The sequence below is a fragment of the Camelus ferus genome, chromosome 1 (genome assembly GCF_009834535.1).
Source record: "Camelus ferus isolate YT-003-E chromosome 1, BCGSAC_Cfer_1.0, whole genome shotgun sequence".
NCBI lineage: Eukaryota > Metazoa > Chordata > Mammalia > Artiodactyla > Camelidae > Camelus > Camelus ferus.
In genome coordinates, this window is record NC_045696.1 from 65,918,919 (window position 1) to 65,991,007 (window position 72,089).

General features: G+C 36.2%; 1 protein-coding gene across 1 annotated transcript; it reads left to right on the forward strand.

The window, feature by feature from the left end:
• The first annotated feature begins 19,368 nt into the window (after positions 1 to 19,368).
• GMNC (geminin coiled-coil domain containing) lies at positions 19,369 to 29,773 on the forward strand. Its single transcript, XM_032482129.1, has 5 exons — positions 19,369 to 19,483; positions 21,189 to 21,363; positions 22,697 to 22,785; positions 23,702 to 23,818; positions 25,559 to 29,773. Exons 1-5 carry the CDS (start codon positions 19,481 to 19,483, stop codon positions 26,177 to 26,179), a joined length of 1,005 nt encoding a protein of 334 aa, XP_032338020.1. The 5' UTR covers positions 19,369 to 19,480; the 3' UTR covers positions 26,180 to 29,773.
• Positions 29,774 to 72,089: the final 42,316 nt, after the last annotated feature.

Genomic DNA, 72,089 nt, shown 5'->3' on the forward strand with positions numbered 1-72,089 from the left:
ATGTCATGCTAAATATATAAATTTTCAAGTCATCAAGGTGTAGAAAGTTATTGAAACATGGCAGTGGAAAAGTTTGCTCAGGAAAAATTTACAGAATAGGAAAATGGGCAAGACTGAAGCAATTCCAATTGTCTGCTAGAGGAGGGAGAGTTGGCAATGGGGACTGTGAATTCACAGAGAGTGAAGGGGACTAGTATCTGGTGTCATGGTGAACAAGAGAATGGAGTATTTTGAGAAAAAGGGAATAACAAGCAAAGAGATGTCATTAACAATAAAGTTAAGAAGGATGATTGCAAACTATACAGATACTTAATATATTACAAGAATTGAATTATAAACGTATGATTTCCAAACCGAAGTTTTTATGATTTTATTATTATGATTAATAATACTAATGGGGATTTCAATATTTCAGGAAGTCATATGAATTGTACGCATTTTATTGATAGTCTTGATGAGCTGTCAGATCACTCAGTCTAATGAAAATTATCATAACAAGCTACTATGCAGTGAGAACCTACCATGTTCCAACAAGAGTGATAAGTGCTTTATCCATAGCAACTCTGAAAAAAAATGTGCAGTTTCTATCTGGAGCACAAAATGGTTTAAACAAATAAGTGCCTCCTTCAATAAAGCTATTAAAGCTTTCAGTTTTGTTTTGTGATGTATAGTTTGCCAAGCACCTTTCACTTTGTTTCACTGAATTGTCACTGTTGTGGAAGAAAAAAAAAACCGACTCTACTCTTCTCTTCATATATCTGCCTAAACCCGTAGAAGAGGACACTGTATACAGTTCTGACTTCTTTCTTTATGCTCTTCTGGTTACTGCCCATAGGAAGAGGGGTTGTCGTTGACTCTTCCTACCATCAGGAATTGGCTTATATTTTGCTAGTAGGCAAGATTTCTTTTCTGTAAGGAGCAGGCAAGTGCCCTGCGTTCTCTTTTACTTCTCGAACCCCCAAGCTTTCTACTTCCATATGTAAAGCACACCTAGTCACACAGCTGAGGGGTCTATCCTTGCAAAGCGGCCCCTACATTCACTCTTTCTGTTCTGTCTGTGCTATAAAGTGAGATGGAACAGCTATAAACATTTATGTACCTAGTTGAGTGAATGGAGCTTGTACCACAAACTAGCCATTCTACATTCAAAAGTATCTCACTTAGATATCCAAGCTTAGGTGCACTCCTGCATCATATTTCACCAGAGGAACCCTGTACTGGGGATTGTCAGGTGGATACTCACACTGGCCCACACACAACACACACACATGCATGCACATTTTCCTCACTGGCATATTCTTTTTGTATGTTTGTACACTGTTTTAACAAGTAAATTCAAATGAGAAGAGATGAGTTATTATTCATATACTATACATTTAAAAACTGAAGTTCTAAGGTCTTGGAACTTAACGAAATTCAAACTGTTAATTAAAAGCAGATGGAAGATTTAAATCTAGATCTTTTCAGTTTATTTTTAGTACTCTTGTGCCCAGTCTAAATTTTTTTCTCACAGACATTATGTAATAAGTTAACTTTGATTAGTCAAAATGTGTATAGCACTTTTCGTTCCATAAAATCTTTGTCATTTTTGTTTTCATCATTAACTGCATTAAATACATCTCATCTATTTCACTAACACCCAGTAATATATGGGCTTCATGGACTTTGGAAAAGACAAAAAAAGTGCTCCAAACTAGAAGATTAACATTTTGAGAATGGGCACAAGAATGAGAGAGAAGGAGAGAAAAAATATTAAATGATAATGTAATTTCTATACCTGAATAAGAAATGAAATGCTATCAAATAAGTCAATTGACTTGTCATCCTTATACAAGCATTATCAAAATGTGGGTTTCTGGTTTAGGTTCCCATATCAAAACTTTTGTAGATCAGAAAAGAAAGAGAAAGAGAAGAAATGCAGAGATACCCTCAATGAATGGAACCAAGCTATAGCTATCCCAAACTTGAAATATTATAGTCGCAAAATGCCGCTGACAGTCTCACGTGCGTGATGGTGAGTTCACAGTAACGATCCACGCACCTTCTGAGGAGTATAAACATTCTAAGAGATAACAAATGGAGTAGCTGATACTAGACAGCAGAAAACAAGTATTTAAAACATGGATATAAATATTCTTAGAAATATAGGGGAGGATGTTGGAAAACAAGAGGCAATAATCAGTTAAAGATATTGATTGTCAAGAATATATTAGCGGAAATAAAAAACTACAAGGATTCAATGAGGAAGAGCATGCTTCTTACTTCCTAGTAAAGAAATGGAAATGAAAGTTAGAGACTTTAATACTTCCATAGTGGGGATACCAGCAAGGAAGGAAAAGAATGCAGAGGAAGCAATAACTGAAAAGAATAACTTAGAGTTTCTCCTAACGCAACTGTAAGATCTTAGACTGAAAAGCTGTGTAGAATTTCATGTTACAAGGAGAAAAATAGAAAACACCAACACCTCAAGTCATACTGATATATAAGAATATCGTAGATAAAATCTAACAGATTTCAAGAGAATAAGGACACAGTTTACAAAAGAAGAAAAGAATCAGATTAATGTCAGCTCTTCTTGATCTAAAGATATTTTGGACTGTTTCTTAATTCAAAAAACAACAATATAAATGCAAATTAATATCTCATCTCAGCCTATATTCTCCTTAGGATTATGGGTAGATCTTTATTTGTTCGTCACAAACTTCACCAACCTGCTTTCTTTGGAATTTAAGAAATGAGTTCATAACATTTTAATTTTTAAATGAATCTTTATCAAACTGCATTTTTAAATTTTATTCAGCATGCTCCTCAAAAATTATACAGGGCCATCATAAGTCTCCTTTTACAATATTATCAAGCAATACGGTGTCTTAGCTATGAAAAATGGCTCTCAGAATCATACGCATGATTATACTTTTCCTACATTGGTTAAATTTTTATAAACTTAAAAATAGAGGATGGAGAAGTTTAGACTTGGTTGGTTTTTGAAGCAAATTAAATTAGACACATGCTAGAAAGTCATACTAATACAAAATGCTATCATTGCCGCAACATACACCTCTTTCATATTTACTTTAAATTAAAAAGTGAAATCACATTTCTCAGTCAGAACGTGGATTGCCATTAAGAGGCACTCATCCCTTACTTAAATCTGGATATATTGGAAAAGTCTTCAGGAAGCCCCCTCTAGTGTCTAAAGGATGCAACAGCTCACTGGCGAAGGATTTGAGAGCGACAAAAAGATGTGAGAATTTTAGTGGCTCCTCCTAAATGGTTCAAAGGGACCATGGAGATCACCAGCCCCAATATCCATGCTGTTTACAAACAGGAAAACTAAAAATCCAGAGAGAAAATATTTTGTCTAAAGTTACACTGAAAGTCAATGGTAGTAGAACTCCAATCTCCTGACCCTCCAGTTCACAGAACAATCTACTCTAACCTGTCGACCTGGATTTGGGCCAAGCAGGCCCAGAGCAGAGTAGCATAAAGCAAGGAATTTGGAGGATGTGGGGTTTTTAAATGAAAGGGATATCCTCAGGGTAGCCAGAGATTTTTTTTTTTTTAAAGCACACACATAGAAAGGAATTACCATAAAAGAAATATTAATCAATTATTTTAAAATTCAGAATTTCTGGACATTAAAAGATACCAATAGGAGTGTAAAGGCAGCACACAGAGGAGATGAAGATATTTTGTTTATCATGAAAAAATGATACATTTTGATAGGATTAATGTATGATGAATTTTTGATTCTCATTAAATATTTAATTATTTTGAAAACTATGTATTAAGTGCCTACTAAATGCCAGGGACTGTGCCCTGGGATCTTTAAAAACATTATTTCATTTATTCTTCATTACAATCATGCAAAGAACATGGTAATATATTTCTAAAGAAACTGAGGCTTAGAGGGGTTTAGTAATTTGCTCACAATCTCACTTCTAGTAGGAGAGAGAAATAGAATTTAAAGAATTCAGAATCCAAATTCTCTCTATCTTGGTTGACTAAATTCAATATCTGAATACATGCATATTTTATGTGATCTACTCTACAGATACTGTGTATCTGAAATTTTGAATAGAAAGAGATTTGAGCATCACTTTTATACCGTAGAACCCCTCAGTGGGTTCTTGAATTCAGACAATCTAACAGCTAAGCAAGCTTGAGGCAATGCTGAAAGGAAAGCAGAAGAGGAAAGAAAATCTTCAGTGGAAAAGAAGAAAAGGGAATCCAGAAGAAGTCGGATGTAAGGAGCCATAGAAACAAACAGGCAGACATTATATAGTCTAGAAACAGAAAAGAGGTATTTCTGTGTAATAAAAAAAATGTACTGGCCCAGAAATATGGAGAAAAGTGCCTGAGAAAGAGCTCTGCCATGGTCTCCAGTGTGAGCCTGGAGAAGTCCCTTGATCTCTCTGTTGCTAGGTTTCTCTGGCTATGAAATGAAAGAAATGGACCAAAGTGTCAAATGTCCCCTGCATCTCTGGTACTAAGTGAATGTCTCTGTGTATCTACCAAACATTGCACATAGAGCAGAGAACACACACAGCCTTTACAAAGTGAATACCGAATTGTCTACAGCTAATACTTTTCTTTTCCATTAATTTTCAGAATTATTGATTGTTTACATTTAAATCAATGCTTTAAAGAATTGCATTTGTTTAAATCACATGCCTTTTTTTTTTCCTGTAAACTTCAGGCTTTACTTCTACCAGGCATATACTCTGTATTACATTGTAATGCATTCAATCTTACAGGCCAGTGACACTGATTTAGTTTCCCACGTGACTATGTTGGTCATTTAAACATATATTTCTTCCACACATAGCCTTCCACATAGTTTTCTTTTACGTAAATAAGTACAACTGTGCAAATCTCTGGGCCACAATAAGTAAGCAAATAAATAAATAAATAAAACACACTGTTGTTGTGGATCAGCCAAAATCCCATAGAGGGCAGTGTGGTTTTAGCTGAATCAGAATTAAATCCTATTTTGTTGTAAAGAATGTAATAACTCTTTAAAAGAATAAAAGAGCAAGGGAGAGAGAACTTCTGATTATAAAGTAATATATAATCATTGTAAAATTTTTGGCATATACTAAAGTAAAAATAATTTTTAAATAATCAATTATCCCTTTTCGATGTTCATGTATACTGCATAATTGTTACCAGATTATGTAGTTTTATATTCATATTTATAATGTCATATTTTAAAATTTTCTTGTGTGGTTGAATTCTTTTTGTTATTTTTAATGGATGGGCAAAATCCCTTTATATGGATACATACTATTTAAACCATTCAGCTCTTGATGGAATTTTAGGTGAATTTTATATTTTCACAATTAGTGTTGTGATAAATGTATTTTCCTTTAAATTCATGTCTTAATTTCTGAATATTTCTTTACAGTATATTCCTAAAGCATAATTAATGAGTAAGTAGATATTAATTTTTTTATATCTATCACCAAATTGCTTTACAGAAATGTTATGCCAAGTTACACTTGGGTAACTCGAGCTTAGACAACATTTAATTTTATTTTTTACTAGCGAAAATAGAACCTCATTTTATTTGTGATGGAAAAAAGTGTTGACGTGAATAATAGCTCAGAACTAAACGTTCTAAATTATCTCAGCAAAATCTAGGAATGGATGGTAGGCAAATCGAGTCTAAAAGCATTTTCAAGGTCCCCTGAGAGGGGCAGACGAGACTAAAGTTGAGGGAAGTGAAAATATGTTTTAAATGTTATCTTTTTGAAATGGAAAGAAGGAATGAGGAAATAGAATGCTTTCCTGAGATGTATCATTGAGTCAGTGAAAGTCAGTGTATCATTTAGAGTTTCACAGCTTTGGCTAGCCTCAGTCTACCTGGTTTCAGAAATCTTGTTCCACCTCTTACCTGTGTAACATTGGATTAGTGGCTCAATTCCTTAGTAGTTAGATATGATAATTATGTCTACCTTATAGAGTTGTCATGAGGACTGATTAGATAATATAGATTATTACAGATAAATTATAATATATTGATAATATAGACTGTTAGCACTCAGAACAGGCACAGAGTATACACTCAAAAGTATTATTATATTTTCTTTTAGTCAAATAGCAGTAGAGAAATGTGTCTCAAATGATCACCCAGAAAGGAAAGGCAACCGTTAAATAATAATAAAAAAAAAATGGTACAATTTCCAAATTAACAGAGTGACTAATGAGGTGAATGCTGACTCGGTCAAACAAACAAAAATGAGGAATGGAAAGAAAAGACAGAAAAGTTAAAAGTATTGTATTTTTGAAAGTTACTTGGAGAGTAGACCTTAAAAACTCTCATCACAAGAAAATAACATTTTTTGTGACTATGTATGATAATGGATGTTTACGAGAGTGATTATGGTGATCATTTTGCAATATACACTGATATCAAATAATTAAGCTGTATACCTGAAACTAATATAATGATATATATTTATTATGACTCAATTAAAAAGTTAAAAATAGTAAACCTATTTTTAAATGAATAAAAACATAAAATAAAATGAAATATGTAAAATACGGAGCAAGGGAATTTTTAGAACAGTGAAACTATTCTGTACGATACAGTTATGGTGGATATATGTCATTATTTATCTGTAAATACCCACAGAATGTACAACACAAAGAGTGAACCCTAATGTAAGCTATGGAACTCGGTTAATAATAATGTGTCAACACTGGCTTATCAATTGTAGCAAACGTATCACCCTAATGGAAGATGCTAATAATAGTGGTAATTTGGGTGAGGGGGTAAGATGAAGGGAATATATAGGAACTTTGTACTTTCCACTCGATTTTTTGTAAAGTTAATACTCTCCCCAAAATAAAGTCTATTAACTTTAAAAATAGTGTAGAAACCTCTGCTGGTTTATATACATTATTTAGTAAAAGAAGTTTTTTTGTCAGTTGTACAACAAAATAAATTTATGTAAGCTTTTATTATGTTAATTGCTCTTATAGTAATATTTCCTTAAGGTATTACTAACACCTTAAAAATGTATATTTTTCAAAAAATAGGTAGGTTATTTCATCATTTCAGTAATCCCAAGAGCTAAGCAAAGGCAGGTACAATTTATGCTTTATGGATTTTTAAAAAATAGTTAACGTCACAGAACAAGCATGTTGTTTAGTGAAAATAAAGACTAATTCTTCTGATTTCTTAGCTCTTGAAAAGATCCATGTTCATCAGTACAAAAATAAACGTTATTCTGCAAAAAATGCTAAAAATAGTAAATCAAATAAATAAAAACACATAACAAAATGAAAGCTATAAAATGTCTTATCAGTCATGGCTTAAGTTGGAAATGGACTAATTAGCTCCCATAAAAAGACTCATGTTTTTAAAATGGATTTTTAAAAATCCAGCTCTATGCTATTTACAAGAATCAGAGTGAAAACAAAATGATGAAAATCTGAAAGTAAATGTAATGAGAGAGGGAGAGAAGAAATAATATTAATGTCAGAAAGTGGACTTTATAGTTGAAAGCACTAAACAAGGCATGAAGTGGGCTGACACGTATTAATAAAAGATGCATTTTGTGAAGAAGATAATGCAGTCATAGACCTTCATAGCACAAACAACACAGCAGCTAAATATATGAAGAACTACATATTAGAATATTGGTAACTTGATGAAAATATAATTACGATAAGAACCTTTAATGCATTTCTTTTGAAATTTGAGTAAATCTAAGCACTTCCTGAACATTAACTCATTTAATCTTCACCATAATAACCCTGTGAAGTGAACACAATTATAATCTCGATGGCAACTGAGGAAAAGTACAAGAGATAAACAAATCAAGTGCTTTTTTTAGAAGTCCAAGAAAAAAATGAAAAATCCCTCATAAACTTGATTAAGGGCAAAAGAATGGGAGTAAAACACACAAGATTAGAGATGATAAGATCTAATTGCATAAAACAATATTATATTCAATTCTGTGGCAACACATTTGAGAACCAAAAAAGACAGATGATTTTTTGGCAAAGTATATAATTACCACAACTAAATGAAAAATAAGTGGGAAATTTGTAAATGACTACTTAAAGTTGAAAAAAGTTGAAGGGTCAGGTAGGTTAACAAGTGATTTTTATCAAATATTTAAATTGTAGGTACTTAGGTATATTGAAACAAAACAGAACATATCAAAAAAATCTACAGATAGAGATACTGAAAATAAATTTGATGAAATTTAGTGATCGTTCTAATAACACCAAATAAAATTAGAATGAAAAGAAACTACTAAATTTAATACTTGACTATGCAAATAAAACAACACATATTGTTATAAATAGCAAAGCTTTAAAGGTATTTTATTTAAGGCCACAGACTGTATAGGGAGGCCTGCTTTTGACATTAGTTTTTAATATTGGCTGGTGGCATAATGAAAGCAAGAGGGTAAGGAAAACAAAACAGATTAATATTGGAAAAGAAAGAGTTTCACTCCCTGCAGTTGATATGATTGTCCCCATCCTAAGAGATTCTAGAAAAATCTATTAAAATTAATATCAGAGTTTGTACAGAGCCTGGATATAAGATATACATTAAAAAACAATAGCTTTCTCTTTAGTTCTGAAGCATATTGAGATGGAAAGAGGAAAAAAGTCATATTCATAATAGCATACATATACAACTGAAAATACTTAGAAATTAAAGAGTGGAATAGGACCTATATAAAAATACATGTATATTTGAAGTATATATGAAATTATATATGAAGTATATATGTGATCTTATGAGGGACATAACATAGTCTGAACAAATAAAAATAGTTATACGCTGCTAGTTGAAGTGTGAAGTATTGCAGTCAATTTAAAAAGAGACATCTAGCAGCATCTCTTGAAATCATAAAACCTTTGACCCAGCAAATATTCTCCTGGAAATTTATCCCTAAGAAGTAAATTGCCACTACATAGGGATATATGCATGGGAAATTTTATTATGTAATGTTTATGGAAACGAAAATAATCTCAGGTTATGTTAAGAGAGAAATTATTAAATATATTATGTAATATTAGATAGCCAGTGTATTATTTTATAGCCAATAAAAGAAAATCTATTAAAATTGTTCCAGTTTACTTGATTTCTACAATGTATCAGTGAATGAGAAAATAAATATTATATAGACAAATCTATCTTTCCATTCTTTTTTAACATCTGTAAAATGATGTTAAAAGGTAAAATAATGTTAAAGACAGCCCTGCATGGTATGTATACATGTATTATAAATAGACGTATTATGTGTGATTATACGGCCATGAATAGGTTACCTAAGTGGGAGATGTTATTGGGGGACAATGTCTAGGTCAGGGAGAAACAAGTGATCACTATGGCTGTATAACAACCCCAAAACTTAGTGGCTCAAAGTAATGATTGTCAACTGGGGGCGGTTTTGCTCTCCAAGGGACATTTTTTTGATTGGCATGACTTAAGAAGGATTTGCTACTGGCAGGAGGCCAGGGATGCTGTTAAGCATCATTTTTACGCACAGGGCAGCTCTCACAACAAAGAACTGTCCTGTCCAACACAGCAATCAGGCAAAGCTGAGAAATCCTGGCTTAAAAAAGAATGACGATATTTATTTGGCTCATGAATCTGCAGTTTGGTCCAGGCAGAGCTGAATGAGAATAGCTCGTTTGTGTTCTACCCAGTGTCAGGCTAGCAGGCCAGACTAAGATTGCATGAAAGCTCTCTTATCCACATGGTTTGGTTTTGATCCTGACTGTAGGCTGAGACCTGAGATTGTCAACAGGAATGCCCATTTCATGTACCCTCTCAGTGTGGCCTGGTCTTTCTTATAACAGTGTGGTTAGGTTCCAAGAGGGAAGAGAGAGAGGGACAGAGAGAGGGAGGGAGAGAGAGAAGCCATGTCACCTTGTGATGTTAATTGGGTTGAGGCAGTCACAAAGTCCCATGTAGTTTCAGGAGGAAGGCAGACCGGAAAGGTAATAGCTCAATGGTGGAGCACATGCTGAGCATGCACAAGGCCCTGGGTTCAATCCCCAATAATTGCCCCCACCAAAAAAAAAAAAAAAAAAAGATTAAAAAAAACAAAAAAGAAGAAGGGAAACAGACTCCAGACTCCACCTTTCAATGGGAGTGGCAGGGTTCTAAAAGCACATGTGGGAATGGAAATACTACTGTTCTATCAATTTTTTTTTGAAAAACATAATTTGCCACACAGCAACAATGAAAGATACACATTATAAATTACTTCCGTAAAATTATCTATAAGTGTATGTGGACATTTTAGCATTCCTGGTAAGGTTAACAATTTTGCACGTCAGTAACCATCTGTTATTTTCTTCTGTGAATAACGTCCATTGCACATACTTTCTATTGTTAAGTTTAGAGTTTCCTTATTTATTTGTGTATGTTCCTTACTGTTAACTATTCTCCACCTCTTTCCAGAAAACATTTAAACTTCTTAAAGGAATAGGAATGTATACGAAGTTGGCATAGAAAACATAGGAGAGACAGAAGAAACTAAAGAAATGCAAAAACATTGAACAAGACCAGAATGAGGGTAAAAATTGATGCTATAAAAAACTTAACCTTCCTATAAGCTCTACATTTGCACGGCCAAAGGAAAGAGGGAAATCTGGACCAAATTCTCAAGGTTTTTTTATTTTGACATGTTTATTTTGACATAGAAAAATTGGTCAGGGGACAGTTGGGTTAACATGAGAAAATAACACAATATTTAATAAAATACAGCAATTTCAATGATGTGACAAACTTCACAGGTGCAGATGGTCGCAGACTTAACGATGGTTTGGTTCACTTACAGTGGTGTGAAAGTGATGCACACTAGTAGAAGCCAGACTTTGAATTTTGAATTTCAGTCTTTTCCTAGGCTAGCAATACAGGGTACAGCGCTCTCCTGTGTTGCTGGGCAGTGGCAGTGGGCTGCCGCTTCCAGTCAGTCACAATCACAGGGGTAAACTACTATTCTGTTCCCATACAATCATTTTGTTTTTCACTTTCAATACAGGATTCAATAACTTACATGAGCTACTCAACACTTTATTATAAAATAGGCTTCGAGTTAGATGATTTTTCCCAACTGTAGTCTAATGTAAGTGTGCTGAGCACATTTAAGGTAGGCTAAGCTAAGCTGTGATGTGTGGTAGGTTTGATGTATTAATTGCATTTTCAACTTAACAATATTTTCATCTTAGGATGGATTTATCAGGGTGTAACCCCATTGTAATTTGAGGAAATTCATTTCTGTTTTGGCTTCTGACTTTATGTAGAATAAGTGATTCTTGAGAATCATCAAATACGTAGGGCTTTCTCTGTTTCATACGTATATTTCCAGCTAGAACATAGTCACGCTTCCAACACAAAATGAATGGTAAAACCTGATGTCTGCAGGGAAATGACTAATTAAGGGACAGCAAAAGATCAGGGGTCAACCTTTGCTCCACAAAGAGCAAAAGCAAAATATTTTAACTTGTGGGTTTTTTTTTTTAACCTCGATAAAGCAAAGGATTCAGTGAACCTATTTTCACATTCATCTTCTCTTCTGATTGCCCACTTTTTGGCCCATTTTCTCCTTGCATTTTATTTATTTATGTATTTATTAAATTTTCCAATTTATCCAAGATACTGTCATCTGCTTTAACTATATATTTTTTCAATTTTCTCGACATCCATCTGCTCACAATCTGAAGTTCCCACAGGCATGACCAAAGCATCAATGTCGCAGGAAAGTTACACTTGTTGATCTTTCATTTTCCTTTGAACCTTGATAAGGTATGACTTAGTGTAACCTAATCCATGAAGGTCCTTCACTCCAAATGCTCATTTTTCTCTAAAACTTAAGCCCTTAAAAACCTGGGATGGGTTCAATATACACGCTCACTAAATACGCTCCTTCTCTTTGCCGTGACTAATTCTAAGGACCTGGTGACCCTAAGAATGGAGGAAAAGATGCTAAAGGAATGGGGATTAATGGTGATCCTACCCCACCACCAACATTTCCACCCACTGCTGTCTCTTCCTATCTTCCAAGTCACACTTGGTCCCAATAGAAGTTCTACTAATTCTCAGCAAAACTCTAAGTCTTTATCCTCATACAAAAAAGGGCAAGGAATTCTCTGTCCCTTTAAAGTTATGCATGGAAATTAATTATAATAACAGACTTCCAATCTCAAAATTCTTTTGGATTGTGAGTTCTCATCATTGGAAAGAAGGAGCAGACCTTCTTGGTATTACCAGTGTATGAATGAAACATAAAACATCCGTGGTTACCAGTAGTCTGGCCTTTTGTGACTCTCTAGTGACCAAGAGCTCATTACTCACAGAGTATCAAGTTCTATCTTTATGTAGTACTTCATGGTAGAGTATCTTTCCTTTTTAAACTGAAATCTGGCAACTTATTAATTCTACCTATTGGCACTAGTTGTATTTAATCTCTTCAATACTTTGTTTTAATTAAAGATTATAATCATAACCTATTTTATTTTCTTCTGTATATTTTAAAAAGACCCAAACTTTCTTGTATTTTATGATATTTTTGGCTTCATATCAAAGCCCAACTAAGTCTTTGTAGTTTTCGGCATTTTGGAGCAATGCAGTATTTTTAAAAAGTGGCTATTTTGTTGTAAAGTGTTTTTTCTCTTCTCTGTTTATTTGTACAATTTTTAAAACAGTTTTGAGTTTGTGGGGAGAAAGTATTTTTCTATTTCTGCCCCCACTTCATCCATCACACTGCAAATTTGGGTAAAATTAGAAACATGTGGAGTACTTATTTAAATCAGTATACGAAAGACGTTCTCTATCACTATAATTCAGGTAGCTTTAGTTTTAAATATAATGTTATTCTACAAACATGTGTCACTAATGACTTTTCCCTTGCTTTTTCAGTTGTGTGAATATACTTGTATATATCTTAATGTAGTTAACATAATGTTGTTTGTTCATGTCTGACTTTTTCCAAAAAGTTTTTGTATGAATACACAACCATGCTATGAACACACTACAGTTTATTGAAAGAGTCTCTAATTGGACATTTAGAAAGTTTGCTTTTACAAACGTTTGTTATACTGATATGATAAAAGAAACTTTTAATCATTTTTGTTCAAATTTATTATTTTCAGAAATTGATTATTTTCAGAAATTGATTATTTTGTGTTTGCTGACTTAAAGGATATGGATATTTTAAAATTCTTGAAATATATTCACATATGGTTGAATTTCATATAATTTTTTTTCTCCTGATTACTTACGTTTTATTACAAAGCATACAATGTGTGTGTATATAGCAACAAATAACACTCCTTTCTTTTTCTCTTGCAATAGACAGACACACAAGGCAGGTAGATGGAAACCTTTATCCTTGAAAAAAAGAAGCTCGATTGTCAAGGATGCTTTATATTTGAAGTTTTAAGAGGCTTCTTAATATTTCTTTCTGAATAATATAGATTTCTTGCCCTATCACAGGTGACACTGGCCAGACACACACAATTCCAGTTTGGACAGAGCCTTCCTTGGTTCTTTTCAGATGTTGACATGAATGTGGGTAACACATTTACTTTCCTTCTTTCAATCTCACCAATCAAATAAATCCATTCTCATGGGAACAGTTGCCCCTTTATAGAAAAGTGAGGAGCGGAGAATAAGTCTTTATTTCCCAGCATCTTTGTACTTCACTCTGTAAGTATTTCAAGGCGATGGGCTTCATTGTTTCCTCCAGGTACACGCATATGTATGTAAGCAAATATATAAGCATGCACATTTATACACATAAAGGCATATACTAAGGAATACAAAAGAATAATTACTAATAAACTTTTTTAAAAGATGCAAGTTCTGCGACTTGGAACTTGAGTTTTTGCCAGTTTTGTTCTAGGACAATAAACCATTTTTTAAAAGAGATAGGTCAATTTGCTTGCTTGTTTTTTGGTGACTTCTTGCCTATAAATGAAGCTATGGAAGTTGACTCTAAGTTTATTGGCTATGATTTGGTCAGGCAGTGCTAATATCTACCTGTTCCAGAGGTGGCAGGCAGCAGGAAAGCTGGTTGGATGAAGCAAAAACAGATTATCAGCACTGCCTTCATCACGGTCCTCTTTTTCTAAAGTCACAGAGGATTTCGTAGTTTTACTTTATTGCTGGCATGGTCCTTTACTCGTATTCCAATGTTTCTGTTCATTCATTCAAATGCCACTAGCAGTGCTAATTTCATAGCAATTATAATTCCATTTTTCTCAGATTGGTTTTGAATGTATAAATGCTTCCACTAGCTAGAGGTTGACATTATGCATTCACTTTGTGAAAAAGAAATGTGGAAAGCAGAGCGTGACTAAAGCCACCCACATTATTACAAAGTTCAAGTACGTTTCTTCAATTTGATTGTAAATAAGATGATTTTGACACAAATTATTAAGTCAGTAAGAATTCAGTTCACATTTTATGGATTTTTATGGGTAACAAAAATATGGAATTATAACTTCACTGTAGCTTAACGTTTTATATCTAAATATATTTCTTTATCTTCTTTTCATGAAAGATGTCACATTATTTTAGATTCTCTATTTCGAGGACTAGAAGGAATCTGGTCCTGGTTGTCCTGTTTTGCTATTACGCCCTAAACTAAGCTTTTTGAAGAAACCAGGTAGTGGTGTCCTTATTTCTGTTATCTCTGGGATAAAATTAGATGCCATGGTCCATACCAATGCACTTTTCAGGTCTTTAACGCCTAGTCAGCAATTCATCCACTAACTTCTAGATCAAAAATCCTTAAGAGAGATTTCAGGAGCAATGAAGGCACTGAAGCCTAGTTTATGAAAATACTAGTGCTCCTGAGGCAGAAATTCATTTTATTTCAAACTAGAGTTGGACTAGCATACTTCTAATGCATAGTAATCATAATAACTCACTATCCATTATTTTCTAAGGTTGGAGGAAAGAGGAGTGGGGTTTTGTTTGTTTGTGTTGTTTGGGTGTCTGCATTTCTAATCTTTCTGTTAATGCAAATAACTTTCACTGTTTATCTGATTTTACAGTAGCATTGAGATTATTTTATTCCAGTTTGGCCAGAGAGATTATCACAGAGCAGAGCTTCCCAGCCAGTGCACCAAAGCACAATGAATTAAATCCCTGGGAGACAGTGATGTCCCCTGTCCTCATGGGGGCCTGACAGGGCCTGGGAGAAATGGGAACTCCCTTGCCTACCAACAACCAAAATAAGCATCAACTCTTTGTTCCGGCTTGCCCACAAATATCATTGTCTTAAGCACCATATTATGAGAAAAGTCAGAAAAAGCAATGCTACAGAGGATGAAAGAGGTTTGCTTCACTGTAGACAGTGAATACAGATTGTCATCCATTTTTTAGTTATCCTTTAAATATGAAATAAATTGTTGATAGTCGAAAGATCTGTGAATATCATTATAGCATATGATGCTTCTTAATATAATGCAATCCAATACAACTGAAAAAATAAGCAATCACTTAATGAGTCAATACATAAAGGTCTAAAGCTGGCTATAAAGCTACTGGAATAAACTCTGACCGAAACATCCAATAAAATAATATCATAAATGTCCATCCCCCTGCCCACTCAGTTCCGTATAGCACTAATTTGAGTCAGGCTTGCATCAAACATTTCACTCTATAATTTGTCCAAGGCCTTTCTCTTTTCTGGCTAATAACCTGATATTAACAGTTGACTTTCTTTTGTATACCTTTTGTTCATGTATAAATAATTTGTACCAGGGCACAACTTCCTGCATATGTAATGGTTATTAGAAGCTATGCTGACATGTAGGTGGTGGGTATTAGGCAAGACTGTCCACAGCAACATGATTGATTTCTGCACATCATTCTAGAGAAGTGATGTTCAAAACTAAGACTATATATGCCATGGTTCTCCACGTATGCTGAAATAAAATATGCAAATGTTAAATCTCGCACTGTAAATCATCTACTGCATTGAATTTTCTCTTAAGGTTTTGCTTTCTATTTTTCTGTTTTAACCTACCTGTAAAAGCAGACATAGTATTTTTTTTATTCTCTGGAGACTTAGCTGTAGAAGCTATAAGGAGAGGCTATGCTTGTAAGGAGAATTTTTAATTGTTCTTTTATTATATATGCTACTGAATTCATTAATGAGGTAATCAAATAAAGTGTCCTCCCGGGGTGAAATAAAAGAACATTCCATATGCCAATCTATTTATCACCTTGGGCCACCTCTGCTTGCACTCTCCACTTTTCTGTCTGCAGACTTGGTTTGTGTGCAGGTCAAATTACCTCCTAATTTGTTATATCTTTGCCCTGGCAGGAGGCAGTGCCCTGATTCAACAATTGGGCTGTTATTAGCCACCTTCCTTTTAACACCATCCCTTCAGCCACAATATAAAAGGCAGTTTTTTGCTGATCTTATTGTCTATAGAAGAAGAAAACATCTATATGGGTTGTGATCACTAAAGAAGGTTCACCTTCTTTCATACGTGTGAATAAAAAACAGCCAAAGGTGTTTACATTATTGCTTAATTGACTGATGCACTTTTCAAAAAAATTATCATCAAACGAACAAACAAAAAATAAGACTTACACCTAAGCAGTATATCTTAAATAAAAATATAAGCTTAAGTCAGACCATACGAACATAGAAATCTTTCTAATAGTTTCTGATTTCAGGAAAGCTTTATCTTCTGATTTATGTTAAATTGTCAAGAGCTCTTCACTGTTTAAAGATTCTCTGTCACCATATACTTCTCTCTCTTACTAAGCTAAAATAGTTAATGATTTATGAAATATTTGTATGCTGAAAGTCCATCAAAAACTTTAAAAATTTTTTTCTAGCCCTCAGAGAAAACCTCTGGAGTTTTACAGATGTAGCCTGTATTTTCAATTATTTTTAACAATCAAGCCACAACAGCAAAGAAAGAGTCCTCTACGCTAACAATCCTATCAGCTACTTGTCATGACTTAGGCAGTGAACTAGGAGTTTTCAAGCATTAGTGGTCAGCTCATTAAAACCTCTCAAGTAGGTATTTCTTTCTTCATTTACGAGAGGAGCTAACTGAGGATTTGGAGACCATGATACAGCCTCAGGTGACTCAGTCTTAGAAGGCAGAGCAGGAATTTGTACCCAGTATTTTTGAATCCAAAGCCCTTGCCCTTTATTGTCATCCCGTACTTGCTGAGCTGCCCATTTTGTGGTATTATTAGAGTCTAGAAATTGTATCCTCGAGAGACTTATATGTCTCATTTATGACTGTTTCTAAAAACAAAACATCATCCTCTTCCTTTTTCTTGCCTCTTGTGCCCACTGTAAAACTGTTTAGGATTTTCTTTGCCCAGAGCAAGAGCATTGGTTCTTAAGACCTAAATGGGTTTTGATCTATTTCCCTATCATCTCAGGGTCGTCCTGCCAGGGCATCCATGTTCCTTGAGCAGCGAGAGCAGAGAGGGGACCACTCTCACGTTACTGACAGAAATCAGTCCTGTGGAGTGACCCAGACAGTGTCTTCCGAGGAGTGATCCCCATACCTGGTACCATTCACTTACCAATGCTTGTGAACAAACAGTATCAGAACAGAAGAAAAGGACTTTACTGAGTCTGGCACCTTCCTTCTCTTCCTCTTCCACTTCTTTCTTAATTTTGGACACAGAGCTTAATGAGCATCTGCTGTGTGTTAGTCACCGTGGATGGTAAATACAATACAAAGCAGAATGAATAAAGGTCAAACCCGGTTTGGAGAAAGAACTATGCAAACCAAAATCAGTTTTCTTAATTCCTTTACGATGCCTGTACTGATTTGCTAGAGCTTAAGACTAAATGGTTTAAACAACAGAAATCTATTTTTTTCACAATTCTAAAGGCTGCAAGTCCAAGATCAGGGCATCAGTGGAGTTATTGGCTTCTCCTGGGACCTTTCTCCTTGACTGGCAAACGGCTGCCTTCTCCCTGTGTCCCCCTGTGGCCATTTCTCTGTGCATACCATCCCTGGTGTCTCTGCCTCTTCTTAGGAGGACACTACTCATAAGATTAGAGCACCACCCTTCTGAACTCTTAACCTTCTTTACCTCCTTAGAGGCTCTATCTTCAAAAGCAGTCACACCGAAGGTTAGAGATTTAACATATTTAAAATTGGGGGGAATATAGTTCCCATAAAATGCCCATTACTTAAATGGCTATAATGTGCAATGGAAAGAAGAGTACTCTTCAAAGAGAGTAGTCAAAAACTGTAATTTTGGTAGATAGTATGGATGCTGGAGCCAGAGGTTCAAATCTCAAGTCTGCCACTTCCTGACTGTGAATATTGGTCATTTCTTAACTTCAGTGCTTCATTCACCACCTTTTAAAACAGGGGCAATAAGAGTACAGACCTCCTGGGTTATTGCCAGTTGAAATCAGAGTTGGCTGCTAGTGGTAGATGAATGGTTTTAAAGATGGTATTGCTCCTTTTTTCCCTCTGGATATAACACCGTAGAAACCATGAGAATAAAATGCAAGGGGAAAGATGACAGATATAAAACACCTTGAGAAGTTTTAACACACTAAATTTTCTTAATTATGTTGATTTATTCTGTATAATAGTAGCTGTGAAGATAGGACGCACACAGGACAGACACATGAGATTCTTAAATTTGTAGCTTAATTCATTCTTTATTGAACACCCATTCTATGTTAGAAATTGTTCCAGGCACTTTGGAGACAGCAGTGAACAAAACGGACAGAAACCGCTATTCTCCTGAAGCTTACATTCTAGAATGGATGTAGATCACCTCCACACTCAACACCCACTTCAGACGTTGGAGAAAATGAGACATATCCAATAGAAGGCGGCGGGGGGGCCAGTCAATCAGCAACATCACACAGCCAGATGAGATTTATTAAGTGGCCAGAGAACACACAGGAGGAGTATTAACTCGGGTTGGACGGGCTCCCCAAGTGCTGCTCTGATTCCTGAGAGGCAGATTTGGGCTTTTCCGGTCCCAGCGCCTCGGAGCCGACCTGTGCGCCCCGCCCTGCCCGGCGGCTGCGCGCCTCGCGCCGGCGTGAGCCGGGTGCGCCCCGTCGGGCCGGGATCCGCGGTCACTGCGGGACCCGATGCGCGGCGCCCTGGGGACGCGCGGCGAGCCGGCACCGGCGCGGGTTTTGAAGCAGCGCTGCGCACCCGGAGGCGGAGCGTCGCGAGCCCCGAGCCACCGCCCGGGAACCCGACCCGCTGGTCCTAGGTCCCGGGCGGCGGTCGCCGTGTGTGCCAGTGACTTTGGCTTTGGCTGGGTGTCTCCTAACCCACGTCACCAGCTTGACATCCTCGCACCAAATCAGAGGGCGGCGCTCGCCGGGAGCCCCGGGCGTCACCGGGAGCTCCCGCAGATTAGAACTCGCCTCTCCTAGCTCCTCCCCTCAGTCCCATTTAAAGCTCCCACCCGCTTTCCGGGAAAATTAAGAGTGGGCTCAGATTCTGCAGCGCCTTCTTCCACTGCAAGATGGTAAGTGGGAGCTGGCGTTAGCTAGTCCGCTGGCGAAACCGAGGGGCTCTGAGAGCTAGTCAGCTTTGCCTTTAGAATTTCTTCTACCTTGGAAACAAAATTTCTCTGCTACCTGCCAATTAAAACCGGTCTTCTTTGTGCCCCACCTCCCTTTTCTTCTCCCCTATCTTCTGGCTTTCTCTCTCTCTCTCTTTCTCTATCTCCCTCTCATCCTTCTGCCCTCTCTGTAATTTCTACTCCCTGCACTCTCTCCCAGCTTTCCCTTTACACCTGCACTCACAATTTTCATTCCACCTCTTCCTCTAGATTATGCACATATTTGCAAAAACTTGAACTTGAGTCTAGGGGTATTTGGGGTTTGTTTTCGTCTCAGGTGTCAATTGCATAAGAGCTCAGCTCTGATTCCAATAATAACCTCAGGGAAAGAGCCTACAAACATGCTTTTAGAATAAAAGAAAATGCACTTGATAAACTTTTGGCTGAGTTTCTCTGGTCTGCACTGCCCACGCTGGACTTGCTTCAAGACAGGACTTTTTCAAAACTTAACTTACCGGGAACGTTAACAAAGTGTGACTTAATTGACTTAACATTTTTTCCCTCTTATTTGTTTTCTGTTTATGTTATGCCCAAGAAAGTTCTCAAGTCAACAAAAGACTTGCTGTGGTCAAAAAGGGTTTGTCCAAAGCTGGGCTCTGCTGAAATGAATGGCTTTTACCTGATTAAACATTGACAAATAATTAGGAATGGGCTGTTGTACAAATTAACTCAGGGAGGCTGCATACCTGCCCCTAACTGGACATTTGGAAAGACTGTGTGTTTGAGGTTTGAGGAGTCAGGGGCAGGAGGGTGTTCACTGGCTCAGAACACAGTAGGGAATGCATGCCAGGCAGTTAGTACTGGCAAGATAACTTTGGAAGGGCATTGAGACCTGGTGATGGAGAGATCTAGATAGAGCTTGCTGTCTCTGCTAACTGACCTATTTCAGCTCTTTGATTGATTATATGTTTAGTTGGAGTGACTTTACACTCCTGTGATTAGAGTTAGGAGCAAAATATATTTAGTTATCTCATATATGTATATGTGTGTGCATATATATGTGTATGTGTGTATGTATATATATATACCTCAAACTATTCAGATCACCATAGGATCGAACAGCACTGAAAACCAGAGGAAAAGAGGAAGAAGGAAGAGAGGAATGGGACAGGTTTATAGCTCAGACACTTAGAAACTAAAATGAGGAGTTTAGATTATATGTCATCTTCTGTTCGTTTCAGCCTTAGCATCCTGCGTTCTTTGTCTTTCAAGGTTATTCGAAATATAATTAAGACATTTGCTAGAAAGAGTCAAATCGTTCTTACGTGTTTCATTCATTAAGTAGAATTCCTTTTACTTAGATCTTGGGTAGCCTGTTAGATGACTCAGACATGGCAACAGAGAATACTCCTGGATAGTTACAAATGTGGCCCAGCTAATACTAGCCTTTTCTTTGCTGAGTGGACCTAAGGGAAGTACTGGGTAAACCAAGGACCTGATTCTCTTTCAGTAATTATGTTTGGACCACTCAACATTAATCTGGGATCTATACTTAACACCTTTATTGTTTTTATATATTTTCTGCTTCTTTCTCCCACTCTTTTTCCCCTCCAAATCCCCATCACCCCATCTCTTGGGACCCCCCCATCCTGCATACTGAATTTCACAGAACACCGTTCTGCCTTGCCAAGACCAGTACTTTGTAGGAGGCCAGAGCTATAATTGCCCGTATTCCGCTACAACGTCAGAATCTAGTGTTGACGTTTCCACGGAGACTTGGGTCTCTTTCTGGGCTGCTGGTCTCCTGGACAACAGAGAGCCCCAACAAGCACCACAGGCACAGGGTAAGTTCTGCTCTTCTGCTTTTCTGGTGGATCTGAAGCCCTTTTCCAGTACTCATAGTCGCAAAGCATCATGGGCTGAAACTCTGTAGAAGAAGGTATGATAAGAAAGCCCCAAACTCCTGTATGTTGTATCCTAAATAACCTGCTTTTTTGTAATTGCCAAATAGTGACCATAGGATTCTTCCCCTTAACCACTGGACAATATGTATTTCTTCCTCTACTTTATAGTTCTTGGAGATTTCCAACTCACTGAGAAAGTTTGGGTCTGGGTCAAAGTTTTATAAACAATGCTAGTGGGATGCTTTTGGAATCAAGATACCAGTTGGAGCTTTTCTTTTGGAATTTAGGGAAGTTTCCCTGGGTATGAGAGAAAGAAGCAAAGAGAAATACTAACTTAATCTTTTATTTCATAAAGGAAATTCTATGAATAATTTCTTATAAGTGGGAAAAATGATTTCGTTTTTGCCTAAAGAAGACTTCAGCAACTTTGGAGGGAAGTGTAACTTTGATGGGAAATTACACATTAATTTTGCCCTGGGGCTTAGTAAACAGGGTTTATAAACAGTAAAGGAGTTTTTGTCTTATCACTCAAGTTTCTAGAAAAACTCTAAGACATTTCAGAATTCAGTATCTGTGCTGTCAGTTCTGCAATATGATTTTATTGAATTGAAGAAAAGACAAAAACAAAAAGCCCCCAAATATTGAAACACACTTACATGTCACGAAGGAAGTTGTTCAATTGTAGCTTCCTACCACAAGCAACAGAACAAGCAGAATACCCAAAATTATAAAGCCAAGGAGTATATAAAATTGTATTCCTGTTTTCCTTGCCCATCATTCCACTTTAATCAAAAATATGTCAGTCATATTTCAGTTTAGGTAGAGGAGGGCAAGCATCAGAACTGTACTAGATGAAGAAAGGAAAGATTAGAAAATGAGATAGAAACCTGAAAAACATAGTGGAATTGCAATGTAAGCCCAGTTGGGGGCAGGGCCAGTAAACAATTGCTTGACTAATAATGTACATGGGACAGGGACAGTCTTTATAAATTTAGCAAGCAGGAATACATATATTAGGAAGGAACATGACCTCTTGACTTCTAAAAATTCACCTCTATAGCCACTTTGGCATATAGTCTATAAATATTTGTCTTTCGTAGCATGCTTGCCCCTTCTGAAAGCTTTAAATATGTTATTTTCCCATGTGGAGGCAATGGCTAATTTTAGAAAGGTAATTGAACTGATTACCTTTCTGAAATTCTTCACTGAGTTTTTTATTACACAGACACTGCACATTTGTTTTCTCAGTTATCCATTTGGTGTTTTCACATAGAATCATCCAGTGACTCGAATTTCCCTGTTCCTAATTCATGTTCATGGGAAGAGGCTCAGCTTTCCTCTCAGCTCTACAGAAACAAGCAGGTATGTGTAGATAATCAGAACATGGAGACCAACCATGTGCCAGGCAGTTCATTCTCAACATCATCCCTGAGTGTTACATCGCTTCTTTCCCCGTGTTCAATGCATTAACTTTCAGTTGAGAACCAAAGAGGATATTTGTCCACAGAGAAATCAAAGTTAGGTCATCAATGTGACAGCAAATAACAGCAACCAAGCCAGCAACAACCAAAACCCCTGAGGAAGACCTGCAATCAAGCCCTGACCTTACACACGTTAGTGGTATGACCTCTTAAATCCTCCTTTTCCTCATCTAAGAGATGGAGATATTTGTGCTGCCCACCTCAGAGGGTTGGTGAAAAGATCAAATGATATAATGAGTGTGACAGTATTTTTCAACTATAAGCAGCTCATCACTTGGAAAAGGGATGGTGATTATAAAAGTTCTTGCAGAGGTTGCTTCATTTTCCAGATTTTGTTTGTTGTTACTTCCAAGAGAGTGATTTAATCCAGTGGACGTACAAACAGATTGATCGGTGGCTAAGGGAGGCCAACCCACATCTTTTTGTCTCTCTCTCTCTCTCTTTTTTTTTTAACATGCAAGGAAGGGGTTCAACGAAACCTGTCTAAACACTGTGTTCTATATTTAAACAGTTGCACGCAGCTCATTTTCCTACATACCTTCCCAATTCCCTTGTGGTTACAATTTTAAAAGTCATATAATATCTGCAAATACTTTACAATGAATAAAACTGAACAATCAGGTGGTAGGTGGGTGTAGATTGAACTTAGGCCTCTGAGGACCAGGGCTACCTGAGATTGAGTTCATAAAACAAACAGAATAATAATCAAGTTTAAGCATTTATGGATCAGTGGCATTATTATAAGGTTACAGAGTCAACATAGTGGAGCAGCCTTCACCATTGTTTGCTTTTTGCAGCTCCAAGATACTCTGGTGCAGAAAGAAGAAGAACTTGCTAGGTTACACGAAGAGAATAATCATCTCAGACAATACCTGAATTCTGCTTTAGTTAAATGTCTTGAGGAAAAGGCCAAGGTATGTGACTATCCCCTTTACAAGGACAGAGCAGTGATTTGCAAAAGAAGGCCATTTGGGTAAAACTCCTTGATTAAGTGTAAGAGGTGTATTAAACAATGTGTCTTGAAATGCATGAATAGGCGGGTGAATTTTTTTGAAGGAAATTTAGCACTTTCACGAGAATTTCTATGTATCATTTCTCTGAAGTATCTAGATGGTAGATTTCAGCCATATATTACAAAAGAAGTTGCTTAAGAATCAAATACCAATCAAGGCGATTGCTGAGACAACAGAGGTTAATCAAAAGGTAGAGTTAGACGGATGGAACCTTGATGTGAGAATTAGATCTGAGACACGCTGGGTTCTTCTAATTACCTGTTTGACTTTGGGTAAGTCACTCTTTCACTTGAGGCCTCAGTTACTTCATTTGTAAATGAATGAGCTAAAAGATCTTTTTAGAATCTTTCGAGCTCTGAAATGTTATCAATATGGCTGAAGCCCAGATCTCTTGACTAGCAATTAGATCTAGCCAAATATTTATCTTTTAATGAACTTTTTTTTCTTACTCTTTTAAAATGAACTGTTCCTAACTCAAGGATAAATACTGGGAGTTTGAGATTTGTAGATACTGACTAATATATATAAAATAGATAAATAAGTTTGTACTGTGTAGCACAGGGAACTATATTCAATATCTTGTAGTAGCTTATGGTGAAAAAGAATATGAAAATGAGTGTATGTATATTCATGTATGACTGAAACATTTTGCCATACACCAGAAATTGACACATTATAAACCGACTATATCTCAATTAAAAAAAAAAAAAAGGATAAATACCTTGCCCACAGTCTTTGTTTTTTTTTTTCTTTTTGGTTCTTCCTCTCTTTGGGTTTTATATTTTGTTGTCTGTTTGCTATTCTATTATCATTATTGTTTCTATTATCAGTATTTACCTTACTTCTAGGCAGGCTGCTCATTTATCTAAATCAATCATGTTTCCTACGGCTTTTACCATATATAACAATTCCTTCAGAATTCAGTCAGCTTTGTTTAAAAAAGGAGCACATCTTATAATCATTAGCCTGGGTTCCTATCTCCAGCCACCATTCTATAAAAAAAAAGAAAAAAGACAGTTATTAAATTAGTAAGTGATATTAATTAGGCAAATTTGTCTCTCGTTCTCAATTTTGCAAGCTTTAGAATGATATGATACATATAACATGGGAATGCTAAGATAGTTAATAAAATTAGAGGAAGTGATGATACATGGCATTTCAATTAGTGGTTCTATCTGGATTCAGATGGCTTAGTTTTAAACCTAGGCTGCGTGATCCTTAGCAAGTTGCTAATATGCCTGTGCCTCAGTTTCCTCATTAAACTGGATTTTAATAGTATCTACATAAAATGAGATAGTGCATTCAACCAGTCCTCAATAAATGATAGTTGCTATTATTGCCATTATAATGATCATCATCATTACTTCCCTGAATTGAAATTTTATAGACATCTTTTAATCCTTTCAGCTTTTACATGACTAGCAAACTAATATGAATTGGAATTTCTAGGTGATAACTTGTCATCATAGATTTTAATTTAGAAACAAGTTAATCCAGTCGCTTTTGCATCTTTGTGGAAAAAAATAGAAATTTAATCAAATTGCCTGAGGAATGAAGGTGATTAGTCACTATCTGACAACAGTGAAGAAAATGATGTAGGTTGATTATCTGACTGTGTATTTTCAAATATTACCTCTCCAGAAATTGCTGTCATCAGAGGAGTTCTCCAGAGCACGTGGAAACTTCAGAAAGGGGAAGAGGAAACCCAGGGAGCAAAGATATTTTCCTCCTGAGATTCCCCATCATAAAAATGCCAAGAGAAACCTCTCTAGTGAATTTGCTAACTGTGAAGAACAGCCGGGGCCCCCTGTGGATCCCTGGGTTCTTCGAACTCTGGGGTTAAAAGATCTCAACACCATTGATGACACCTCATCAGCTAACTACAGTGCCCTCTCGTCCCATCCAGCACGGACCACCAGTGCGTTCCCCCAGTTTCTGGATGATGCGGTTGGTTATCACAATGCCCCCGGGCAAGATCTGCCCATTGACTGTGGAGGTGACAGAACGGCCCCTTCACACAGCACTTCCAGCCACGGGGGAGAGTTTCACTTCCCTTCTCAGCTTTCCAGTCCCCCAGGAGGGCTGCAGACTCCTCCTTACTATGCTTCTGATGTGTTGCGCAATAAGACGGAGGTGGCCTTTTCCACATCCCTGAGCCCTCACTGTAATGTGAAAACTCACTCCTTCCACCAGGGACAAGCCTTTGTTCGTCGAGATGAAGAGGGAGGCTGGAAGTTTACCTGGGTCCCTAAGCAGTCTTAATGACCCCTCTTCTATCACAAAGGACTGCCATGAACTCTGTTTACAAAGACCTCTCTTGCACTTGAACCCGACTCTGTGGAAAATGCAAGCTCTTGCCCAGACTGTCTCCTGCCACTTGAAATGTCACTCTCAATTACCCACTTCCATCTGCAGGGAATGGCTTCCAAGAATCCATAATGAAACATGCCTGCTCTTCTTTCACCTAAATTTGACTTGTTTACACACCCACACCTGCTGTTGACGTCCTCCCTCTGCCCTATACTTGAAAAGGTATTTTTCCAATTGCCTGAATATTCCTCTGAGAGTTACATATGCTGTTCCAATTATAACACACCTAACAGCTTTTCTCTTCTCATCAAGCCGTTTAAATGTTCACAGCCGTCACCTTTTCACTTTTATTCCTCTCCTGCTCCTCTTCATTTCTAAAAACTGCCTTTGAAATGAGCGTTATAATTGCTCCAAGTACCTGTTATTGAGTGTTCAAATAACCGAGGGTGGGGTGGAAGCAAGTGTCTCTGCCCAGTCCCATTCCTGAAGACACAGTGCAGTTGTGAGTAATGCTTTGTGTAGGGCAGTTCGGTAAATTGAGTGTCCCATGGTGGAGTTGACAAAAAAATCTCTTCAAGCAGCTGTAACTCTACTGATAAGCAACACCACTGATAAATTGAAAGATAGAAGAGAATTAAAATTACTCCAAAATGCCTGCATAGTATATTAGCTTCTCTAGGCACTTGGCATTGTGTCGGCAACCAACATGGATCTAACAAAAACATTTCTGAGATGCTTGTGGTAACAGGATAAGTCACGATCCAAAACTACTTAGATGCTGATAACCTTCTACTCCTCCAAGTATAATCTAGCCTAGCTCTGACACTGTCTCATTCATTCAGTCAATCATGTCTTCATTTATCAACCCACCCAAAATATTTGTAGAACATCAGTGGTGTACCAGGCATTGTGCTATGGGCTGGTAATAAAAAGTGAACAAGTCAGACACTGTGGCCACACTCATGGGAGACCCACTCATCTGCCTTGACCTTGAGAAAGCTGGTGTGAAGTTTCAGTTTTCCCAGCTGCAGAGTACAGATGGTGGACTAGGTAATCACTAACAGTCTATAAATTGAGACAGGGCCCCAACAGCTTTGCTCCAATGCTGCCACCCCAGGTCACTGTTCTCTACTTTTTGATTGGCATTGCAGATATGTTGGGTGAAATTTATGTACAGTTTTTGAAACGTGTGAGCCATGTATAGTTAACACTAGAAACCATTACTCTGATCACAGTATTCTTTTTCTGGTATGAGCCTATTTTGTGGGTTAATTCAGTCTTCGTGAGAACATGCACCTAAAAAATAGAGACCTTAATTTTTAAATAAGAGTGCATAGATTTAATGGAAATATTGATGTCAAAGATTTCTGTTCCTAAATTTTTTAAAGAAGTATTCTTTTTGCTCATTCTAATTCTCCCTCTTTCCAATTCCCCAAGCTCTCTAACCTTCCCAGAATAATTTACATATCAAAGATGTGCACATGTTTTTTATTTTTTTGGACCAAACTTCAGTTGATAAATCCACTGTGTTGAACCCCTTCCCCATTTTTCTGTTTTTCACCTTTCAGTAAGTCATCTTGTACAATCAATGCCTCAGAGCATGAGTGTGCTATTTGGAATTCTTTGTAACTAAGACATGTCTTTTGTTGCTGTTTGGTGTTTGCTTTCTTCTGGTGATGTGAGTAAATAATCTATTCCATAAAGTTTTGTTATCACTCAGATTTCTTTGTAATCCATGAAGGGCAATTAAATATGTTAATTATCTTCATGTCTTAGAAAGAGCTAGAACACTTTCTATTTTCTAAAAACAAAATTTTTAAAAAGTGTCTGTATTCTAGTATCTGTTCCCCTGGTAGAGGCGAAATGTATCTCTCTTTAATAACACATTTAAAAACTAAAACTGACTATACTTTAATATTAAGAATCAAAAAAGCAACATAAATATTTTGAAAGCCTAAATGATCATGCTGTAACACAAAATTGATTAGTCAACAAATAATTATTTTGCATTTTTATGTGCTTCACTGGGGGTTAGGTACTATGAGGAAATACCTGGGCTTAACAGAATGCATTTGATACATAAAACAAAGCCACATTAAATGTAATAGCTTTTAAATGAAACCTGGTCTCAGCCTGGTTTAAAGAAATTACAGCATATTTGTGGTAAATTATGATAACATGCTCTGGCCTATATGGGAGAAAACTACACCAGATTATCACAATCTCATCTAACAGGAATTCGATGTTCTCTTGAATTATGTATAGAAAATTATTTTGTTGATGTTTGAAAAATTAGAACTTTCTCTCACCTGAGTATATGTTCTAACTTTTATGGTTTTACTATGTCTCTCTAGTAAACCACAGTTAATATTTTACTAATATAAAGTGAAAAATAAAAGTTAAACAGCTCTTTTGTGATTTCAATGAATATTTTTATATTGTGCATAACATTTTCCAAGAATGGATTTTCCTCTCCTAGGTTTTAACCGTAATCTTTTGATTTGCACCTCTTTTGTATGATATATATGGCCAGACGAATATTTTCAGCATTTAGGACTCAATGGTTCTTTCCTTTACCCAGGATATATTAACGAGGCTTTCAGATGTTAAGTGGCCTGAGAGGTCAAGTGTTTTGCGTAAACAGCACTCTCTTACCTAACCTCCCATAAAAATTAAAACTCAGTATCAATTTTTAAAACTTGATGACATTTCCAATGTCCTCTGATCATTTGAAAATGAATCATACTTGTGTCTCACTAGTATCTGGAATACATATAAGAATAATTACTAGTAAACTTTTTTAAAAGATGCAAGTTCTGCGACTTGGAACTTGAGTTTTTGCCAGTTTTGTTCTAGGACAATAAACCATTTTTTTTAAAAGAGATAGGTCAATTTGCTTGCTTGTTTTTTGGTGACTTCTTGCCTATAAATGAAGCTATGGAAGTTGACTCTAAGTTTATTGGCTATGATTTGGTCAGGCAGTGCTAATATCTACCTGTTCCAGAGGTGGCAGGCAGCAGGAAAGCTGGTTGGATGAAGCAAAAACAGATTATCAGCACTGTCTTCATCACAGTCCTCTTTTTCTAAAGTCACAGAGGATTTTGTAGTTTTACTTTATTGCTGGCATGGTCCTTTACTCATATTCCAATTGGGAAACCTTACTTATGAAAGTGACATTTAATGAATGGGGTTGTTTAATACTGCAGTGATGCTAAACTACAATTTTGAAAATTTTGAAGAAAAGAAACTATGTGAATCAATGGAAAGAATTGCTCTACTTGATCTATTTCAAGAAAACAATTTAAAAAAAAAACTGTGACAAATGAACAACCAATCTACGAAAGTATAGGGTTAATACATCTGTGATAATTTTTTGATAAATTTGCTTCTTGCCTATAAAGTTAAGATACACAATTTACATTTGTTTCAGTTTACCAAAAGAGTCACATAAGGTAAATATTAAATGCACCATTAATTTTTTTTACTAAACCAAATAAAATTGATTTATAAGCTGCAAATATATATTTCTTAACATATTTGTCATATTTTATCTACATTTTTTGTTACATGAACATAACTAGACATCCAGTTATAATTCTTACATTGGATATTCTATAAATGTAAAATATAATTTAACACTTAATATTTTAAATGATTATGATTTGTCTATGATTTAAAATATTTCTAATTGTATATGAGTCAATTTTGTAATGAATTTATATCTAATAAATAAATAAATGACAAAAACATTTAATCCTACTTGTTCATGGCCTTCTTTTAGAAACCTTTTCAGTGAATGGAGCAATAGATTAAGAAAATGTGTTCTCTACTCATTTCTGCCATGAATTTTAAGTCATAAAAATATATGTATTTGAATCTCCAAATAGTGGTATGATCAGTAAGTGAGACACTTATTCAACAGATATATTCTGTGCCACACTCTGCAGAAGATATAAAGATGAAATATGTTCTCAAAGTAACTTGGCTATAAATCGAAGAAAATAACTTAAACGTGCTTAGTCAAAGCAAGGGAATAATTAGCACTCATAATTGAAAAGTTTGTGCTTCAGATATGGCTGGATCTAGGTGCTCAAGCAAAATTGTCAGGAATGTGGCTTGGGATCTCAAGGAAAGCTAATTATTAGGAGTGGATTCTGGAACGGTGTTAAGATAGTCCTCACCACACAAAAGTGTGACAGCAGCCAGGATGAGACAGGCAATATGAGCTTGCAGAGCAGCAAGCTATATCCCATGAGATACTGTCTAGATTTGTGACATTCTCCTTACCCTTCACCTTGTAACACCACCCTCCCAAATGAATAAAGCCTCAGTTATATGCTCCAGACTGGTCTCAGTTATACCATAGGAGATTATGAAAGTATTTTGGTGCCTGCACATGAAAATTGTGAGCAGATTTTCCCTGAGGCCACTATACTAGCCATGCACTTATCCCTAAGGGGAAGATTAATATCAAGAGAAATGGTTTGAGACTTGCATGTCAGGCCAATAACCCATTGTTACACGGGTTACCAGTAATGGATAATCTGGATTTTATTTAGTCTCCTTGCAGGGATTTTCTTTTTTCTTGGCGAGAAATACCCCTAAACCTCACTCACTCTAAGTAACCCTTGAAGATGGATGTCGCAAGTACAGGTTATTAGAAATATCTTGATTCCCATTTTACAGATGAGAAAACTGGTTCTAAATGTTTTCTGGATCACATTGCAGTAAGTAGTTGAGACCCAAGGCACTGACTTTACACCTAGTTCTTTTTTTTGTTATAAAACACAATGATGATTTTTGGGACCAGTAAATGTATTTGCAGTCTGAAGTCTGTTACAGACTCTTACAAGCCTCAGAGCTAGAGGGGGTTTTAAATCTTTGCTTACATTCATCAGATGGCTATTCTGGGGTCCACACGCTCTTAATCCCATCATTGCTAAAAGGGATTGTTCAAAAAAGACCTAATTCATCCTCCATCATTTCAAAAAAAAGGAAGTATACGAATTGAAAACTACTGTAGAAATTTGGGGTAACGAGACTAGGATGGAAAAGTTAGCCAACTCACAGTGAAAATATTAATATGCTTTATTAATGTTATTAATATTAATAACAAAAGAAAGCTAAATTAAAAGGGAAATAAATCTCTCTTCTGCTGCTAGTTCAAAAGCCTGAAGTAGCAGTTTATAAACAATGCTCATGAAGCCTCTTTCTCCCTCTCTTTATACAGGAAATCAACAGATTTCATACCTGCTGAAGTGATGTCATTATTCCCATTCCTGTCAATCATTTTAAGTATAATTCTAAGGGACAGTAAAATAGTTGAGGAAGTGTATTTATAACACTGAGCCCACTTCTTCTAACACACAGAAAGCATTCTGCTCCCTCACTTTGGAAATCAGGGGTTAAATGATACTTTTTCAAAGGCACAGCAGATTTTTTTTTTCTCGTCTCTTTTCCACATTTATAATCTGAAATAATAAGGCATAAAAACGGGTGTTTCAAGGTAATTTCTTATTTCAAGAGAGTCCTTAGTACTCAATGGGTGGTCCCTCTGGGATGAGGCCCACGATCTCAGATCCACAATCAGGAGAATTCTAAAGGTAATGTTCCCTCAGGGTCTTCTGGTTGCTCTGAAGCTGAGAGCAGGAGCAGCTCTTTAATGAGTATGAAGTAAGAAGTCAGAACCCCTTGCTACAATCAGGCAAAAGGCCAAGACACACCCTCCTTTCATTTTGGTCTCCTGAGATTTGCCACCTCACAGGAGCCAGAGAGTCATTCTTCGTCCATCCGTAACACACAGGGGAATCAATGCGGGTGGAACCTGCAAGCGGCATCTGCGCAGTGCAGTCCACGGCCCCATCCACTGGTAGAGCTGTGTGTACATCCTGGGACTCCCAGCCTCCTTTGGGAGTGGAGCACCGTATTGCCAGAGGCTTGGCCTTGCCTTCTTTTGATTTTAAGGATCATAAGTAGTCATCCTAGCCCATCCTCTTGTCCTCACACAAAATTTCTACAATAGTTTTAATTAATATGCTTTCTTTTGAAATGATCAAGGATGGATTAGGTTTCTTATGAGCTATCCTGTTACCAAAAAAGGAAGAAAAAAGGCTGGACACCCAGAGTAGCCCTCTGATAGATGTAAATATAATCCCTCCGATGTCCTTGGAATGGGCTTCTAGAAGAAGACTGGAATGGGCAATTATTAGCATTTATTCACATCAGTAGATCAGAATACTGACAAAAGAATCACATTTCCCTTCCCTACAGGTCAGTGACATTATGGAAGAAGAAAGGACTCTCGTCAGCAAATTGAGCTTCTTCACTTTTAACTGTGACACCTCAGGAATTAATTGAGACTTCCTCAACCTTGGGGTGTTCGCCTATAAAATGGAGGTAATATTTGCTCTATCTCATAATTTGTGAGATAATCTCCTAATTTTTAAGGACCATGTGTAAGTTAAGAGTCTCATTTATCACAATCTTCACACAGAGTAAACGTCCATTTAATTTAATTCTTGAGTGAAAAATCACTTCTTAAAACTAGTTATTCATATTTCTGTTGACTCAAATCAATAAATGCTCTTTGTTTTCCTACCATGCTCAAAGTATAGTTTTATGTTCTAGGGACTGTGGCCCATGTCTTAAAAGAGTTTACAAGTTGGTGAGTGGAGAGAAACTAGGAAAGGATGCATTGAAGACCCGATGAGACATCCGTTAGACATAAAGTTAGAATTGCTTCCATAGATGCAAAGGTAGGAGGGATGGAAGAGAGAAGAAAAACTCAACAGGGCGAAGTGTGAGGCCTGTTCAAGGAATGTTTATTGGTACAGGTAGTTTTAGGACAGATTCTTTTTTTTAATAAAATAATCCATTCTTGAAATCCAGCAGAAATTTTTGTGCAATGAGACATACTACAGACTCTGCAAATATATTATTAGTTATAGAAAAGAGTTGCCAAATACAGAACACCCCAAAAGTGAAGGTGATAACTTAGAAATGTTTTTTGCATCCTTAAAACAATTCAGTCATCATCTTCCATGACTAGTTACATCGGTACTTATATAGTAACCCTTAAAAAGAGTCCAACTTTTGTAGATTTCTTGTAATGCTCTCAGTTTCCCAAGACGGTCGCCAAAGCCTTTGAAGACAAAAGTATGGGGATTTAGATAGTGTAAATTACCAGTTCTTCTTGTTTCATATCCATCAGCTTTTGTTTTAAAATCTTAGGGTTTTTTCTAAAAAATGCTATTCTAATGTTTCTTTGAAGATCTTACATGTACTGTACAGAGAGCACAAGGAGTAAGGAGAGTATATGGTAGTCATCATCATTTAAACAAAATATCAAATAGCCCATGAGAAGAGTGATTACCCCAATGACTATCCCATTAGAAGAAGGGTGAGAAAATTTCCCCCTTGGAGCCCAATGGAGTTATGCAAGAGAATCGTGTAATCAGGAGAGATGGCAAGAAAGGTAATGTTAAATTTTGTTCCTCTGATAGACACTAGTTGTGTCAGTATGATATCGGATGTCAGGGCAGCCAAAGAGGAGGCATCAGAGTGACTTGGACTCCCAATTTTGTTCATGGAAAGGAGATTCCTGTAGTTGATCAAACCCTGCAGAAGTTGCTGGGTTTGAAACATTTTCACTTTACCATGTCCATCTCCCAAGCAATGGACATAAGAAGCAAGAGACTCTAGGGTAGACATCTGGGGGTGTGAGCTGAAGTTAGGGGAAGGGGACTGTTACAAGTGGTTGAGCCAAAGCTGCTTAGAAGTTCTTCTATCCTAGAAAGACCCTACAAATGTATCCCATTGGAACATGGTCATACAATGTATTGTCCAGGCTGTGACTTTTTTAGAGTGACAAATACTAAACTGGGAGAAATAATGGGACACTAGGTGTAACTGTAGCCTATGGCAACCTAACTAGACTTATGTCCAAAATATACAGAAAAATCAGTATTTCGCTGTCTGCCATGTACAGGACAACAACAGCCAGCCACATTATCCAAGAAAGCAGCAACTATGAATAATACTAGGCTAAACCTCTGCTAGTTAAGTAGGTATGTACCCAAATTAAGGAGAGTGAAGCCAGTGGTAGGTCAAGAGTGGAACTCCTTTCTAAAGTGCCCTGAACCATGAGGTTAACCTGCATTGGGGGAGAAGGACCAGTTATAAGATTATCAATTCATTCAATTGTAAGATTAAAGTTTCAAACTCATCTGGACCAGGCTTCATGACAGAAATGACTAAAAATTTATGAGATTTACCCCAAAATGGGAAAGGTAATTCAGCACAGCATGGCTGAAATCAGCAAACAAACAAACCAAAAAATAACCCAGTTCATCTTAATACTTCAATGAGATGATATCTCTTAATAAACCATTTGCAAGTGGTTGTAAAGAGTGAAAAACAAGTTGAGCAGAGAAATAGAATATATTTCTTTGAAATGAATGAGAGTTCATTTGTAGCTGGTAATCAAAATGTGTAGTAAAATGAATTTAAGTTACTATATATCTTGTTATATGTAAGTTATTATATATAATGTATTTGCAGCATCATAACCTCTTTCTTCATGAAACACTAACATATTTCAAGTTATTTAATTTTTTGTACAATATGACTTTCAATTAAAGTAAAAGCAGCCCATTTCTATAATACACAATGATCAAAAATCCATGCTCACATGTGTGTAGATAAGCAAAATGTTGTCTGGACACAACTTTTTCAAGGGAAGGAGTCAAGTTTACTTTGCTGTGGAGGAGGGAGCTTGGGACACAATTTTGTTCCTGAATTGGAAGAAAAAACAGGCCAAAACCTTTGTTATTTATGTCTTAGCCATTCATCTTACTCTTTTAACATGCATCTGCTCTCTGAGGTCACATATTGTAACAAATACCTGATCATCTGCTTTGCCTGTCTTTTCCCCCTTCTCCTTTCTGTTCCAGCTTGCCTGTGATCAGTCTTACTACCCTGCCTAGGAAGTAATTTTCTCTCCATGTCAATCTTACTATCTTTTTGTGATATTATTTTCAATGTCAAAGTTGAATTTTAACACCTTTTCCCCTTTGCATTACTACTGTGATAATTTTAACCCTCTACCAAGTCAGAGACAGATGGTGTAAAATAAGAAAGAAAGAGCATATTGTTCTCTATAAATAATACTAATTTCATTAAATATGAAAGAACCAAGAAAGTATTCCTCTTCTCACTGTCTGGCCCATTGATTTTTATAATCTGATCAATAGGCTTGGAAATCTACTACAATCAACACTGCGGAATATTGAAATATTGGATGACTTTTTAACATTGAGTCTCTAATTCTACAAAGGCCAGTTAAAGCAATCTTCACAATGTGTCTAGATTCATTTAAAACTTAAGAATATCAATTAAGTTTAAAAAAAAACTTATTTTTCCACAATTTAGAATAGATTACCACCTTTCATTTACCAGCTGTATGGATTTAGGCATATTACTTAACCTCTGTAGGATTTTGCCTGATTTGTAATGCTGGCAAAATAATAGTGCCTAACTCAAGTTTTGAGGCAGAGATTAAGTAAGTGATACTCAGATACTTAGACTTGTTTCTGACTGTACGGTCAGGCCACTCACAACGGCAGTTCTCTTGCTCTTTCTACATCCTCTGCTCGACTAGTGTCTTTTTCACCTACAGCCTACTCACGTGACGACCTTCCTACATACTTGCCCCAGCCCCAGCTAGTGATTGTTCTTATCAAAGGGACGAGGAGGAGGGTGCCTCTCTGTTGGTTTCCCTGGTAACCAATGAGCCAACCTGACCTTGGTTCCCCCTTTAACTGCTAACCTCCTCCTGCTCTTGGGAGTGAAGGCTGCTGCTGTGTCCTGCCCTGGCATCCGCCGCACACGGTGGGGTGCTGCTCCAGGACCTTGCTTCAGATACGGAAACTTCCCCACCCACTAAACCACTGATGTCTCTGTTGCTGACTTTGGGCTCTCTTTTTGGTCTTGCAGGTCTGCGTGGTGCAGCCCAACACTGACACATAGTAAGCACACATATATAAATAATAATTATGTTATCACCATTATCACTATCATCATAAACAAAAGCATCAGCATAGAATATGAAAGCTTGGAAGTACAGTTTATGAGATCTAGAAGAGATTTCTAAAACCATCTCTAACAATTGTACATAGCTCTTGTAACAAGTACAAACAGAAAGTAGACAGCTTAGAAGGGAACAAAGACTCTGAGTGGGAAGAATGGTCAATTAACCTTGAGTCTCCCTCACAGTATTATTATGCTCTCAGGTTGGCTTCTACCTCTGTTTTACCTCTGCCATCAATATATGTTGAACCCGTAAGGAATGTTATGTATTCAAATCCATGGTCTCTGTCAAGGCTCCTGCTTTATTGTGAGGGCAAGCTAATGATGTATTTTTACAAAACATTCGTATATTTTTTTAATCACCCATGCTTATGGGAGAAATATTAGAAAACAAAAATAAGCAAAAGGAACAATCATAACTCTGCAACTACTGCATATATGTCTGCATACACACTTCTCATCTTCTACAACAAATGTGTATTTTTACAAAAAATCAAACTATTGCGTTTTTTTCTTTTTATCATGTAAATTTTTATTCTTAAAGAATAACTTAAGTAGAGGTCTTTGTCTATATATAAAGGGAGGTAGGAATTTTGAATGAGATGATTTTTATGTTTTTGTAAGCTCAAGGGTGATACGATTTTTTTTAAAGGATGTTTATTAAGGTAAAAATTCTCGAAGACTTTAATGGATACTTACAAAATGATTATAGTTGGCTATTGCACCCCTTTGCCAATTACTGTTGAATATATATTTGTTGGTACAGAAAAACAATGATTGTCCTGTTGTATCCAAGTTGTGCAAATATGCAAAAATGTTCTTCATCTCATTGCTCTGACCAAGGTGCTGAAATTGGCCCCTGAAACTCCATCCCAACCATCACAAATCATAAGAAAGTGATAATTGTTTTCCATTGTATTTCTAATCACATCCAAATGAACTATATATCAAGGTACTTTAATTCTTAACATCACCTCCGGCTTTCCAAAGAACATCAGGCTACTGTAAACAAAGTTATAGTTGGAGATTAAAATAAAAGCCATGTTACAGCTCATTTAAAATATTAAATGTCAGGAAAACAAGTAAACTCTTATGACATATTTAAGAGGCCATAACACAAACACACTCAACAGAAATTACAGAAAGATATTTTTAGACTATAAATTAGAATTATTCTAATCAATGTCATTATTAAATAAGGCAGTGAATTTATGAAAATATGTTGCAATTTCTCATTTTCATCACTGAATTTAGGTATAAAATTTTGGCAAGAGGCAAGAATCCACTTCTGTGCCAATGTTTTTCCTCTCCCTGAAATTTCCTTTCTCTCAGTTTCCGTTGAAAACTTCTATTTCTAAAGTCTCCCCTCATTATTTATGTGGTTTACCATATAAGTGTCATTACAATTGACATATATATCTTAAGGGAGATAAATCAGTTCCATGGCTAGTTATTCAGTTATTATATTGTCAACAACTATCTGTATCTCATTCACTCAGTAAAAATCACTTAGTAACCACCATGTACCAGTCTATGCTTTGAGGAGAAAAGGAAGAACAATGATCATAGAGTATAAGACAAATACAAATATGTATGATACACATGTTTCTGAATGGTACATTTCAGAAGAAAATAAAAACAAAAATAATGATGTGTGAGGGAGTGTTCTAATTTCACACATCACTGATGGACCTGGAGATCATCATTCTAAGTGAAGTAAGCCAGAAAGAGAAAGAAAAATACCATATGGTATCACTTATATGTGGAATCTAAAAATTCCCACAAGTGAATTTATTTACAAAACAGAAACAGACTCACAGACATAGAAAATAAACTTGTGGTTACCAGAGTGAGTGGGGAGGGATAAATTGGGAGGTTGGGATTTGCAGATACTAACTACTATATATAAAATAGATAAACAACAAGGTCCTGCTGTATGGCACAGGGAACTACATTTAATACCTTGTAATGGCCTATAATGAAAAATAATATGAAAAGGAATATATATATATAGTATAAATAAGTCACTGTGCTGTACACCAGAAACCAACACAACATTGTAAATTGACTACTCCTCAATTAAAAAATTAAAAACTTTTGATGTGGAAACTAAATGTAGAAAGATTAATTCCAGCTTGGAAGAGGCAGTTAGTGAAAGAGTGTGAATTAGGACTGAGGACTAAGGAAGTGACCTTTGACTAATGGAAGCTGGAAGAAGATCCGGCAGAAGCTCTGTATTGGTCTCCATTGATGGAAGATTGATATTAAGCAACAGCTAGAGCTAGATCAGATTTGTGTTGTTGAAGACCATGTTGGTGGGTCTGTGTATGCATTGCCCCCATCTCCACCATCAAGGCTGCTCTGCTTGTCAGTCTATTGTGCTGCTTTGAAGTGTCATTTGAATCTCTCCTATGGTTAGATTTTTCTCTGGTGGGCACTGATTTGTAATGAAAAGATCTTCACATTCATGTCTACTCCTATAAAGAGTTTTTTGGTGAGTGATCTTGACCAGGAGTAGGGCTGGGGGACAGATTTAGAAATTTCTACTTTACCTTCCCCGTTTCAACAGCTCTGGTCCCACAAGCCAAGAAGCCAATATGGGGTCTTTTCAACAACCAAATACGTCCATTTTAATTTGTATTCAAGGATCAGAAAAATAACTTCTGGGATGTTTGCAGACCCAGTGGGTCCAATGTCATCTGCACCTAGGCCAGAATTCCATATACTATCAGGTCCTCATATGCACCCACTCTAGCAGCAAGATCATAATAATGGTTCGGACCCTCAAATGTTAATATCAACTTAAATTCTGTTGCACAGCCCTCAAAATGTCAAAGCATTCGCATTTTCACAGTGTATGGTTATCTGATTAAATAGCCAAAAGTCATTTGGGAAATTAGAGAAATCATCTCTCTACATGCCATTATGTCCAAAGTTATTCCTCATGGGGAACTTAGACTCTCTATTAATCAATGGATTAATTAATAGAGTTTGAGAACTGGCTCAAAGGTGGAAACTAGACAATGGAATGGAATATTTTATTGGAGTGGTTGCTTGTACTCTAACTGGCTGACGATCTATCTTTCCCAACTGTGTCTTTTGAATCATCTCCATAGTTCTTGGGCTGCACAATGACATTAACACTCATTACCATAATGACTTCAAACTTGCTGTCATATGGCCTCTCTTAGTTTAGGATCTGATTATGCCCCAACTATCAGTAAGCCCAGTTCTTAGCATTTCCTATCATCTGCTTTGGACTCGAGAGGATAGCCAACATTGAGCTTTTCAAACATGCTAATTCCTCTCTCGTCAGTGCTTTGCTAATCACTTTGGTAAACAGAGTCATGGGGGCTCTCTTTTGTAACATAATCAGCTACTGTGTTTTCTGGCCTCACTTAGTAAATCCACTCTAGCAATCCACTCCAGCATGCCCACTTCGCTAAGCATTCCTCTGCCTTCTGCTTTAGTATTTCTGGCATTTCTACTTCTCTTAGGTATGGGCCATTATTTTCCTCTAGCTTCCAATAGCCATTTTAACAGCGTGTCAGTGCCATAATTCAGGGTTCTTCCTAAGTCTTATATCACCTATCCTTGTAAAATTTCTGTCCTTCTGTGACCCAACACTTTTAGGACCTATTTGACTACGTTTACCCAGGGTATTTCCTTATGCATATTTTAAGAGAAGAAGTGAGGCAACCAAAGCATAGAAAGGGGGTTTAAAAATGATAATTATCTGTCAAGAATTAATGCATACTTATTGGAATACTAAGTTAATTTGATGTTTCCTATTTACATATGTCCTTATCCTTATTGGATGTGGATAAAAGAAACTTGGCCTCATTTTTTTCAATGGATCATCACTTCCAATGCACATTCACACATATGTATATACTCACACCTTCTCTCTAATGCTGGACCAAGGAGTTTAGACAACAGGCTTAAACTAGGTCAGAGGATAAGAGGGAGAAGAGTTCCAGTCTTTTAATGTTTGAGTGACCCCAGTTATGCATGAACAAGAAGACTGAACTCAACTTGCCAAGTAGGTTAGCAGACAGTACTGTGAAAGATCAGGACAATCTGGTCATGGATCACCTTTTCCAACACTGGTTCATTAACTTCCATTTTAGTTCGTGAACATTACCCATTATATCAAGTCTGGGTTATCTAAGATGAAACAGTCCCATGCTGCCTGAAATAAAGTGGGTGGAGGATGACAGAGAAATTGATATTTCAGGATTGGAACTCTTTGGGACCTAATTTACCAAGGCCAAGTTAGAGCATCGCAAAGTCATATAGTCACAAAATAAAAACAATAATTATTGCACAGATGAGAAACATTGACGATTTGAAAACAACTTTTAAATATGAAATAAGCAAAATTGATTGTGACTAGGTATTTTAAAAGAAAATACTAAAAGAATGACTACTAATTCATAATCTCTTCTGAGATAATCTAAGCTTACTTTTTATGATTATCAGAGTTCAGGAGTTTCACATTACTGCTGACACCATGGACAAAATACTGTATTTTAATGAAATCTAAGTATGTAAGTGTATATTTTTCTTTCATAACTGGACATTTTATCCATCGTATTTATTTATGTAGGTGCAGTCTTCTCCCTATGCCTTCCTCATCTCCACATTTTGAGGAAAAAGGTATCTCCTCAGCATAAACCTCTCTCCAAAAATATTTTTCTTCACATGTTTAGCTGAAAGAATTAGTCCTTATAAAGGTTTGATAAGGACACTTGAAAGTAGAACATTTGTTTCATTAAATGAAGAAAAGGGAAGAGTGCTTTGGAAACCTCTTAATTAATTTCATTTAAATGGATCCATTAAAGGAAGAATAATCATGAAAAATATGGCGAGGCTGGCATAACTAAGATTGCTCCCTTAAGCGGGACCATATATTAGGTTGACCCATTTGAAATTTCCATTTTTATAGGACAAATATGATCTAATATTGGCAATTTTATATAATTTAGTCTATCTAAATAGGCATCAGTAATGCATTTTAGAGGAAAAAACTCTGTGAAAATGCTCAGTAAATTAAGCTGGTAAACAAGGTACATAAACAAAGAGCCAAAAGTGGCTACTTCACGTATAATTGAAATTAATATTTCTTTTCTGAGAATGCTTGCCTTGACTGTAAAATAATGCTATTTAATTTCAAAATTGACAGCTAATTTAGACCATTTCTAACTATTAAAGACACTTTGGAGTTTAGTCCAAATGTAAGACTAGTAGTTATCATTACAAAATGTCAACCAACTAACAATGTACTTCTTACTTAAACACTCTGTCTCAGATTTTATTAGATGAGAAAGCTTTCCTCTCCATATAAAAGTGAATATCTTCACTTGGAGACCTCTAACAGACTCTGCAGGATTCCAAATGTGTTAGATGCTGAAGTTACAGTTACTTACAGTCCTGAGCACTAAAGCAAAGCCTCTAACTCAGATAGTCTTCTTATTTTTGTGAGCCGCTGCTTCCATTATTGGAACAATACTTTAGAGGAATATAAATATTTGCAGCTTATCTTGAAGTGGCTTCACTGAAAAAGTTGTCCTTTACGTATATATTTAACTAGGTCAGTGCACACCAGCAGCCAGTGATCTAGTTTTATTCTAATGGGGGCAATAAACGTAAGAGCAAAACAAGGAGGTACTTCTAAAGTCAATAACTAAGTGACTTCAGTGGCTAAAATTCAGTCTCTGGAATTATTTATGTCCTTCTGTGCTGTAGCAAGTTATAAAACTAGTTATTCAAGAATGATTGTCTTGCAAATGATTGTTTTCTCAATCAGTGTTCTAATATAAAATAAAGTATATGTCAAATATATCTCTAGAGCTAGATAGCGAAGTAATACCTCATATTTCCTTAGTGCTTAAGGAAGTGATGAAAGCATCTGACAGGTGTTCAGAGATTTGTTAAAAGAATGAAAGAATAAATGTATTACTCAATTAATTAATGATCACATAGCACCTCATATGTATGCAACACCTTGCCATTTATCAAACACCTTCAAATACATACAATATAATTTGATACTCAGAGGATGTACAACATAGTGAAACGTGCGTACAATTTGGAATGAGAGGATAAAGGCTTGAGTTCATTTTCTGTGATTTTTTTTCTGTTCAGACAACTTTGAACAAGTAAACTCTCTGAATCTTAATTTCTACATCTGTAAATAGGATCGAAAAAACCTACATCATAAGCATTGCTGCAAGAATTAAATGAGAGATTGCATATAAAAAAGATCTGTAAAAACAATTCAAGTGTTAGAATACCTAATCGGAGATGAACAAGCCTCCGCTCTGGAAAGTAAGCTACTGAATCAAGGTCACAGCTACATATCGAGTTTCCCAGCAACACCATACTTTATTATTTGTGTCTTTCTTATGAACCCCTTACAAGAACACATATAGTGTTCTTACTTAGTTAAGTTCATCATCCCTCAGTGAGAATATTTTATTGTAAGCATTATATTTTAACATTTCATTCAAGCTCTCAAGTTCCTCTCTGTTAATGATCCTTACGGACCTCTGTGAATGACTCATATTCACGAAAGGAACAAGGACCAGATAGCCCGGCTTTCCTTCCCTGGCAAGGGAGTACATTATTAATAAGGCAAATGTGAATGGTCAGATTCAGGAATTATTTCCCAAGAAAACTTCCTTTCCAAACCCGATCATCAATTTACAGACCAACTTTAGACCAATTCTTTTCCATCTGAGCCAGTATACATCTGTTTCTACTTTTTAATTATATTTCCTAACTTTGTACAAGACTTTCTAATTGGTTCTCATGATCATTCTGATATTTGCTAGTACCCACTCTATATAGAATTCTATGCTAAATTCAGTGTAGAACACCTGGAGTTTTAATATAAAACTTTGGCCTCTAGAGACTTAAAGAGAATAGGTAGCAGTTGTTCTTTGATAGTTCAATAAATAGCAAGAAGTGCCTCTGATCTTTGAGAGGATTAAATCCTAAACACCATTAATCTACTTCCTCTTTTCAGCTAGATTTATTTGAAGACAATTGGATGTTATCTTCATTGACAAATTTATTAATAATTCCACAGGGCAGTTTCAGTTTTTAGACTTTCTTTTATTTTTCTACAGATTGCAGCCAAATGCAGACTTGCCATCAGAGAAACTTTTTCCTATGTCTCTTCACCTAGATTCTCCTGATTTTCTTTCCCAGAGAATGCTGAACATTTTCTTTACAGCAATTCCTACAGTTTGAGTCTTTGAGGGCTTGTAAGTTCCCATCACTATTCAGCTTCTTTCAGGGATGTAGTATTGTTCCACTGCTGTGTTAAATGACTGCATGGACCATCCAAAGTGTTTGTGTCAGTGGTCCCCCTTTCCATTAACTTTCCTTGCCTTATCCTGCTAAGAAGGGCTTCAACAAGTATCTGGTATTTTAGTCCAGGAAATAAATACCTAACCTTGTGCTCATCAGAGCTAGCTACAGAATCGGAAAATTGGTTTTCCTATAAATATAATAATACATATAATTAAATATTAATACAGATAATAAAACATATGCCAATTTTCCACAAAAATCATGAGGAAAAAGTTAAAGCCTTTGAAACAAAACAAACTCTACCTTGCTTTGCATATTTCTTATACCATGTAGCCATCTTCTCAGTCTGATTCCATCCTGGGTCTGAGCTATAACTGAATCTACATACACATATGGCATGCTGCTTTCTCTTTTGGTGTTGCTGGCAGAAACTTCAAAGATTTTAGAGACTTGTCACATCAGGAGGACATATGTGACTCCTTTGTGAGGATAAGGTCTGATGGAGACAGTTGGGAAAGACATCGCAAAACCAGGTACTGGAGTAAGAATAGCCAGGGAGTCTACGGTAGAAGTCACCCTGGTTTTCAGTGCAGGGAAGATAAATATGTAAGTCTGGTGGCCTAGAGGATTACTCTCTCCTCTAAATGATTCTGTATTCTTACTTTGTTTTTTCTTCTTAGCTTCTGTGAATCTCTCTGGAATGTGCTGTTCATTTCAGCATGGATGCACTCAGCAGTCTGTGGCCCGCTGGGCTGTTTTACTTCAGTGTAGGGTAGTGCTTGCCAGCTTTTGTTGAGAAATAACAGGAGGTCAAACACGGTGTCAAGAAAATGTTGGCATAGTTAGAGAAACAGGTATTGTATTAGTTGCAATGAATTCAGACCTACTGATGGTAGGATTAATGAAATCCGTGTCTGGCACTCTCGGCAGCTCGATGGAGCTTACAATGGGCTATAACTTGGACAACCAGAGAGGCTCAGCAAGACCCCTGGCCCCTGGCCTGCTTGATCAAGCCGGTTGGCCCAAGGTATTCGGGAACAAGTACAAACCTCCTAAAAAACTTACCTAGGGAGGGAGGAGCAGACAGAGGTGAGAAGAGAGAGAAAGAGAGAGAGAGACAGACAGAAGGGAGGGAGAGAGAAAGTGGGGGGAGATAAGGAAAGAAAGGGAGCATACAGACAGAATTACATAACATATTTATCTTTAGTAATTCCAAGTTCAATTACAGTAAACACTAATAGTAGCGACCCTTTATTAACGTCTTTACTATAGATGAGTCACTGATCCCAAAGCGTTACATATATTAATGAAAGTAATCTCACAACCGCACAATGATGTTAGTACCGCTTATATCCCCATTTCACCCATAAGAGAGTGAGGCACAGAGAGACTAAGTAAATTGCCCAAGAGTTCACAGGTAGAAAAAGGTGTATCTAGGATTTGAACTCAGAAAATCTGACTGTGGGGTCTTTATTCTTAAACACTGGGTGTAACTGCTTCTCTCCAGAGGCTGTCTCCCAGACTTAACTGATAACCCGCAAACATGGCTTGGTGGGCAGGGTGGGAAGGAATCCTAGACATATGGAATGAGAGATGTAGTAGATCGCAGAACGTTGGTGCTTTTAGAGGAATACTGGAGTGAAGGAATTAAGAAGTCCCATGCTTTGATATGGGCAATTGATTTTTCCCCCTAACTTTTGTGTCATGCTAGGGAAGCGCAGCTTCAAACCTACCCTCCTGTTCAATGCAGACCCCCTGCCCTTTATCCCTTCCCTTTCCTTGCAGGTGCAGGAGATTTTACTGCTTTTAGATATCATTTACTTAAATTCTTGAATGTATGGGCAGGGAGGGTCAGAGAGGGGAAAGTCACAGTTATATAGAAAGGCGAGGGGATCAGAGAATCCAGGGTTCCTAAATCCTAGGTGAGCGTTCTTTGTATTCTACACACGGTGAGACTTAAAGGCACAACAGGTTATCACAAACCCATGAAGAAGGGGAGAGACCAATATGGAAAGATGCTCCGAGAGAGACAGACAGAAACTCTTTCCTTTTCAAAGAGTCACAAATAAAAGTTGTAAAACTCTATGTTGCTTTATTTTGTGTGTAATTTAGCATCACACAGTAGCCATCCCTACCTCATTATCCTCCTTCTCTTAGTGTTCCCAGAACTTCAGAAGAATCCATGTAACGTCTGCCTACGTCTGCACGTATCTATCCCCGTTGCACTTAGGTTTACATGTGTAACTTCTATTGGCTACTCCATTTCCCTCTCTGCCAGGACTCCCAGACTGAAACTTGATGTTAGCTGCTTTACAAATCTTCAGAATTGGCTCTGAAGAAGATCATTGAAAAGAGAAAATGGATAAAGACAAACTCTTCAACACAATTAATTATTACGCTGAAGTTCCTGCCCTCTTACGGGGCCAGCAGGATCCAGACACAGAGTAGTTGAATGCCATTTAATTAATGGTTCAATTTCTCTTCCCCCAAACTGTTTGAAAAACACAATGGTAAAAACATGTGAAAAGGTCATTCCATTTCTGAATTGCAACTTGGACAATATGGCTTGTAAAGACAAAATTTTTTAAATATTAGATGATTTTAGTCTTTATTATGCACAAATACTGCTAATGTATACACAGAATGAATGAAAAATGTAATGTGGAAATGTTCTTACAAAATTAGATAAAATAATATATACAGAGTTCTGTTTGAGTTGAGCATACATGATGTATACAATATAAAATTACTTGCAAACTGAGGGACTGGAAGACCTCCCTCAAAAGTTTAAAAAGTGGTTTTCACCTCTTTTTCAAATAACCAAGCTCAATATTCTCAAAATAACACTGTCATGTAGTAGCTCTAAAACTTATGAGGTGAGGTATGAGACACCATCTTCTGCATATAAAAGGCAGTTTGAAGTATTATTATAAAATAATTAATAGTATATTTGAATAAGTATTTGTATGAAAATAAAATGCATAAAATCTAAGAATTATCTCACGTTGATTTTGCTAAAGTCTCTAATAAATAATTCAACATTTGTTCAGTAGTTTGTACTGCTTCTTTTTCATTATTGTACTCATATTTGCATTATTGCCTTTTCAGGTTTATACAATCTATTCTCTTAGATTCAGCCTTTTTAATCAACATTGAAATTATTTGCTTTATTTGTTATAGTCATAAAATATAATATTTCCTAAGGCAAATCCACCTTCAATCCAATTTCTTTTCTAAATATTATTACTCATTTAGCTTATATGTCTTTCTCTGTCTGACTTATTTCACTTAGTATAATACCCTCTAGATCCATCCCTGTTGTCACAAATGACAAAATTTCATTCTTTTTATAGCTGAGTAATATTCCATTATATATATATGTGTATATAATGTGGGTGTGTATATATATGTATATGTGTGTATATATATGTATATGTGTGTATATATATTTGTAATATATACACACATACACACATACTATGTTGTCTTTATCCATTAATCTATCATTGGACAATTAAGTTTCTTCCATGTCTCGGCTACTGTAAATAGTGCTGCAATGAACATTGGAGGGCATATATCTCTTTGAATTAGTGTTTTTGTTTTATTCAGGTAAATATCCAGAAGTGAAATTACTGGATCACATGACAGCTGTAGTTTTAATTTTTTGAGGAAATTCCATTGTATTTCCCATAGTGACTGCATCACTTTACAATCTCACCAACAGGGCACAGGGGTTCCCTTTTCTCCACATCCTCACCAACACATGTTATTTGCTGTCTTTGTTGACAGCCATTCTGACAGGTATGAGGTGATATCTCATTGTGGCTTTGATTTGCATTTCCTTCATGATTAGTGATGTTGAGCATCTTTGTATGTGTCTGTAGGCCGTCTGTATGTCTTCTTTGAAAAAGAAATATTTATTTAGATCTTCTGCCCATTTTTAATTGGGTTTTTCTTATTTGATGTTGAGTTGTACGAATTCTTTGTATATTTTGGATATTAGCCCCTTATCAGACATATCATTTGCAAATATTTTCTCCCATTCAATAGGCTACTCTTTTGTTGATATTTTCCTTCACTGTGCGAAAGTTTTTAGTTTGACGTAGTCTCATTTGTTTATTTTTGCTTTTGCATACTTTGCCTAAGGAAACATTTCCAAAGAAATATTGCCAAGATCTATGTAAAAGAGCGTGCTGCCTATTTTTTCTTCAAGGAGTTTTATGGTTTCAGGTATTACATGTAAAGTATTTAAACTATTTTTAGTTTATTTTTGTATATGGTGTGAGAAAGTAGGTCAGTTTGATTCTTTTGCATGAAGCTGTTAGTTTTCTTAACACCAGTTATTGAAGAGGATTTGTCCCACTGCGTATTATTGCTTCTTTTGTCAAAGACAAACTGTATACTTATTTCTGGGTTATCTATTCTGTTCTATTGATGTAAGTGTCTGTTTTTGTACCAATACCATACTGTTTTGGTTATGGTAGCCTTGTGGTATAGTTTGAAATAAGGAGCATGATAACCACCAGCTTTGTTCTTCTTTCTCACGATTGTTTTTTTCTTTTGCACATTCATACAAATTTTAGAATTATTTGTTCTAGTTCTGTTTAAAATGCCACTGGCATTTTGATAGGAATTGCATTGAATCTGTATATTGGTTTGAGTAGTATGGTGATTTTAATAATATTAATTCTTTTAATCCATGAGCACGGTGTATCTTTCCATTTGCATTGTCTTCAATTTCTTTCATCAAAACCTTATAGAGTTCTAAGTACAGGGCTTTTATCTCCTCGATTAAATTTATTCCTAGATATTTTATTCTTTCTGATGCAATTGTAAATGGGGTTGTTTTCTTAATTTCTCTTTCTGATAGTTCATTTTTATTGTCTAGAAATGCAACAGATTTCTGTATATTAATTTTGCATTTTCAGCTTTACTGAATTTATTTATTAGTGCTAATAGATTGCATTTGGTAACATGGATTGTCTTTATATAATATCATGTCAACTGCAAGCGGTGATGGTTTTACTCATTCTTTTCTGATTTGGATTCATTTTACTACTTTTTCTTGTCTGAATGCTATGGCTAGGTCTTCAATACTATGTTGAATAAAAGTGATGAGAGTAGGCATGCTTGTCTTGTTCCTGATGTTAGAGGAAATGCTTTCAGCTTTTCACCTTTGTGTATGTTGGCTCAAGGTTTGTCATATATGGCCTTTATTATGTTGAGGTATGTTTACTTTATACCCACTTTGTTGAAAGTTTTTATCATATATGGGTGAAGAATTTTATCAGAAGCTCTTTCTACACCTAATGAGTTGATTTCTATTCTTCAGTTTGTTAATTTAGTGTATCATATTGATTGATTTGTGGATATTTGCATCTTTAGGATAAATCCCACTTGATCCTGGTGTATGATCCTCTTAGTGGATTGTTGAATTTGATTTGCTCGTATTTTGTTGCGGAGTTTTGCAGCTATGTTCATCAGTGATACTGGCCTGTAATTTTCATTTTGTTGTGATGCCTTTGTTTGGTTTTGGTATCAGGGTAACTCTGGCTTCATAAAATGAGTTTGTAAGACTTCTTTCCTTTTTGTTTTTTTTTTTGTTTTTTTTGAAATAGTTTGAGGAGAGGTGTTAACTCTAAGCATTTGGTAGATTTCACCTGTGAAGCCATCTGTCTTGAACTTTGTTTGTTGGGAGTTTTTAAAATTCTGATCCAATTTCATTTCTCATAGTTGTTCTGTTCATATTTCTATTTCTCACTGGTTCAGTCTTGGGAGATTTTGCATTTTTAGGAATTTATCCATTTTTTTCTAGGTTGTCAATTTTATTGGCATATAATTGATTGTAGTAATCTCTTATGATCCTTTGTATATCTGTGGTGTTTATTACTTCTCTTTTTTCATTTCTTCTATATTTTCTTTCTCTGTGTACTTCAAATTGGATGATTTTTTTTATTCATCTTTAAGTTCACTAATATGTCCTTCTGTTGTTTCCAATTTGTTATTAATCATATTAAATTTTTTTTTAGGTACTGTATTAATCATTTCTAGGTTTTCCATTTGTTTCTTTATTATTGCTTTCAAGTCTCTCCTAAAATGTCCTATTTCTTCACTCATCCTATGTATCTTTCCTTGCAGATTCTTTAATATATTTATCATGATTATTTCAAAGTCTTTGTCTAATAGTCCAACATATACATTGTTGGTAGGTCTCTTTCAATTTATTGGCTATTTTCTTGTCATGGGTCTTATTTTCCTGCTTATTCATATGTTTTATAATTATTATAATGATATTGTGTATAAAAGAAAAGCCTGAGGTGGAAAAAATACATATATAATCTTCAAGAAGCAATGCACTTTCCTTCCTTAGGTAGTTAGCTCAAGGGACTTATCAATTTATTGCTTCAAGCAAAAGATGAAGTGATTATGGGTTTTGTGACTTTATCTCTCTAGTAGGGCTTGGAATTAGATCTCCAGGAGTTGAAGAATTTCTCTCTTTTATTTTTGGTTCAGCTCAACTACTTGGGCCACCAAAATGCTAAAATTTTGATGTTATTAGAAGTTTTATTAGTTGCAACCTTAGACTCATTTCAACTTTGTCTTTAATTGCTTTGAAAACTTGCTCAGGACTATAAACAAATAATGCAAGATGAGAAGATCTCAAAAATGAAAGTCTTCCATGCCTTGAGATTATGAAATATAATTTTGCCAGATCTTTAGTCTGCAGTGCCTTGAAGAGCCTTTGGAGACTGCAAGACTGCAGCACTATAAAATGCAAGATGTAAAAGCCCTTCACATCACTGAAACACTATCAAATATCCAGACAAACAAGAGTAACAAAAACTTTTCTTTAAATTCATTGAAAATTCATTGGATACAAATAGTTCAAAGGTACAAATGTAAGTTCAAGAATGATGATCATGAGACAGATGATACTTTCATACCTGGAGTTAGGTTGGAGGCAGCAGATTGGGAAAAGAGACTAACCTGCCAGAGACGGACAGCTTCTCAGATAAGAGAAGCCAAACTTTTTGGCTTGCCTGTCTTCTAGTATGCCAGAATTTATTCTGGAAAACATCTCAAAGATAACCCCCTCTGCTAAGTATTTCTCTTACGCAAGAAATTTGCTAAGTAAGCAGAGGCTAGGGTAACCCTGGATAACAGAAAGGATCTTGCAGACTTTCAGTCTTGCAGATTCAAAATCTTGTAGGCTTGAAGACTTGCAACTTCAGAGCCCGTGCTCAGGGATTCTTAGTTTCATGGTATCCAGTCTATCTACACATGCGCACACACACACACACACACAGACACACACACACACAGACACACACACACACACACACATACAATATATCTGTTTCTTAGGTTTAATATTTAATATATCTCTTAATACAGTGTTAATAACTGTATTTATTTATTTTTTTAATCCACATATCCTCCACTGTACATCATTCCATCATTCTACACATTCCCCCTTGTGATATAATCCACTCCCATGTTTTAAATTACTGAACACATACCTTTAACTCAAACCCCTTTCTTAAGCTTCAGACTTTAATTGATTTCCTTGATATCATCACTTGAATGTCACACATATTTCTAATATGAAAAATGCAAACTTAATTCTTCATCTACTCCCTCCCAATTCCACTCCAAACCTGCCGTTTCTCTTCCTTATCACACAGAATCATCCAGTTCCCCAGGTCTAAATCCTGGACATTATCATAATTAATTCTTTTTTCTCTTTGATCAAAATAATTACAGAGAACTGTCATTGCTATCCTGTAAACATGTTTTGATGCCATCTATTTCTCGTTAACCCTTCTACCACTAATAATTCTCAATAGAGCACTGAAGGACCCCTCAATGGAGGCTAATTGTTCCGTGTGCTTTTAGACAGGCATTCTTTATGTATTTGTTCAATCATTATTTTGAAAAAAGGAAAGCAGAGAAATATGACCACAGGGACTATTCCTCTGCCTTTCTTTTATTTTTCTGAACTGTCATCTCTGACTCCAAACTTGCATCATCTGTCTGCAAAACAAAATCTTTGTAAATAACATAACTTACCATTCTAAAATGTTGCTTTTCACACTTGGAAAGTTTGAGTTTGTGCCTTAAGAATCTCTATCATCCCTTCCAAAGACATATTGCATTCTCCCTGAAAGAACTTTGATAATTATACATTTCTCCATTTTCTTACACTTTCAGTAGTTCTAGCACTCTGATGAATTTTTTTATCCTTTTAGGTTGACATCTCTCCATAAAATTTTCTTGCTGGCCCATCTCTATCCAGGTCTGCCCACTATCCATGTAACAGTCACAGCATTTCACACTTGGAGGTTTGCACCAGCTCCCTGACTGGTCTCTCTAATTCTAGAATTGCAGCACGCTCCTTTGCACCACACCTACACCAGAGACAAGTTAGTTTCCACACTTCAGCTAGCCTGACCTTTGAAACATATAAACATGGTTGCATCACTTTCATGTGTGAATTATTATTATAATTTTCTTCTCAGGCAAAATCTCAACACCTACAAGGACCTAAATTTCCCACCTTACCTTCTGAAACTCCCCATCACACTGTATTTTCCAGGTAAGATGGACTTCTTTAAGTTACTTCTGTATCCAGTGACATGTTTTCTGACCTCTGGTCTTTTTCAAATGTTTTCTCCTTTTTCTGGACTATTCTTAATAGATAGTAATCCCTTACTCATTATTCAGACACAAAATTAGATTTCATTTCTCATGGAAAGCTTCTCCCAACCCCAATACAAACTTGAAGGAAGGGACTTTCCTCTGTCCTTTCACAGCACCCTAACCTCCCACTCTCATGCACCTGCTATATACTACAGTTTGATTGTTTAATTGCCTCTTATTTCCTCTACTAGATCATATGTTCTGTGACCAAGAGCCTAACATTCATTAAATATATTTTGAAAAGGGTGATTAAATACGTGTACAGAAAACTCTATCACTAGGCCATGGTGTGACTCACTCATCAATTATTCAAGGTTAAAAAAAATATTTATTGAGCAAAAGTCTAATGCTAAGAATGTTGAGATAAAACCAACAGAGTCCTCTGAGTTTCTACTCCTTTCAAAGGTAATTTTAAGAAAATATGAGGTAGAGCTGATTCTTAAATAATGGATAGGAACACAGATTTTAGAAAAGAGCTTTCTAAGCATGAAGAACAGAGTCTAGGAATGGGGAATAATGAGGGGTAGAAAAAAAAGAAGTTCTCAGATTGGAAAGTAACTGGGCAATTATTTAACACTTATAAAGCCAGGTTGATGTCCACAGGATGCAAACATTTCATCTCTCCATTGGGATGAATAGAGTTTCCATTTGATTTGACTCACAAGCACTATTTTGAGTTAAAAGCTAAATAAATAAAAGCTGTTTCAAATACCTTATTAAAAAATTAACTCACATATTTATACCCCTTTTTCTAAATCACATGGATTTGCCTTTTTCTGCATTAACGATTCAACATTGCCCCCTCAGAGTCCCTGTCTCATTCACCTTAAACTCCTCGCCCCTCAATACTTCTCCCAGGCAGGATGTTTGCTAATGCACAGCACCATCTGCTGGTAGTAATTTGAAACCAACATCGTACTTGCACAACTAAGGAAGCTTGTTGCTTTTTTAGCCCTCGTGGTGGGTAGATGTTTGCTGACATAATGGTATTAGGAAACTCTAACAAAAGCCATTGTGAGAAGCCTTCTCGTTTATTAGTTATGAACGGTGGATTACAGAGAGGTAAACTGGGATGATATGCTTGCTTTTGTGTGTGCACAGAGTGCACTACATTGTATGTATTTATAATATATGGTCAATTAACTGTAGGCTGATAGCACTTTGGCTTCAGTATTCATCTGAGACTGTGAAGAAAAAGCACTCATCTGGAGTCAGAAAAATCTGGATTTTAGCTGTGTGAACCCGAGTGAGTGCCTTCAGTCTTGTGCCTCAGGGTCCTCATCAGATGAATAATAATCTCTCATTTGCTTTGGAGTGCTATTCTGGAACTAAAGTAAGATAACGGATGTGAAAAGATCAGTGAAAGGTGAAACACACAAAAGTGACAGTGACAGTCATGGTTAGCTAGGGAAATTGGATACTGCCTTTCAGGACACAGTTAAAGCTGAGATCCGATACCATTTCAAACAGGAATTATAGCTGTGATGTTTTGTTAACTTGAGAAAAATGGGGTATAAAGATTATTCATAAGTTCCCCTGTAGTTCCTGGGGAAAATAGAAGCTCCATCCCTCCAAGGATAATATTCGCATTTCCCTGATGGTCACAGTCAACAAGGGCTGCGCGGTGACTCAGAGAGGGAACCTATCCTGCCTGGAAGGAGGTGGCTTCACCACAGAGTGGTCAAAGTCTCCATGTGAGGGTCCACACACGTGGTCAGTATAGCTTCATCGTCTTCCCTCTCCCGAAGTCCATAAAGAGAGGAAATACGGAACAGATCGGTAGCAGCTCCTCATCCCACTCCCCGAACCTCAGTCGTACCCTGTGTTCTGATGCCCATCTTCTCATTTAAGACCACCTGCTAATGCACATTTTGCCTTTTTGAAAAGAAAGGTTTTGGGGGGAGTTGTGCTTAAGACTCTGGTGAACGGTGAGTCCAATTGTTTTCTTTTATAGCTGAGAATTCATAACCAGAGTAGAAACAAACATGTCCTCCTGATATCACAGTCATACCAGACAGGGACCCAGATACATGGAACCCCCAACAAGTATTTGGTTTGGTTGATTTTGACAGGAACAGGTGTTGTCCTGGCTTTGTAGATCTCCTTGATCCATTCTCCAAGGAGTGATTCTGATTATTGAATGTCAACATCATAAAAAGACAGCATCTAATGGCAGAAGAGCTCCTCCCTGGCATAAAGACATAGGTCACAAACATAGATCAGAAATTCCATCAGTCATGAAACAGAGAAGGTATGGAGGGGAGGATGTCCAAGGGGGAAGGGCAGCAGAGAACGATGAGCCCAGCTGCATGTAATGAAGAAAGTTCAATAAGGCTGAAAACAGGGTCCAGAGACAGGCAAATGCCAGCCATGCACATAGGTGTCTGGAGTCACGGAAGACAAGGAGGAGCTAACCCAGGTGATGACCAAGCATGTGAGCAGGCATTGGCCCAGGGGCCTGGGCCCAGGCACGCAGTGGGACTCTCTTAGCTGTCAGGCAGCAAAGTCAGAGCCATGGTCCAGGAGTTAAAACTAGCCACCGCCCTCTGTGAAGGAGTGAAGATCTGAGATGTTTATCAGCGGTGAAGAGAATTCTCCTGTTACTTTCTCGAGACCACACCAGAAAGTCTGCAGGGCCTTTAAATTTGGTTCGGAACCCAGAGTAACTCTTCTAGCCTCTAACTCCAGACAGTGAACACAACAGTGACTGCTGCCTCTGACATTACACGCGAGCTCTTTGGAGACAGAGATGGAATTTCATTTAATTTTGAAGACAACTCAAGATCCAGAAGGAAGCTAGACTCCTTAGGGAGCAGGCATGGAGAAGCCTGCGTCTGATCGGCAGCCTTCCTCAGTCAGGCCTAATTCTGAGCCCTTAGAAGACTTCATGGGACAGAGACTCATTTTAGCTCCAACTTGAAGAAACACAATCAGAGTGTGATACTTGGAGTATCTCATGTGTCTCCGGACTGCTCCTTTTTTTTCCCCTCCATGACTGTGACCGTATCTATTTCTGGACCCAAAGGTTACAGGAGACAAGCAACAGGCCAGGGGACGAGCTGGCACCTTATACGTGCGTTCAGGTTTGAGCACTGTGAAACCCTGAGCTGCAAATTCTAGAAGAGAAAACTCCTTCCTGCAGGTCTTCTTAAATTTTTTCCAATAACAAAAAGCAATTCAAACAGGGATGCCTGGATTTTTACTCAAGGGAAACAAAAAAAGCAAACCTATTGTTAGATAAGTCTATGTGTCATTATAAAGCATGAGTCTGAGCAGGACCAAACACAGGGAGTCCCGGCCCTTCCTGTCCTAGACAGAACCTTAGACAGTTACTTCTAAAAGGTCTGTAGAGCAACGCTCAGTCTGCACAGTTAGTTATTAACACTGGCTGCACGCTGCTCTGGGCCCCTCAAAGCACAGTGGATTTCTACTGCTGTTTAAATTGCAACCTTGGGCCCTGTGTCAGACAGCACGCCAAGGAGGATGGCTTGAAATATGCCACCAAATTCCTCTGCTTCAACAGTTCATTGTGGAGTCTTTAATGTTTAATATTTAATAGATGCAGATAATTGATCATTTTAAGTCTTTGTTTAGTGGCACAGATTTTTAAAAGCAATCAACTCAGCTGCCAGTCTGCTGACCCCTTGGGGTAAGTGTTCCTGGTCAGTGATCTGGGAGCAGCCTAGACTGCGTTCACAGTTGGAACCTTCCTCTCCAGATTGTGCAGTGGCTTCTCAGGAAAACACTGAAGTTTGGGCCCTACCTGGACTCAGTCACTGCTGCTGGGGTAGCACTGGACCTGAAGTCACACAGGCTTCCCAGGAAGAATTCTAGGAGGAATTTTTAGAGCAATCTCTGGACACTGTTATTTTTGGACTCTATTATATTCAACGCACATTTACAAGAACCTATTATTGAGACGGGCCAGGAGAATTAGATGACAAAACTGATGTATGAAGTGCATGCTCAGAACACAGGGGCTAATGTGTATGTCAAAATGCATATTATTAAGTAATACATATTTAAACAGGTATTTTAGAAAATTTGGGTAACATCAAACGTAATAAAATCACTAGTAAGATCATGCCACAAAAATAATCCCTGTTAACATTTCCTAATCATTTCCCTAGGGTAATTATTATTAAAATACCTATATAAGTTATATTTTCCAACTACTTTGTGGATACCAAGGTAGCCACCCCTGAGAAATTTGGTATAAAGAGTAGTGAATTAAAAGTGGAAGATTAAGGTTTTAGTCTAATTCTGGAGCGAATTAGCTTTCTGACCTTGAGAGAGTCTCTTCGAGTCTTCATCATTTTCATTTTCACCTCTCTAAATGTGAAAGCAGAGCCAGAAAATCACTGATGACCCTCTCCACTATAAATGAACGTTACAAATAAAGTCCTATTGTCCTGTTTTGTTTTTTTAACACGTTCACCCTAGTATGCAGAGACGTGGAAAGGGTTAAATCAGCTAACGTTGAAACAATCTAGTAAGGTTCTCAAGAACATTTACAATTTTGATTAACGATCATTTATAAACATAAAGTTATAAACGTGTGGACACGTGCATGCACACACACACACTACACACTACACACATATTCTCGGTAGTGCTAATTACCAGTGGGTCATATATATGACCCGACACGGTTCCAGCAGAAGCTAAATCCACTTGGGCTTGTAACTTGCCAGTGAAAACCTGATGAGCTGTGCCTGCTTAAGCTCTGAGCTCAGGTCAAAGCACTCTTGAGGAGACAAGAAAAAAGAATAACTGATTTACAGATAAGGCCGGTAGCCCTGGCACCGGGAGCTTTTGTTTTCTTAGCCCCAGGCCCGGGGAGAGGAGTGTGTCTCAGCGGGTACAAAGTGTTCCCCAGACAATGTGAGACACACGCCAAACTGGAGCCCAGCCAGGTTCCAGCCACCATGCTGCATTCCTGCTCGCCGCCCATGGACACACACAAAAGGCAGACCCAGGTTATCACAGCCTCCCAGGTAAGGACCAAAGCTGCTATTTGTCATCATGAAAGCGAATGGGCCATTCTTCTGCCTTCTGTGCTCTAATCAATGGCAGTAGAACTTGACTGGAAAAGAGTGGGATAGAAAACAACTCCAAATTCTGGGCTTAGGTGAGGGCGAACTCCCTTCCCTCAACAGCTTCTGCGTCAGGAAACATTGCCAAGTTCTGCTAACTTATTCTCTGTGTCACCTTGAGTTATATATTTTTCTAAAAAGCTATATAAATATCAATATAGTCATTGTTCTCTGAATTTGAAAATGATGCTTATCGATGTAGATAAGTTAGAAAAAATCAAAAGAGTCCAAGAAAGAAACTAAGAAGCTTTCATAATCCCTAACCCAGATATGGCCACAGTGACCATGTTCCTGTGTGTTGTTCCGATCATTTTTATCTGCGTGTGGTGCACGTGTGTTTACATACGGATAGTTTTACACACAAGTGAGTAGATGTGGAGAATCACCGTTTTCCATGATGGTAACACACTATACATAACATTTTGTATTTTTTTTATTAACAGTATATCATGGACACTTTTTCAGTCACTGAGCAATTACAAAATTGTGAAGATAATATCTCTCAGGGTTGTTATAAATATTATACAAATAAATGTAAAGGTCCCTACAGTGACATAGTGCTAATTTCATTAGACTCTGTTCAACATGAAGTGATTTTTCTGTTTAAAACACTCAAAACTGTGTAACACAGCTGTATCTGCAAAGAGGAGAATGGAGGGTGCAGATCACAGGACTAAAAACCAGCGGCCTGAGAGTTAGCTGTCATTTCCTCCAGTCCCTTCCTAACGAGTGGGCCAGATTGTACTTGAGCAGAGTCTGCTGGCACAGAAATCATTCCACACTAACACAGCCCATCCTACTGACTGGCACCTTTCGTCATTAGAAAATGCTATCTAATGTCAAGACCAGATTGTGTCTTTGTATCAACCCAGCTATCCTAGCTCAAGGTGTTTAATGATACCAAAACAAAAAAAAAAATCTAAGTTTTGTTTTGTTTTGTTTTTGCTCAAGACAGCTGTGCAGACAATGTAGGACGGTAACGCTCAGGACTGAAGGCATACCCCTCTTCCGTCTAATAGAGAGTGATCTTTTATCTAATGCTCTGGGTGCTTCACCTCTGCTTATGCAGTCTGATCGCTGCAAGTTGTTGAATCAAATTAGAGCTTATTGTTAACTTACTGTTATTTGCTAAGAGGTCAAAGTTTTCTAGAAGTGATATCAAACTGTGAACAATATTGTGCAAAGTATGTGTAACATGATTAGCTCTGTGGTACCAGAAGACAAAAGAACCCATCTTGAAAGCGCATGATTAAAACGAGATGGAACACTGCCTACATGTGTGAGTATCTGAGTCACATGAAGGATGTTCTAACGTGCTCAACTCTAACCCATGGCCAAGCGGATAGGCTGCTGTTACTTGACAGCACAAAGTTCTGGAAAGGTTTTAAGTCAATGGGAAAATATGGATGCTGCTTTCCAGTCTTTCATTCTACTATTCAGCAACAATTACTGTCTATGTGCCCTAAACACTGTAGTCAGGGCTTCTATGTATGCAATGCTGTTTAATTATTAATTTCATTTAATTCACACAATCATGAATTTTAAAAATGAAGTAAGATGAGAAAATTGCTGTCCAGTTATTTAATCTTTAAAATAAAACTTTCCCATGACTACATAGCTAAAAAGTGGCAGTTCTGAGTTTTCAAAACTCAAAGTTAATTGTACTATACCATAGCTAGAAAAATTCTGCACATTTAAAACCAGTGTTCACACACACCACACATACACACACACTTCTTTAAGAGATGCTTAAAACATCATAAAGACAAAGCGTACTTTCTCCTCATCTTGACTGTTCCCTTGACTTTTTAAGTGAACGTCTTGCCTGCTGTAGTTCCTTCTTTTAATATATTCTATCTTTCTAATGCATAGATCTCAATTTTCTTTTTTTTATTGAAGGATAAACAATTTACAATCGTGTTGTGTTAACTTCTGGTGTATAGCATAGTGATTCATTTATACATATACATATATATAAATTCTTTTTCATAGTCTTTTTCATTATAGGCCTTTAGAAGGTATTGAGTATAGTCCCCTGTGCTACACAGTGGGACCTTGTTGCTATTCTATTCAAATATTGTAATTAGTATCTATAAATTCCAAACTCCTAATTTATCCCTCACCACTCCCTTCCCCTTCTGGTAACCATAAGTTTGTTTTCTACATCTTTGAGTCTATCTCTGTTTGGTAAATAAGTTTATTTGTGTCCTTTTTTTTTTTTTTTCTTGATTGGCAGCTACATCTTGTACTCTTCTTGTTTTAAGGTTTTTCCTAGAGGATATAGAATACATTCTTAACAAAATCTGGCATTAACAGATGCTTTTAACTTTTTTCCACTTATAGTAAGGACCTTAAGAAGCTTTTATTCCCATTTCCCCCAAACACATTATATGCCATCATTTTAATTCTCCATATATTTAAATCTAACCAAACATGACATTTACAGTTTTAAATAGGTACTATTATGTTCACTGTTTTAAATATTCAATACTAATAGGCTTACAGTAAATATTGTGTTTACTGATTTGAATAACTAAACATTTTCTAGAATTAGTTTAAATGGGTTCAATTAAAGCTCTTCCATCTTAAATAATTTTAAATCTGTGCTTCATTTTTTTTTCCACTATAGACACTAGAATATGACCACCAATTTCCTGGGCCTATATTTAGAACTAAGCCCCTCGTGGGTCACTACTATGTAAGCTCATATTTGCCTATCTGGCTTTAAGGGTTTTTTTCCTTCAATTCCTGATTCTGGAGATTTCATGTTTTATGACTGAGCTCAACTTTATATCAAAAGGATTTGTAAGGTAGATGTGATGAGAAGGAGAAAATGTGTCACATCAGCATATTTGCAATGTGACTCCAACTTCTGTTTATAATTATTTATAAGACTTTTATGAACTTACATTTTTTTCAAACAAAAAATATGAAAAACACATTTTTTTACATTCTTTTAGTAAAACATGTAAAACACTGTCACTGCTGCCTATTGTCATCTTGTGCACATGGAAATTAGGGAAGTGAATTTGAGAAGATTTATAATATTTTCCATCTAAATGAGTAATGAATGAAGTGTACTTAGCATTTCAGAATGCTACTTTTTTTTTTTTTTTGAGGGAAAAATTGTCCTATAAAATGCTCAGAACTGAAAGTAACTTACAACATAGAGACATCCAGGGTGAAATCTCAAAGATACACAAAAGACTACAAACAAACCAGGAAAAAGAAAACAGAAGTTTCTCTTCATTAGTGATTATTTTAGGTAGGTCTAAATAAATTCATTTGGCATTTACTGCTACAGCCTTGGATTAAGTATCCTGGTGCATAAGTTTGCACGGAGTGATGCGGGAAAACACGTACATTTCACATGGATCAGGTGAGCCCAAGACTCTCAAACTGAAGTAGCTGAAAAAAGAAATGAAAACAGAAATATAAGAAAAATGTGGTGCCATACACCCCGCCTCTCTGGGGAGAAATCCATGTTAAACTAAATTTTAGGGGTTCTTTATCTGTTCACACGTATTTAAAGGGCTGGTTTGGGAAGGATCATATTCTCTATAACAATGTCAGCGAACTGGTAACTAATGGATCATATGCTTTATTTGGCCCCTATTTTCTTTTAAATTGGATTATTTGATCTTATTGAAAAACATATAAGATCCATGTTAAATAAATATTTATGATTTTTCTTTAAAAATTAGGAAATCTGGCAACACTAAGCCAGCATTCCTCTAGGGCAACCATTTTTTAGAGCTGAGTGTACTCCAACCCTTTCAGAAAAGACACATGCTCTCTAATGGACCCTGTTCCACCACATCCTGTTATAGCATTTGAGGCTATAATCCCCTGTAAAATGGGGCAAAATCAGGACCAATGTCTGAATGGTTTAGTACACCCCTCAGCACGGGAAATTCCTATATCAGAGGGAGCTGTAGTGGAAGACAATATTTTCACTACTAAAAAGCCACAAAAAGGAAAGGGATGGGAAGGGATAAATTCTAGTTTGAGATTTGCAGAGACTAACTAGTATACATAAAATAGATAAACAGCAAGTTTCTACTGTACAGCACAGGGAACAGTATTCAATACCTTGTAATAGCCTGTCATGAAAAAGTATATGAAAATGAATATATGTATGTGTATGTATGACTGAAACATTATGCTGTACACCAGAAATTGACACAACTTTGTAAACTAACTATATCTCAATAAACAAACCAAACCAAACCAAAACAAAAGGTTACGTTCCCTAGTCCTTTCTCCAAGCTGACATCTGCTGGCCCACTGGCCTTTTCAGTAACTTTGCATCCTCTCACCAGGTCACGTGGAAACTTTCACACCCTCGCTTGCTTTGTGCAGGGAACGCTCCTGAAACACCAGGGTCCTACCTCAGGCTCATCTAATAGTCCTCCTCTTACTCACATCTCCGTGTTATTCCTCTCATCCAGGGTCAAGAGGATTTAGATTCTTCCATACCTTTCTGTGTATTTTTTGATTTAACTGCTGTATAACTTCAAGGGAAGTAGTGCGGGAAAGTAATAATCCTGGCATTTGACCTCCTCAGTTTACCTCTGTCTCGATTTTTTCTTTTCATAATCCATGAAGGTAGAAATGACAGGCTGTCTACTTTGCCTTTCTTCCAAAATAAATTTTCCATTTCTTCATACCTTTCTTTTTCCCAAAACACCAAGTCTCCAGGTTCGGCATGAATTGTTTAATAGGTACTGTATTATTGAGACCCTCAAGTAGTGGTGACTTTAGAAATAGGATTATATGGGACGAAAGCATTGCTCTAGTAGCCAAAAGGGGAAAAAATAGCCTTAATTATAGTGCCTCTATTTAAATTATTCCAAAGAAGGAATGAACAGAAACTTCATGCAGGTATTCAGGTCAATAGTCCTATAAAGAAATGAATAGGGAACTTGGGTTATGTATTATTATGTGCTCAACATTCAAAACTCTCTTGAAGACTCAGAATTACTCGAATTTGAATTCTGATATCTAAAATTGCTTCCAATTTCAAGTGGGAGTCGAATATCTCAGAAATGTTATAAAAATTCATGATGTATTTAAAAGTCACCTTAACTATTGAATGCATTCCCTACTTACTGTTTTCTTTCTTATATGATCTATTCAACCACAGGCTATCAGCACACTTATGTCCTATATAAACTGTTTATTTTAAGTTTTTTAAAAGGAAATTCATCTAGCAAAATAATAAAAGTCCCATGAAATGTCAGACTTCAAGCTTAATACATAAAATCTAAACACTGCCTTAATTTCAGTTCTTGGTGCCATCTAATGCCCAAAGAATGAATTAAACATTCAAGTATATTTACAGAATTTGACATGTTCATAAAGTTTTAGTTATTCATTATTAAATTTAGCCTCAAAATTCTGACAGGTGTCCACAGTTTCTAAATTTATCACATCTCAAAACTACTAAAGCCAACTCCATGAGTTGATTAAATGTCTATCATGGACAAGTTTCTGTCGATATCTTCTATGTCAGGAAGTCTGGTTATTCAATGAAATGGAGGAAATAGGAACGGGAAGGCTGCCTGCTGGAGTGTAGCACAATACTCTGAAAAGAACACAAAAAATTAAAACCCCAACAAATAGACAGTTTTTACCACAACAATTATTATGTGAAATCAACAAGATTTTACGTGATGGTATAAGACAATCATAGGATACAAGACCTTTACATAATGGTGAAGATTTATTTCAGAACACAAACTAGAGGTTTTCTCGCCAACAAAAGCAATATAGCATTTCGTAACCTTTCCTATCCTGCACTAAAGCAGCTAACTTACAAATAGCATAATAGCAAATTTAGAGACAATTTCCACTAGCATTTAGTGGAAATATATTTTAAGATTATAAAATATTGATGTTTCCTGTTTATTCACACTCAATAGTCATTTTCAATTGACTTCCTCTATTCTAAAGTTTTGAAAATAGAAATATGCCATTTCCTTTGCTTCCTTGTAGTTAGGCATGACCATGTAACACTTTTCTGAATGATAAGATGCAAAAGGAATTTTCTGGGCTAGTTTCTAAGGAAGTTATTTTTAAATTTACACTAAACTGTTAGGATGTATTTGTCATTTTATCTCTCAGCTATTCTATTTGTTTGTTTGTTTGTTTTCCTTCTGGGATAGCAGGTGTGATGCTGGGAGTGAAGCAATCATATTGTGATCATGATAATGAGAGCCACATCCTACTGATAGCCGATCAGGACAGCCTTCATCTCTGATAACATCTTGAGCAGATGTCTCAGTCCTATCAGCCTCATACTCTGAACTTAATTGATTCTTGAAAGAAGTAACTCCTGTCTGTTACAGCCATTGCTAGCTGTTGCTGTTGTTTTTAGCCAATATAATTGTGCCTAATATGCCTCCCCCACCATTCAGGCATCAGTAGCATTTCACAGTGAAATGAATGTCAGAAGTTTCCAAATTTTCTTAGATCAAAGAACTAACTGATGTATCAGAAATTTCTTCATAATGCCTCAGACCAAAGATATACCTAGTAGCTCTGTTTATTAGCTAGTTAGATTCAAATAAGTTAACAATTGTAATTTATGTGGTATCTGTGTTTTATTCAAATATGTAAAATATTCCAATGCACCCCTGTGAGTGGGATGCAGTGTCCCAGAGAACTTATGTAAAAAATTTGCGAATCATATTCTGTTCTGCTTTCCTAGAACAGAAAAGTGAATTTGATCATTTTAAGTCTGGTTGCCTAGCGTGGGGCAGGGGCAAAGGGTCTCAAAGAAACATTTTAGGGCGAGGAAGTGACCTATATCCTGATTATGGTGGTGCTTATACAAGTTTTTAGAAGTAATAAAATTAATAATATTGTGAACACGAGTTACTGAAATATAGTTAATGTAAATGAACTAATGGTGCTAGTTAGGTAGGACTGATTACTGAGGAAGATGATAGCAACTAAAAGGACAACATGTAGAAGCCTAAGAATATAAAAATGAATACATGTAAGCATATGCATGGCTGGGACATTGTGCTGTACACCAGAAATTGACACATTTAACTGACTGTACTTCAATTAAAAAAAAAAAGTCTACAGTTTACTCAAAGAGAAGGGTACAATGGAGAAACAGCATTAAAGTCAGGGTGTGCATCACAGCCGAAGACCTCACAGCCTGAGTCTGGGCAAGAGCTCTGATTGTGTGCAAGGGCTGCCTACGTGCAGCTGCTTTCTTTCTTGGATCAGAAACGGTCCATGCACAGCACATTTTGGAACCATGGAGTTTATAATGGGGTCTTGACTGAGGTATCCTACATTCTGCCTAACCACATAGGCGTGTTCTTGATATGTAAACAGCCCCAATGGCAAAACTTTCTGAGGGGGGTCTCACTAAGACTGGATACAAACCATCAATCTCACTGTTGTAGATTAAATGATGTTGATAAACTTGTGTAAACCATCTTCAAACTCCTTGGGATATGTGGTTACAAAGTGACACTGTTAACAATTCTATTTCATGTCTTGATCGAGCATCAGTGCTGTACAGGTACCCCAGTAACACACCTGAGGCCAGTCCTAGGTCTGCTGGAATTAACCCCTACCGCATGGTAAATAACATTTTAATAAACCAAAAGCAAACAAACAAAAAATTATAAGCTGTAAATTGCTATCCAAACACATTAACTCAGATGGCAGTACTTGCTTTGCACCATTCCATGGAAGTAGAGAATGGTGACACCATACTAACATTCACAAGTGTCAGTTAACATAGTACCATGCAAAGCAAGGATTGCCTATAGTATAATTTTAAAATAATAAGACTGATTTCTCTAAGTCATGCAATAGAATCAATTCCGTTTATTTTGATCATATGTTATAGTGAGGTTAAAGGGTTGCTTAAAGTTGCCAAGTTCAAATATTATTGCAGCTTTACCTTCCACTCAGTCTTGAACTGTATCTGTTGATAGAGTAGGGGACATAAAGAGTAAGTGGATCAGTTATGGGGTTTTTATGATAACCTTTAAGATCTACTCTCTTAGCAACTTTCAAATATACAATACAGTATTATTAACTATAGTCACCATGCTGTGCATTACATCCCCATGACTTATTTACCTTATAATTAGACATTTATAGGTTTTGACCATCTTTCCCCATTTGGCCCAGTCCTCACCTTTGCCTCTGGCAACCATCAATCTGTTCTCTGTATCTATGTGTCTACATATCTATGTGTTCTATCTCCATATTGACTTCTCAAATATTCATTTTATCCTCTAAAATTCAGGATAACAGTTTTGTCATGAGGGAGAAAGAAAATGCATGTAAAGCACTGGGCATACGGAGGCATTTCATAATGATAATTACGAGGGTGGCTTCATGAGCATGCAACCTAGGCCGTTCACAGGGCCCCAAGCTCAGAAGGGCCCAATGTTCTGCTGTCACTACCTTGAAAGTCTTAATAAGATGTATGAATTTTGAACCTGTGTTTTGTAAGTGATGTCCTACTGGAAAAATGCAGTATGTGTGTCCTTTTTTTCCATTGACACATAGTATTGGTGATGCTCTGTAAGCGCAGAATTCTGGTGGACCAAGTTACATGGGAATTCAGCAAGCTGAAGTGCATACAAGACAAGCATGCTATGTTTACAACAGAGAGTGGCACTGACAGTCCTGAGAAGTCACGCTTTCTAACTGAATCAAAGCTTTTTGAATGAAGGAAGAAGGAAGTTGTGTCCTAAGAAACATGAATGGCCAAGGAACTCCATCATATCCTTTTCTCACTCATATTACTTCCTTGCATTAGTCAATCACTTGTGCTAAAAATAGTGACATGGAAGGAAAGGGAACAATAGGACAACCCACAATTCCTTTGGCTTTCAATCCTTCCTTACTCACAGCACCTGGAAGTAGAGCATATTGACAGAATAGGCAATGTCAAGAAGTGAAATAAAATCAATCAAGTAAGCTTTGTACATTTCCATTAAAATTGGTATTGCATAATATAAAAATGTAAAACAAAATGCATACTAATGATTTAAAATGTAAAATTTTCTTTACTTACAGTGACATCAAAGTGAAAACACCATGACAAGAGAAAACCGGTGGAAGAAAGGAAGGCAGTTGCTGGTACTTTTAATGACACATTTCCCTTGTTTTTTGAAAACACATTTTCATTTTGCACTCTGCACCAAAAATTATGTAGCAGGTGTTGGGTAATTAATATTATTGCAGCAAGTGTTCTTAAAATAATAGCAACCTCATACTGTAGATGAATAAATACTTGGCTTCTTACAAGTACACAAATTCAATCCATGTATCTTTTATTTATTTCTTAAGGGGAATTGAAAAATGAAATATAAAAAGAAATAGTGAATATTGACCCAGCAAAATGTCTGAAAGAAAAACTGCATAAGTAAATGTCAATAGTTTATTTTGTAATGAAACCTGAAAGGTGGGTACTAGCTTGCAGGTATGTTCTGGGAAATGGAAATCTTGATGATATGATGTTTCCTTAGTGATAGGTCTTTCTTTTCAGACATACTGTCTTTGTAAAGGCAGAGTTGAAAGATTTGGGTGATGACTATTTCCTCATTCTTCTGGCTTCAACTTTTTCACAGTGCTAATAATTTGGAGGTTGAATATGAAATGGTAGTAAGGCAACATTAAAAGGAGTTTGAGAAAAACTTACACGAAAGCATGGTTGAAGACAACATTCAATAAATGTCTTTTATATATTGGAGGACACAGATTCTATATTTCTACTTCAAATCCCTTTTTTAAAGAACAAAATTAAGAATATTTTGGATATGTTTTTCACTTTTATAAAACACAAATTAATGATCTAGCATGGATAAATTTTTTCCCTTATGTGGCAAAAATCTTAGATGTATTAAGTATTGTATCTTCCATATAGGTGTTAGAATCATCAACTTTTTTTCTAATAGAAAATTTATTATATATATATTTTTTAATTTTGAATAATCACTGAGGTTTAATCCTTATGTTACTTTTAAAGCATATATATATATATACTTTACATATATATATATATATATATATATAAAAACTAGGCATTGGGCTAAGAAACTAGACATGGGCATAGTCTAGGGAGAACCTTGGAGACACAGCAGTTCAGCCTTAGAAGGACCATGCAAGATCTTGAAACAGGTGGGTGGGTCCAGAGAAAGAGATAGCTTAACATGATATCTTATGACCAAGTCAAAGGAGCTTTTAGAAAGTGCTCCTCTGAAAATGTGGAATATACAGGTTTCTGAAAGCTAGCTGAAGTGATCAATTCAAAAGCAAAAGTAACTCAAGATCCAAGAAATAAAATTTCATAAATCCCTAAAAAAAGATTGAAAATATGAAGGATTTTTAACTCAGAATTAAGTTCTTTAACGTCATGAAGTTCTTTTTGTGATAGCACTAATTTTCCTTTCAACTGTGAAGAGAGCAATGGTAGACTCCTCTAAAAGATGAGGAAATTTTATAATATTATACTTCCTTACTTTTCTAAAAATATTTTCAGAGGAAAAATTACTTAAAGCTTATGATGTCTTTTTTTGGAGTTACCTAAAACTATTATAAAAATAAGGTCTATTAAAAATAATAATACTCAATACAAAAACAAGTTAATATCATCCAAAAGCACCCTCAGAGAAACAGCCACAGTAATGTTTGACCACATGTCTGTGCACTAGTCCAGGTAAGTTAACATGTAAATTTGACCATCACAAACGCAAATACCAGAAAAGTACAGTAGTACCACTGATTTGAGAATATATAGGTCTGAAGTCAGTAAGTCTGAATTAACTGGAATTTTCAGGACAGCATTATAGAAATGAGGGATATACTCAGAAAGGGTTTTAAAAGTCTAATTGGGATCTCTTTTCTTATTAAGTTATATATGCCTTTCTTGAGTAAATCTCTATAATGCTGGGGACTAGAGGGCTGGGAAACTGTGAGTAAATAGTTCCAAGAGCTTTCAGGGGGCTGGAAATTATTCAGATCTCCACCATCCTGAGTGAAGCATCTTTGTTGATTAGTTGAGGAATTCAGTAAAGACCCCAGATGGGTAAAGACTTCTGAATTATTAGTGTAGTGTAGCGAAATTATTCTTTTGGAAGAGGCTACTCTATAACTGCCATGATAAAATTTAAGACCACAACTCAAAGGTCTCAGACTTAATCTCAAGTAATTTAACTTCCTATCAGAACTATTTTTAAGAAAATAACAAAATTTTGACACTCAACAACGTGAAATACTCAACGTCCAGTATCTAATGAAAAATTACTAGATATGCCAAGAAGCAGAGAAATGTGGCTCATGGTCAGAAAAAAATGACTCAATTGAAACAACACCCCCAGAATAGTAGAAATGATGGAATTAGCAGGCAAGGACTTAATCAGTTACTTTAATTATATTCATACATTACAAGAAAATTATGATGATAATAAGGAAAGAGAAAAAAAGTTGCACAAAAAAAGAACAAAATTCTAGATCTGAAAAACATGATACCTGAAACCAAAATTTACTGGATTAAATTACTGGTAAATTAGAATCTACCAAATAAATTTAATGAACTTGAAGGCAGTACAATAGAAGCAAAAATGAAGCACAGAAATAATAAAGACTGATAAAAATGGATATTTTAGGAAATAGTGGAATGTATTGATAACTGTATTACTGTAAATTGCATAAGCATTGAATTAAAAAGCAGAAAAAGTTAAAATATATTTAAAAAACATACCTATATGCTTGTTACAAAAATACTTAAATCCATAGATGTAGAGTTAAAGAAAAAAGACTGATAAAGATAGATTATGTAAAAAAAAAAAAAAAGAAGGCAGCTACTATGGTAGATGGTCTGGTGGTATCTCAAAAATTAAACGTCAAATTACCATATGATGCAACGATTCTACTCCAAGGTATATACTAAAACCAACTGAAAACATGTACTCAAATAATTATACATGAATGTTTACAGTAGCATTATTCACAATAGTCAAAAAGTGGAGACAACCCAAATTTCCATTAATCATTGAGTGGATAAAGACAACGTATTATACACATACAATGGAATATGGTTTAGTCATTAAAAAGGGACAGAGTACTGATATTGACAACAACGTGAATGAACATCAAAAACATTATGCTTAGTGGAAGAAGTCAAACACAAACGGTGTATTGTATTTTTTATGTAATCCCATTTATATGAAATATCCAGAATAGGTATATGCTTAGAGACAGAAAGTAGATTGATGGTTTCCAGGGGCTAAGGGAAAGTGGAGAGATGGCTTATTGGGCATAAGCTTCTATTTCAGGGTGATTAAAATGATTTTAAACTACATAGAGGTGGTAGTTGTACATTGTTGGAAATGTACTGAAGGACACTGAATTGTATACTTTGTAAAACAGTTAATTTCATATTACGTGAATTTAGCCTCAATAAAACAAAAGTAAAAAACAAATTAAGAAGGAGGCTGTCACATTATTATCAGATAAAGTGGACTTCAAATCAGGGAAAATTACAATGGATAAAAGAGTCATCTCATAATGATAAATGGATTAATTCATCAAGAAGATACAAAAAGGAGTATTATAGGAATGAACAATAAGATACATTATGTTTTACTCTGGAAAATAGGCCTAGGATTAATGGATGTTAGTTACAGGAAGGCAGCTCAATGTGAAGAAGAACATTAATGGAAAATACTTTCAATCAATGAATTAAATGCAATATGGCTAAAAGAAAGATTATAGCCTCAGGATTGAGTTCAAATCTCAGTTCTGCTATTTAGTAGAATGATGACCTTGTACAATTTACTTAACTGCTCTAATCATCAATTTCTCACCTATAAAACATCAATAATGACTTACTTTCCAGTGATGTAAGTATTACATTAAGTTATATATGTAAAACAGATATAGTAGTTCAATGTAATTATAAGCAACTACTGAGAGGTACTGGTGTGAGTGAAACGTACAATACATTTTGTTGGAGAGAGCGTAAGTAATAGGCTTTATATACCCAAAGCAAAGTTGGAGCTGAATCTTACAGGTCATTCAGGAATTTCTTTCTTTTGCAATAACAGTGTACAGTATGTTCCATAGTATCTTTCCTACTAAATGAAACCAACAGATCTGAGATCTAAATCTAAAAAAAAAAAAAAAAAATCAAAACTAAAAGTTTTAAATGAAATTAAAAGTTAGTTTTGCTTCTCTTTTATTGGTGGAATTTGCCATTTCATGAACAGCGTTAAAAGACATAAGAAACTGCTCTTTCAACCGTAAGCGATCTTTTTCAAGAAGTAAAAAGGAATGAGATTAATTAATATAGACATAATAAGACACAATTTCTAGCTTTTTCTTGTGAAGTCCCTCTTCACTATTGGATAACTTGGAGTCTCCTCATATAAGACTATCCTTATTTTGAATTAAATTGAAATGGGGGACCATCGCAGAAAGCAGACAAGTGGGAAGTCCCTGCAACATTTTATTATGATCACTCTGGCTATTATGTTGAGAATGGGCTATATTTGAACAAAAATAGATACAGGGAAAATAGCTAATGGCCATTGAAGTAATCTAGGCAAGAGGTAATGTTCACTACAATGAGGCTGATACTAGTGCAGGTGGAAAGAAGTGGTCAGTTGCAAGGTATATTTTGAAGGCAATGACATTTCCTTACAGAATGAATGTAAGGCATGAAATAAGGAATCAATGACATCTCTGATTTTTTTTTTTTGGCCTGACCAAATGGAGAGATGGAGTTGTTATCAATTAAGTGGAGAACACTGAAGGTAGAGCAAGTTTGGGGCACAGAACCAGCAGTTAACTTGAACAGGTCAAGAGTGAGACACTATTAATTATCCAGGTGGAGTTGTTGAGGACAGAGTTGGATACACAGTCTGGGCTTGGGAAACAAATTTGGTAATCATCAGCATAAAGTTGGTGTTCCAATCCACGAGACTAGATGAGACCATCAAGGGAGTAAGTGAAGATAGAAGCTCAAGGACTGAGCCCTGGGTTTGTCCACATTAAACAATCTGGAAAAGAGGAAGCACCAGCTAAGGACACAGAAAGAATAACCTATGAGCTAGGAAAAAAACCAGAACAGAGAAATATAAGCATAATCAGGAAATGCATAGTTAATATTCTCTTTGGGAACCTTAACAAACTTTTTTGCCATTTTGTAAATATTTTCATTATGAGCAGAGACAAGCATTTTTTGTTTTACAAGACAGAGCATGAACTATGGAAGCCAAGACCTTGATTAAAATTGAAAAATCTTACCTATAACCAAACCATGTGATGCTGTCAAATTCTTTATATGTCTTTAACCCTCCATTTTCATCTGCAAAGTATAAATAATGGATATGTAAGATGTGCATAAATAAGAAATTTTATTTTTATTATTTGACATAAAATATCCTATCTCTCAATTCTCCTACATGCTGTGAATAGTTCTAAGGATTCCTTATATTTCAGCTTGTTTGCTGTAGTAGGAAAAATCATGTGGTTAACATGTTCTGTAATTTTTAACACATGTTTAACTTCTAGGGGAACTATGCTTTCTCTTTTCATATTTATCAGAAGAAAATATTTTGGTTCTTTCACCCAAAGGCTTGCATTTTTATTTCTTACCTGTTCTGGTATATTAT

Bases quoted from the DNA above. Each gene is read 5' to 3' on its own strand.
- GMNC (XM_032482129.1), top strand. The intron at 22,786-23,701 runs GTATGTGTAGAT...TGCTTTTTGCAG, and splicing joins AGCTCTACAGAAACAAGCAG to CTCCAAGATACTCTGGTGCA. The intron at 23,819-25,558 runs GTATGTGACTAT...TTACCTCTCCAG, and splicing joins GTCTTGAGGAAAAGGCCAAG to AAATTGCTGTCATCAGAGGA.